This window comes from Sturnus vulgaris, chromosome 3, assembly GCF_052056855.1.
Source record: "Sturnus vulgaris isolate bStuVul1 chromosome 3, bStuVul1.hap1, whole genome shotgun sequence".
In the NCBI taxonomy this organism is placed as follows: domain Eukaryota; kingdom Metazoa; phylum Chordata; class Aves; order Passeriformes; family Sturnidae; genus Sturnus; species Sturnus vulgaris.
In genome coordinates this window covers 54268819-54340559 of record NC_142245.1, presented here as the reverse complement: position 1 = coordinate 54340559, position 71741 = coordinate 54268819, and the positions used below count along the sequence as shown (strand labels likewise).

The following is a 71741-nucleotide window of genomic DNA, read 5'->3' as shown; positions in this document are numbered from 1 at the left end:
AGACACGGGAGCTTCGAATTCTTACTCTCCACCCTCCTACATTCCAATGCAATTCCTTTCCTTAATGAGCATGCACCCAAAATGACCTCGTGTTCCATTCTGCAAAATGGTGCACTGTTTCTCTGAATGCTGGAGCTCACGTTTTCATGACAAAATTTGCAATTATTTTTCTTTGTAGCAGGATTTGCAACAAGACTGGCTTTGCAGACATATTTTTGGCCTCTCATTAGGCTGACAAGAATTTGGTCAGCCTGGTAAGAAATCTTTTGCATATGGCAAGGTAATTTTGTTTAAGCACGCCTTTACGTTAGCCTTTTAAAACAGCCTTCTGAATACAAAGGCAGATACTACTCCTCAGTCTGCCCTTCCCTGTGCATTACAAATTGTTTATTAATGAGGCAGGTAGAATCTGACTTAATGCAATCGATCACAACATTGTGTTAACAACTGTAATACAAAATTAACTTCTTTCACGACTATAACATAATTTCCAAATTTCCCTCAATCACATGCTGTTTCTTACTGGTTACAGTTCGCTTTTTGTCATTCTGGAGTCTCAGAAAACTCTGGGCTGTGCACTACACTGCTGACCAAGGCACTGGCAAGGCAGAAACTGGATCTATCTAATCATTAAGCACTACTCAGCCTTTCCCCCCCACAGCAGATGAGATTCAGTGAGCACAAAACCTCATTGACATTCCTTGATGATGCCTTTGATTTGTGGTGTGGCAAAACTGCTTGTCCCAGTAACCTACAATTACTACATTTAAGTGAAAAAATCCCACACAAATCAACATCTCCACTAACAATGCAGTTTCACTATTTTAATGTTGCAGAACTACTTGCATTTTACTTTTGGCATAGGTTCTGATTTAATTCCCAGTTAAGTCAATGGGAGCTTAGAGAATCCTTCCCTTTGCTTCAGTGATAGTGGATAAGCCCAGCAGCCAAGGCTTATTCTCCAAATATTAGCAGAAATGCTCCACTTATCAGGCAGTTGATACTGTTAGCTCAAAGGCAATAAAATCTTTGCATCCAAACATAAGCTTTTGTTAGATCTTAGTTGACAGATGGATTTATAAGTTGATAATACAATCCTGAATTTCTTCTTAAACTTTGTTAAATTTAAGCATTTGGGAAGTATGGATCTTTCCAAAACAATTCCTTGAGGAATAATACTGAAATTGTGATGCCAGTGAACCTTAACTTTCCAATCATTGTAAAGTGTCTTTAAAAGACCATTATAAAACTGGAATTTAGTTTTATTTTTGTTTAGATAAAAAAATAGAAGACACATGGACAAGGGCAGATATGAGGTAGATCGATACTAACCTGCAAACTTAACTTTCTGCTCCCTTCTAAACTTTTTCCCCAGTAAAGACAACTTAGCAGTAGGCTCTATAAAAAATTCCATGAACTTTTATGTGCTGAGGGCATGTCCTCAAGCACAGTGAAATTCCTGAAAAGACTCTCCTAGGCTACAACGGACTTGTAATCAAGCTCTGCATGTGAGCATCAAGAAATTCTCCAGTTTCATTTTCTAGATATGATCAACAGTGGTGGAAGTGCTCAGCTTTGTGAAATGTGTAAAATGTTATAATATGCTGTTGTATTTGGCTTGATAGTGGTCCCGATGTGGCACCTTGGGAACACTTATAGAATAGTACATGTTAATTCCTGAGTGAACAGCTTTTTGGAAGTAGATTTTCTTTTAATGAATTAATGAGCAGCAGCTGTTGGGAGGAATGCTTTTCTCTTTCAACAGTGCTTCATATGTAGATCAAACACACATAACTTGTGCCTGTACAAGAATGATATGCTACTAAATACATGAACAAAAGACATAGCCAGGATTGTTCTTTACAAAGCACTGCCAGGCAAACAGTAGCATAATCTTTAGCTTAAACAATTCAGTACTCCTGGCAATCACTTTCAAGCCATAACATAAGTGGCTTCTGAAACCCTACAACAGGACATGGACAAACAGAAACAGCTTCTGCAAAGGTTATGTATTGCACTCTACTTGTCAGAAATGTAGTCTAAGTCAGGAAAAGGTGTGAACTAAATAGTTCAAAGTGCAACTAATTGATTATTTGCTATAGCTGCTAGCAGACAAGAAATGTAAAATGTCCTTTCCGTCTGTGTGCTTAGCCTGTGGTAGACCTATGACCTGGAAGAAACTGCCCAGGAGTCTTTGGGCTCAGGCTCCAGATTAGCACAGATCTTGCCTGTGCAGACTAAATCCTGTGGGCCATGAAGGGCTTACACAAATTACTATTTCAGGGCTATGCCAATATGTTCTTGCTTTTCCAACCTGTATTGCTCCCAGAAGATGCTGGGAGCATTTTTTTCTACTGGCTGTAGAAAACTGGGGATTTCAGGCACCCAGCTCCATGTGGCTTAATTTCTACATTCTCGTGAGAGTTACATCCAAGAACTTCAGAGATGATGATTCCTGTAAAACTTAAAGAAGGCAATTTGCACAGCTTCTTCCATCCCATGCTACATTTGCCAAGCCAATAATTGCACCTTTCTTGAAGTGCTGTCTTAGCTGAACAGTTTGGTAAACTGGAGAAACTTCCACACTCATGTAACAATTATGGGAAGTTGGATCTTGACACTACTTACTGTGGAGCTCTCTGACCACATGAAATGGCAGTCTGCTCTTCCACCTTTCCCGGTGGAGTTTTCTGACCCTCCTCTCACGTGTGCACCAACGTATCCACCAGGCCTGCTGGAGACCTGAGGAACTGAAGCTGCCAAAAAATGTATATCCCAACCACCATCACACATTGTCTCTATAAATGGAGCAGAAAAGACATGCATGGCTTTTATGGGTGAGGTGTTCTGGAACATACTTTTGAATGGCACTGATTCCTGGTAACATTTAGCTCATTTGTTAAATGTTTACAAAGACACATGCAAAAAAAGCTCATGCTATATAAAAAAAAAAAAAAAAAAAAAAAAAAAAAAAAAAAAAAAAAGAAAAAGTCTGCAGTGACCTGAGCCATCAGACCCTGTGCTGTCCTCTCATTAAGGTCTGGGGATGTGAGGATGCTCCTATCTAGAGCCCCAAATCAGCAAAGCTGAATTAAGGTATTTTAAGGTCCAGAAAAGGGCAACAAAGCTGGTGAGGGGTCTGCAACACAATTCATTTCCTATGAGAAATGGTTGAGGGAGTTGGGGTTGTTTAGCCTGGAGAAGATGAGGCTCAGGGAACGCCTTATTGTTCTCTGTGATTTCCTGAAAGCAGGTTGTAGCCAGGTGAGGGTTGGTCTCTTCTCCCAGACCCTAGAGACAGGACAAGAGGACAGGATGGACATTAGGAGGAATTGCTTTCTCAAAACAGGTGATTAGACATTGAAATGGGCTGCCCAGGGAGGCAGTGGAGTCACCATCCCTGGGGGTGCTTAGGGAATGACTGGATGTGGCACTGAGTGCCATGGTCTAGTTGACAAGGTGGTGTTTGGTCATAGGCTGCGCTCAATGATCTCAGAGGTCTTTTCCAGTTTAGTTCTTTATGTGAAGGTGGCTTGTACACCTACACATGGGCACAACCTGGACGTTCTCTGCACGTTCCTTTTGCTGGGTGTCAGGGGTACCAAGGTGCCATAGCACACTATTTTGTTGTTAGACCAACACCTAAGGCAGCTGTGCCTGCTGTCACTGCTCCCTCGCACCCACCTCCCTCAGGCTCACAGCCAAGCCCAGCTGCCCCCGCCAGCCTTTCATCCCTGCGCTGCCCTAGAGACAGGCACAAGTGACTGCCGATGTTCTCTGCTCTGCAGCTCTGGCTAAGGACGAACGGCCTGAAATGTGCCTCTGGCACCCTGTCCCAGCCGCGCCATCCCGAGCGGGCAGCGGCAGCGCCCGGAGGCGGCGAGGGGCTCGGGCAGGGGCGCACCGCGCGTCCCCCGCTCCAACGGGGCAGGAGTAGGCCGCAGCAGCCCCGGTGCCCGGCCGTGCGCACCGAGCCCGCGGGGCGCCGCCCGTGCCCCCCCGGCGGCGGGAGCGGCGGGAGCGGCGGGAGCGGCGGGACTTTGCCCCGGGCGCGGCGGTGCCGTCACGCGGCGGCGCCCAATGGCCCCGCGCGCCCGAAATAGCGCGCTATAAATGGCGCCGCCCGCCCGGCCCGGCCTGGCAGGCCCAGGTGTGGCGGTGGCGGAGCGTAGGGGCCGCCGCCCCGAGCCCCGCCGCCACCGCCCGTCCCTCCCTTCTCCTCTCCTCGCCGGGGCTCACCCACGCCCCGAGCGGCCGGCTGGGCGCGGTCCCGGCCCGCGGGAGAAGCCCCGGGGCAGGGTGTGGCACCCTCGGTGCCTGGCTTTTCACTTTGTCCTCCCTCAAGGACTCGCTGACTCTTCCTGCCCGTCGTCGTTCATTCCTCCCTTCCAAGCGTGCGCTTCACCTCCCTCTGCAGAAACCGAGAGGTGCCGCACCATCGTGAAAAACCCGAACTTGTCCTGGCAGCCGTGTGTGTGCTCTTAAAACAGCATCAGTTTGAGACCTGAGACTGCCTGTTTCCAGTGGAGGAAGGGGGCTGATAAAGCTTATCGCCTTGGCCCGAGCTCTTCCATCCCTCCTGCATTAGTATGAGCCGTGGTGCCACGGGAGAAGCCTGCAGAGATAGCGCAGGGCCAGGCCTTTTCTGGGCAAGATGCAACTGGGAAGACACAGGCCTGCCCTGCCTGTACAGACAGGCACGATAAACGCATAAACCCAAACCCACCCATGGAGAAACCTACGGTGGGATTTTCTTTTTATTCCAGCTGGGAAAGATGGGGATGCATCACTAGGAGGTGAGGAGAGCAGAACTGTGAAAACTGACGTGACTCAGAATGAAAGCAAATAGTCTCCTATTTGAAGATGTGTGCCTTTTAAAAAAACACATGATAAGGAAAATGTTAAAAATATACCAAGTTCCTGACTATACTCAAGACTGCAAGGGCTGTAAGTGCAGTGGGCCCCTTCAAAGATATGTTCCTCTTTGCTTGAGCTGTGTTGGTTTTGTGGAAATGCTCCCAACACATGCTCTTGGTCTGCACTGTGCAATTGCACCTGTTCTCACCCTACTACTTGCATATAGTCCTTTGCTATTCTCAGATAAGGTATTTGCTGAAGGATCACTGGGTTTGGATTTTTTTTTTTTGGTTGTCTGTTTGTTTGTTTGTTTTGTGGGATATTTTGGTGGCTTCTTAACCTTTTTTTTTTGTGACACCTTGATAATAAAGAATATGCATTTTCTGTTGGGAATATGTTTTTCAGAGTATCTTACATAATTTTTATACATATATATATGATTTCATATAGCTGAATTCTCTAAATAGGAATTTATTATCTTTTTTCTGTTGCCACTGGATTCAAGGAGAGGTATTTACTGAAATGCTTAGTGTAACAGCTGGGGGAGAAGAGTGATTGTCAAATGAAATTACAAGTTGGCAGGTTCAAAAGAAGGTACCTCTTCACACAAAACAAGTCTTGGAAGTTACTGCTACAGGATACCAGGAAGCAGTTAAAAAAGCAATTAAGCATGATCACGGAAGAAAAGTCTGCTCAGGGATGTTCAGCACAAACACCTCTGATTCAGGAACTCTTTGAGGTGCAAATCCGCATCCTGCGGAAGCATTTTGGGGAGCAGCCTCCCCTGTGCTCATGCTGTCATTAGGCAATTACTGTTGCCTGCTCTGGAGATAGCCCTGGACTGGATTTGAAATGATGCTGTTCTGACCCAGCACAGTCATCCCTATATTTAACTGTCATTTCATTCAACAGAGGTTTTTTTCCCCAATCTTTAATAAGTCATAGAGAACTATTCTTGCAATAAATCTTCGTGACATGGAAATGTGACACGGAAATGCTCTTTCTTTATGCTCTGTACCTCTCTTGTTCTTTCCTGCATGTTACTTCAATTGAGAGATGGAAGGTTGATCTGCTGTGTGTTTGTATAATACCATATTATCAAGCTGAGCACTGGTCCATGCCTGTATTTCCTAGTTAATTATTTGATATAAAGAAATATTAATAATCTGTATTTCTGAAGGTGGCCACAAGCCAAAAGGTTTGCCGCTTGTTTAAACACTGGAAGGAAGAAACTGTGGAGCTCCAGTCCTCACGTGCTGGCAGTATGAGACAGATGGGCCATTTGAGAAAGTGATTAAAATACCAGCAATACCTGCCTAAACAGTTACAAATTCCACACTCCACATCTGTAAGGGCTTGTATTTTTTATCTAGGGCACAGAACCAGACTTTGTGAACCTTCTGACACTGAAGGGTGAGAGCAAGGATGAGATGCCAGCATAGCAGAACTGGCGTGGGGGGCTGAGTGGTGCTAGCCCCACACCTTTGCCCCGAGCTTCTTGAGTCTGGATGAGGCCCCACAGGGAGCTCCTGTTCCAGCCTTGCTGCTGGAAGGAGATGGATTGCCACGTACACTTTCTGTTGAGGGACAGTTTGGGCATATGAATGTTTGCAATTTTTTTTCCGAAAACAAGACAAATCTTAGTAGGTAGAAGTGCCCTGAGATGACATGGAGAAAAGGAGCATGATCATCCCATGGTATTGAACAATATTCAGGCACAGGTCTTCTGAAAGAAGATTCCTGTTAAGGTGGAGAACCTCTATAGACTCTCATGCGCTTTTTTGAACGTAGTGGAAATCCAGTGTATCAGTCATAAGACAGGGGGGAATAATCTGAGGGAGGCTGTTTCCCTAAGGAGAAGTGAAAAGAGGACCTGTTTCTGCTGAGGAGTATCTTTGCCACGTGGATTGGATTTTATAGTCGTGTACAGCTCTTGGGTTGGAGGCACAACTTCCCACTTGTACAAGGATCCAGCTCAGGATGGATGTGGGCAAAAGCCAAACAGTTGAGCTGTTGTTCTCCCTGTTTGTCTCACCCGTGTTCCCATTGCTGTGCTGATTCATGGGTGATCAGAGAGAGGCTGCATATAGAATGGGAGAACAGCAGCTGCTTACGGAACTTGACCATGCAAGCCCATCCTGCTGAGAATTCATGTTTCTTTTACATGACTGCCACTGCTGTTGCTGATAACCATGCAGATTGTGGCTTTAGCAGCCCCTCAGAGACAGCTGTTTCATGAGGATTAGTAGTTCTTCAAAGGCTGCTTGGACACGAAACTACCTTGGGCTTGGATGCTTTGTATAGTGCTTTCCCCTAGACATTAGCATATACTGTAAATAAAGACAGTAAAACTAAATTGATTCTTTAGTTGGAAGATACAGGCCTGGAAGGGATGGAATAGAGAGCTCAGTCCCACATAACCAGTGAGAGGGATTGGGCTTCAGCCCAAAAAAAGGGCTGCAGAGCAATTATTCCACCTGCCCCACATTAAACACACATTTATATCACATATATGGAAGTTTGCATTTCCATAGCTACCTTCTGTACTTCTCAGTAACTTTTTAATGAACCTCAGACTGCTAGTAGGTGTCCAAAAGTCCCAAGTCTGAAGTTACATAGGAAGAATGGAGAGGCCAGGGGCACTGGCGCAGCATCCCTGTGGTAGATGGATTTTCCAGTCTCAAGTCCCACGCTGCTGTGGCACCTATTCAGCTCCTGAACAACACCTGACTTAGATTCCCCATTAGTTTTCCTTCAGCTCGTCCAGTCCATTCTCACAGACACTGCTACAGCCCTGTAGTGTCTGCAAGGCCAGGCAACTCCTGCAGCCCAGCCATTGGGAGTAGGTTCCCATGGAGCAGTTCATCAGCACTTTTGTAGGAGCAGCAAGTCATCCATGACTGGGATGGCAGGAGATCTTGTGTCTCAATGGCATTTGGAGGGCAGCAATGTTTTATTGGAGTGGGGCAGTAGCTGAGACTCTTAGGAAGACGAAATCTTTGATAAATTGTCTAAAGGTACAGAGGTGGTGCCACACAGACATAAGGAAAGAAAAAAACAGTAAATGATTTTTTAAAATTTTCCAGGAGAAAAACTTATCTTTATTCACTGGTATGTTGTCGAACAGTGCTGATTTACAGGCACATACATAACATTTTCATTCATAGTGTTTTTCACTAACCAGAACTAGACAGTGGTTATCATTTGGGCAGTTATACACATGAAAATACATTAATTTGAATTTGTAATTTTTACATTTTAGTGAATTATATTTTTGCTCTTCATTTGGTATGTCAAATCTGCCAGGGGATCTCAGGCACAAGCACTGTGCTATAAGAAGAAGAATGTTGGCACAGGTGGCTCCCTAACCCCACGGAGAACATGGGCCCATGGGGATAGGATAAACCCATGCTGAAGCTTTCTCTTCTTCCTTAACCTTTGGCCATAAGAGGGCTTTGGCAGGCAGCTTGCAAGGCAGGTCACCCTGGAGTGACCTCACTTCGCCAGCCTCAGGACATTCACTTGCCTCTGCTACCCAGCAGAGACGCCAGGGCCAGTTGTCACCTGTCAGGCAGGGCTCTTTAGTTCCCTCAGCTCCCTGCCCATTTGTCAGCTTGTCCCTGCTGCACGTTTCCAACGCTGCTTTCTGCAAATGTTTTGGGGCAAGTGGAAGGAAATGCAGCAGAACCTGCCCAACCACTGATCTGTCTACTAGCAAGATGCCCTCTCTGGGTCAGTGCAGTGCAATTTTATTGGCATAGGAGCCTGTCTGGCTCCTAAGTAAATTCTGTTGCTACTGCTATCTTTAAGTTAGAGCAAACTTAAATAATTCCCACTTAGCTGAAGGACTGTGACTGCCAGGCTGACTGCAGAGCACAGTCATGTCCTTTCACCAAGAGTCACTTGCAAAAGGTGTCTTGGGAATGGCCATTATAATATTTTTCTTTTAAACTTAGGTACACCTTATCCATGCGAAGAAATATTTTTCATCAAATAAGCATTCTTGGTGTCCATGCTGCTGTTATCATTAAACAAATATTTCACGTAGGGGGTATGGAAACAGATTTATGAGGTTTTTTATCAAATACAACCATTAGCTGTTGACAAAAGAACACAGATTGCACCATATGTTAGCGTTAAGAGAATTGGCTCTCCTATTCTAATATATTCTGCAAATGTATTGCAAGGTAATTTTTACAGTGTAGTAATATTTTCGTGTCACTTTTTTTTTCTTAAGTGCAGATTTTGAAGTGTAGGTATTATTTACAGGCTTGGATGTATTTGTAAATTCTAGTGAAGTAAAAATGGCACTCTCATATCAATGATGCTACGGGAAAAATATCTACATGTAAGTTTTCACATAACTTTCCACAAGTGCCCTCCACCCATACTACAGCAGGTGGGGGGTTCCTAACTGTTTAGAAATAGTTGGGATTTGGACTATTTCTAAAGGAAATATTAAAGTCAGCATTCAGTGACTTGAACCTTCTTGCAAATATCCACAGCAAACCTCCCAGTGATGCTAAAGTCTCTTGTAAAGATACAAGAGGACATCCAGCAATGAGTAATCCCTAAAAACCAACATTCAATATTCCACTAAAGAAGTTAAAATATTTACAGTTCTCACATGCCACACCTTAATGTCCTTTTTATTTATTTTAAACCAGATAAAATAAGCCATAATAAGACTGATTTATGTGAAGTCATGATAAGAATCTCCATTCTTATTCAAACAAAACCATTGTGAAGTCTTGGTCCCATTGACTTCAATACCTAAACCAAATTTTCACTGCCAGCCTTTGAGTCCATCTTGTGTGTCACCAAAAGAAACAGAGCAATTGTTCTCAAATACTAACATGCAGGTGGGGTGAGCATGGAAAATTCTAGTTTCAGAGATGACACCTACTAGGATATTTCTAGGAATTAATGATAAATGAAAAATATAGCACAGTATGTTGAATTACTGTGACATAACCCCACAGTTTACAGAGGGACATTTCATCTTTACAACGTGTGCCTGTGCTGTGCTAGTCTAATTTTGATCTCAAACCATCTGACTGTAGATACTCAGTTTAATACATTCAAACCCGTTGATCCTCAAACCACCTGAGTGGATTTGTTGGTGGTTACATCTCATTACTTCTGATTTTTACCCATCCACAGAGAGGGTGACACCTTCCAAGAGAGCTTTTCCACCTAAGCAAGAGCTGCCCTGATTATCACTGAATGGTTCTAGCCCAGGATGGGTGGAAGGCAGGGCCTGCCTTTGAGGTCACACGTCTAAGTGGTCCAGGAAGGTCCAGTGGACCCTTTTGAGGTATGGGGTGTGGATCAGGTCCTTGGATGGTGTCATTCCTGATATTCCACTCTCAGACTGGGATCTACCCTGCTAAGTCAGCACATGTGGCAGACAATGCTCTGAAGACCTTTAGGAACAGTGGCCTTTGCTCCATTGCGTGCTGAGGTGCCTGTGTGAGACTGTCAGGGCTGAAGAGGCAGACATCATGATAGCTTTCCTGTTAGTCATTTCTCAGCTCCCTGTCAGTAATTTCTCAACTCCCTGTTAGCCTCCAGGCCCATCCTAGCTGGGGCTGTCTGCTCCATCTGCCCTGGACAAGAGGGAGAGGATGGCTGCTGGCAGCCCCTCAGTAGCAGCCACATCAATCTCCATGATTGTCTCTCTAAAGATGATCCTAATCCTCTGTTGCCCATTAGAACCATTTTCGTACAAGCCCAAAGGTAGAATTTTATTAGCATTTCAGTTTTCAGGTTTTTGATTTTTACCTCAAACTATGGAAAATGTGTTTTTTGGTACCTTGCCAGGTTGCATCAGTAAACCTGACACGAGTCTCTTGGTCACTGCCAGAGCTGTACATTTAGGGAAGCCCAGTCCTTAAGCCTATGTCCATCCAATCTGGAGAGATTCTGGAGAAAAATATTACACAACTCAAAATGTGTGATAAGCAGGAGTGATGCCAGGAAGGGCTTTACACTGAATAACCTCTGCATGACAAATGCTGAAGTAATGTCTGCAATGTCAACCACCCGTGGCCATGGTGCAGACTGTGGACAATAAATATGTGGGTGTGCGAGCCTGCCTTTGAGGGAAGGCTTTAATCACAGGTAAAGGTGCTTTGGTTAGTGTTATCAGTGACATCTGGTGGTAGCAGACAGTAAAGTAATTTCAAATCTTTTTAAAGGTTGTGTAGGAGTTTAAATGGCTCATCCTAAATGAAGTATTTTTGACAAGGATGTATTTCCCAAAGTGTATTTCTTTCTGACTTAACCACAGTGACCATGCTCCATGCCAGGAGCAAACACTAAACAGGTCTGTATATAGCATGGGATTTTTTGGTGATGGGAAACACTGGAACCAAGGAAGTCACCAAAATATTTAGTGCGCCTGAAAAGCAGCTGATAAACTCCTGTTCTTTGTTACTTTTAGCTACATAAAGTAAGTGTTCCAGATCTCAAACCCTAAGTCAATGAACATGGCAGGAATTCAGCAGGTGTGGGTGGAGGACCAGTGTCAGCTAAGGCAGAGAGAGTGTCAGCTAAGGCATGAGTGCTGCTGGGGGCTAAGTAGTGAGTGAGCTGGAGTGAGACACCACACACCCTCCCACAGCCCCTATGGGGACTGCCAGGGACAAGCTGAGCACTTATCTGGACCCTATTTCTGTGTTCCCAGTCCCTTCTTGGGCTGGACACCTGTAATAGGGGACAGCATTTCTCAGCAATGTAGTTCTTAGTTGAAAGTAGCAGAACCAGAGAAACATCTCCCTTAATTTTGCGCTTAACCTCATGGTGTAAATTGAAGACTTTTTTGTTTCAATACCTTATGTGAGAAGTTCCTTTCTGATTTTGCCCCAGGTTTGCATCAGAAGCTTTCTTCATACAGGAGACTTGTTTTGAGAGTGGCTGGGGGCTGCACCTCTCCTTTTCCTATTTACATTGTCACATGTACTCCTCTTTCTACTTGGGTGAAAAATGGGGAGGGTTATCTATCCAGAAAGGCACCTTCTCACTCCCTGTGTACACCTCACTTGCTGCTCTTCTGAACTCAGGTCTAGAATGCAAAACTGCAGGACTTTGCTGTGATTTTTAAACCTGACAATTCAGTAAGGTAAATATTATCCAATTAATGAGCAGTAAAATTAAACAAAACCCAAAACTCAAAACCCAACTAAAAACATACACGAGGCATCTGTGAATGTTGTAATGTCATGTTCTCTGTAATGTTTTCTGCTCTTCTGAAAATAGTTCTTTAGAGGACATTTCACACCACAGATTTCTGAAGCCAGCCTCGAAACCTTCAAGTTTCATCTCACCTTGAAAAACAAACAGTTCTTGAAGCAGTTAACTTTGATAAGACAAGTGCAAAAAAGGACACAGATAGGATATCAGCTATACTGAAAACGTGTCTTTCTTTTCATATCCTATTCCTCCTGAGAAGCAGTGACAAAATAAAGACCTCTGGATCTGTTAGGTTGGGAGAATGATCCTCTCTTTCAAGCCTGGCAGAAAGATCCTTGAAGGCTCAGCACATCTGTAACAAAATGTGCTTGAATCGGATGTTTAACATTGGGATTTAACTTTGGTTTGTGGGTGTTGTAATTTTGAATTTCTGGAAGGCATTCCTGTAGAAAAACACTTCATTAACATATTGAACTGTCAGCAGCTCTCTGTGTTTCCACTGATATAGTCATATATAAAGTTCAATAATTTGGCCCAGTCAGTGACATCTCCAGTCCCCTTTCTCATACCTGAGGAGCTGTCTGTGTGCTCTGCTGACTCCTGAGCCAAGGCACAGGCAGGGAAAGCAACGTCCTTCCTCCCCAAATATTTCCAAGCAGTTGTTTATGAGGAACTCCACCAACACTGTCACCTGCACACAGAAAACATTCCATTTCAGTCAAGACATATTTAAGACTCTTTCCTGACCCTGCTTGCTATCTTTGTAAGGAAGGACAGCACAGAGCAGGGTGTCTTCTGCCAAAGTCCTGGCTTCAAAGTCCAAGGGTGAGTCCACCCTGGGCCATAAGGCTGATGCTGCAGACAAATGGATCTGCCCCAATACAGACAAAACACCATCAACCACATTTTGGCCTCACTGCCCGAGGGCCCAGGGGTGACAGTGACCACGGGTGCCCCTTGCCCTCCACATGCAAGGTCTGCAGAGGCAGTGCTGTGACTTAGGGGGCTGCAGGGCAGCTGCTGCTTTTGCTCAGAGGAGGCGAGATGAGGGACAGCCTGGCCCATCCCGTCACAGGCTGAGGGACACCTGAGCTGAGGGGTGCCCCCAATGTCCAGGGGTGCCGTTCTGTTCAGCTGCTGCAATGGCAGTGGCATCCCTATGGATGGCTCTGAACTGCCCCAGAGGGAGCAGCTGCTTGGCGAGTTCAACGCACCTTGTCATTCATCTCCTTCTGCATTTCCAGCGGGAGCGCGTTGTCCGTCCCTGGGCTCAGCATATTTGGGCCAATGCAGATGGCCAGGTTGCTGGAGTCCATCCTGTTGGTCTCAGCATTTTGGCTGATGTGGTGGAGCAGAGAGAGTAAGAGCTTGAGCAAGACGAGGTTTGGTCTCGGCAGCTTGTCAGCCACCCTGCATGAACACAAACAAAATGTGACGTTTAATTGATGGTGCAGTGGCCTCTGCTTCTTGATTTGAGCAAGTCTCAATTAAACTTGGAGTGACACCACTTCCTCCAGAAAGGGGCATGTGTGTGCTCTCTGTATCTTTCAGAAATCCCCACCTGCAGCTGAGTGTGTGGTTAATTATGAGACCTTGAATTACAGGGTCTTGACTGAAAGGCAGCATTGCAGAAGCTCATGTCCTGCAATAGATGGGATGACATCAGGAGATGTCACTGGAGGCATCCCAATGCCTGTGGCTGTGCTGTGGGACTTTCAAAGCACTCCCAGTCAGCCCCTACACCTCCTGTTCCTAAAGAGCAAAACACGGTGGTGGTCTCCATGTGCCCGACTTCACCCCCAGCAGATGTGAAGGCTTTGTGTCTGTGCCTGTCCCACAGCACTGTGACTGTGTTAGCTGAGGCACTGCAGCCCCTGCCTTGTTTGTGTGCTATTCATTTTGTAGGGCAGCCAGCGGGGTCTGCCCTGGAGAAAATGGAGTGACTGGCAAAGGTGTTTTCCCATTCTCACCAGCCAGAGGCTCCTTGAGAGTGTTACAAATACTCAGAGACACATAGATAAAGCTCTGGCCAGCTTTAAAGGCCACTGTGAGCCAGAGATGCATCAACCAAGAGGACAGGAACATGGAGAGGGATAGGGACATCCTCTTTGGAAAGCCTGTGGGCAGCCACCACTGAGTCCAAAATCAAAGAGTCATTCAGATCCTCAAGATGCTTTAGAAAAACAGACTGTGATTATGTGATCCATCACTCCAAAGCTGAGGACACAGAAACGAAGGTGAGTGTTTGGATGTGGGTCTTGACTTCCAGAGGGGCTGCTGCTATTCCAGGCATCACTGCTCCCCAGCACATAGGGTCTGGCACACAGCCCTTGTCTGCACATGGGGCTGCATAGTCAGGCACGGGTGCTACAGGGTGCCTGGCTGTTGCAGAAGTTGTCAGCTGCAGGTCTTTTTGAGCATTGATGAAAAATGCAGTCCTGGATGTCTCAGCTGGAAGTAAGCAGCTTGGACTTTGTATTTGATAAGAAGTCTGCCACCTCTGTGGATCTGATAAGAAGACTTTCACTCTCCCACAGGGCTTCTCCTCCAGTTTGACTCTGCACTCATCATCGCACAAGGGAGGCCATGGGAGTTTCCAGTTCCTGTTCCCTACTCAGAGCCGCAGCATCATCCATTGAGTGAGTGAGCGTGCAGGGGGGAGCGGAGAGAGACCAGAGGGAGCGGGCGCTGCAGGCACTAGAGGGCAGGACAGCCCACGGCAATCCGGCTGGAGAAACGCGGGGAAGGACACTGCTGGTGTCACCTATTGCACATTGCACACCCTGCACTAGTGACACCTTCCTCTGCTAAACTCCAATGGTGTCGACCCTTCGGAAAATCTGGTCATGCTTTTAAGGTAAGGAACCAAAATTTAGAGTCAAGCTACACCGTCCACAGTACGAGCACAGACTCAGAATGGTTTGGATGGGAAGGGACCTTTGAAGATCATCTTGTCCAATGCTCCTGACAAATCCACATGTCCTCTACTCATTCCACACCACGACTGTGGGTTTCAGGGCTTTTTAACTGCAGTTGCTGAACGTTTTCACACCACACCTCAGCTGTCAAAAAGTTCAGCAGAGCTGTTTCAGTCTGTCCTTTGAGTGAGATTGGAGAAAAAAATACCTTATCCTGCCTATATTCAAGCATCTTTTTGGATGTTCCAGTAAGTAGCCCTTGTCACCTTCTTGTCAGAATTTGGTGTTTTAGCTTTCTGTCACCATTGTGAGGTGACTCAGCTGAAGGTGAGAGAAATTGTGCTCCACAGCTCCAGCACACTTTGTGAGAGTGAAGCAGAGGCTTCAGCATGCAGATTGGCAGGATGCTGAATTTCTGGCTTTTTTGTTTGCGGTTGTCACGGAAATCTTCCTGCAATATTCATGAAGAAGAAGGATGTGGCAAAATTAAACCACTGAAAACCAGAAGTTGTTCTCTGGAACAAATCTTTCAAAAAGTTTGTATCCCACATGGGCTGCAAAAAAAAACCTCCTGGGGAAATTTTCAGAAGAGTTCAAGCTCCTGGGTGCTTTGAAAATATGTCTAAGAACATTGTCCGTGTGGAAATCTAATCCCACAGCCCAGCTGAAATGACAGGACATCCCATTCTTTCTACTGCTTAACTTCTGAAATCAAATACACAGACTCAAACCCCAATTACATGTAGAGAATGCTGTATAAAACCAAATCAAACGCTCAACACCCACCTGAAAAATGCATGCTGTACCTCAAAAGGCACAGATTATTGTGGGCTTATTACCAAACCCTGTGCAGGGAGCTGCCTTGTTCTGTTTGCACACTGCATTAAACTCATTTAGCCTGCAGTCCCAGAGCTGCCACTGGTGATTCATTTCCTCCAGCATCTCTGGCTGCTTTCCCAAAAGCAGAGCTCCCAGCACAGATCTTTGACACTGCTCCTACCCCAGTTCTCAGCTAAGTAGCTGCTTGCATTAAACACTAACATTTTCTCCTCATGGAGGCCTGGAGGGAGAGCTCAGCAAGCATTATGCAATGTACTTGCAGCAGCGTTTCCAGAAGGAATGCTCTCCTGCTGTCTCACTGCTCAGGATCCACCAGCAACTCTTCTGGTGCTCTTTGGCCTCAAGGGACAAATTCTGCCTCATCCCATGCTGCCTGATGCCTGTTTCCCTCCAGACCACAGGACATGGGACTGGCTGCTTTTGCAAGCAACTCTTGCCAGTCAGGGCTGGAATAAAGAAAAGGATGCAGATGTACCTCTTTTCCAGTGTACAAACCTTTCAAGATACAGTTTCTGAGCAGTTGTGTGGAACATCCTGGCATACGCAGACCCAAATCACTTGCAGTGCCTGATCTATGCACAGCAGCTCTGGGTATGATCCATGACATACCTTCACCTTGGTAGCTGACTTGACCAGAAAAGTCCATCTGGGATGACATTAGCTCTGGACTTGGAAATAAACACCATAAGAGTCCCTCAAGAGCAACTGGAGAACTGAACAAACCAGCGTAGGCAGAGAGGTTACCTCACCCACACTACAAGGTGCTGGCCACCAGCTCTGCAGTGAGCATTTCCCCCAGGTGTAAGGTGTTCATGTGGCCCAATGCAAGAGTCAGGTACTCTCCGTTGCTAAATCTCCTTCCAGCAGAGACCTTCTGAGCTGCAGAGGCACATCCCTGTCCCCAGCACACACATGAAGGAAGACACTCCTTCACTGCATGGTCCCTGCCAAGGGCTCAGCAGATCACACTTCCAGCTCTCTGATCCAACCCACAGAGCAAACTGCTCACAAAGAGAGGCTGCACATCTCTTTTAGCAGAAGCTCATGGAAAGAAGGATCATGGTGTTTGTCTTCCCAAGCCACGGTTATATGTGCCGAGGCTCTCCTTCCCAGGGTGTAGTTGGATATCTGCCTGCTGATGGGAAGCAGGCAATGAATTCCTCTTTTTGCTTTGGTCGTATGCACAGTCTGCTTTTTTTACTAAACTGCTTTTGACCCATTAGATGTTTTTTAATCTTTATTTTCTCCCCCCATCCAGTTGAGGAGGGGGGATGAGAAAGCATCCAGGTGGATGTCTGGGAACCAGCCAAGAACAGCCCACGAGTCCTTTTATCTTGGGCACAAGATAAAGCCAGTTTTGATCTGGGCATACTATAGCTGCAGTAGCTGATAATTGGCAGGCTTCTGTGTGGCTCATAGGGCTTGCTTGATTTACAGTGTAACAGAGCCTCGGGCTCTGCAGTGGCTGCTTTCAGCTCCTGTCATTGCTGCAGCGCTTATCTCTGTGTTTTGCTGTGCCTGGAAGCATTCTGATAAAAGCAGCAGCAGCCCTGCACTTGGCCCTGGCACAGGCACTGCTCCTGTGCCAGGAGGGCTGTCCTGTGGAGAGCTGAGGGATCACATTTCTCTCTTTCCCTCCGGGACTGATGTGTCTGCCTTCCTCTCCAGAGGTCCTCACGACATCCTTATCTAAGCTGCTTGACTAATGTCATCTTTTTGTCATTTGCATAGAAACTACTTTTGGTCTGGTGTTATGGGGAACCAGTTTGCCAGTGAGGTGACAAGGCTTTAGGGCACTGCTCCCTGAGTTCCTGCATGGTGTGTGGAAGGATTTGGGTGGGTGCCTGGCAGGGCTATCACTTCCCATGGCCTGTGATGTTGCAACTTTACAGGCGTGTAATCCCGTTGAACTGGCACTTGATGGAAGGGTGCCTTGCCTGCTCCAGTGAAACCCAGCAGCTCTTGGCACTACACTGGGGCTTTCCTTGCGCTTCTCGAGCCTCCCTTCAGCACCATTAGGGGAACATGATTGAGACAGGGATCTAAACCACATGTGACAACACCATGGATAAGGTAGGGACCCAAGCCCCAACTACAGTAATTACCTTAGCAGTCAAAAAGAATCACTGGATGCAGAGGTCAGTGTGTCCATACCAGCAATTAGTATAGGAGCAGGAGGAGGAAGGAGGCAGCTGGTCCTTGAGCAAGGAAGCAAGAGGAGGAAGTGAGAAAAATGACCAGCCCTGAAACATGGGCAGGCTTCAAAATATGCTGAAACATTACAGCCACCAGCCAGGCAAGCAGATTGCTGCTGCCACCACTGAAGAGGGCATCCAATATGTGAGACTACGAGCAGTGCTGGAAAGTCTTCTACAATGACCTGGATGACAATCATGTGGATGGCCACTGTACATGAGCAAGTGCAGAGGGGTTGTCTGAAATTCACCAGCATTATATTCCATCTGCTTGGAGATGATAGACTGACCAGGCTTGAATATACCAGCTGTGGAGAGAGCATCCCACTCATTCTTTTTGCAGAAAGCCTGTCTCTCTCCCCGTCCCCACTGGTCAGGGCCTTAGCTAGCAGGAGCACCCAAACACATGCTATGTGCCACTCTCTGGTTCTTTCCTTCAGGAGGAAGTGGGATGGTGACCCTCCTCCGAGGTAGGAGCCCGTGTGCACAAATTGACTGGGAAGAGAGATGATAAGGAGGGCCATCCACGACTGCTGTCAGTTCAGCTGCTATTGAGATGGTGGAAGGCAAACAGCAGTCTTCCTGGTGTAGAAGAGGATTAAAAGTGCCTTTCTTGATTTTGGTGAAGGGACTTTTGGTCTGACACTGCAAGGATCTCCAGCCTAAAATAGAGGGTCACTGTCTTTGAGGAGGAGGAAAAGGATGACCAGCTTTACTGGGTTGTGTGGATTTGATGGCCTGGCACACTGGATCCACAGATGTCTAAAACATTGCTAGACACTGGTGCACAGTGTACCCTAATGCCATTAAGGCACGTCAGAGAGGAACCCATCTGGATTTCTGGATTGGCAGGGAGATCCCAAAAGCTGTCTGTGTTGGGGGCTGAAGTGAGCTTAACAGGAGACAAATGGCAAAATTACACTGTTGTGGCTAGTTCAGAGGTCTTGTGTATCCTTGGCATAAACTGTCTCAAGAGAGGGTACTTCGAGGACCCCAAAAGGCAGTGATGAGCTTTTGATGCAGTTGCCATTGATTCAGAGAAGTTGAAACATCTGCTTGCTTTGCCCAGCCTCCTGGAGGATCCCTGTGTCATGAGATTGCTGCACGTCAAAGAACAGCAGGTGGCCATGGCTGCCAGGATGGTGCACCACTGGCAATACACATAACCCAAGGCTTCCTGGCTCCCACCTATGATTCACCAGCTCGAGAGCCAAAGGGTGACCAGGAAGACTCACAAGACTTTCTTTTAAATCTGCTTTTGTCCCCCTGTCCTGCTCAGGGGGAAAATGAGAAAGCATCTGGGTGGGCATCTGCCAGCCAGAAAAGGCTAACCCACCACACTCCCGTGCACATACAAACTCACAGGATGGTACGTATGCTCATATACCTGAACATGTTGTCCTCTGAGCTGATTCGCTTAGTAACAGCAGGCAGAGAAGATTGAGTCAGCTTCAAATCACGTAAATAAATGTGAAAGAAACTTCAGGTTGGAGAATTGACACCAATTCTTTGAACAAATTATTATTGTTATTATTGTTAATAAAAACAACAACAACAATATTGCTGCTGTATTGCATAAAATTTCCAGGAGTGAGATAAAGCAGTGTTGAGTGAATGTCAGTGAAATGCCATCCCAGAACCAAGGAAAACCCGGGTGCTGGCACAGGCCCTGCAGTGTTCAGGTGGTCGGGCAGTGCTGTTGGGGACACCTGAGGGGAACTGTCAGCACAAGTGATGGTAGCAGATCCTGGTCCTCAGTACGTACAAGACGTGGCAGATGGAGTGCAAAAGCAAACGGGCTGCCGAGCAGCAGGCACTTTGGTAATGAAGCGTCACAGGAGCTCGCAGACTCCTCTCTGATTTTACTGGGCTGTGTTCCAGAGTTCGTCTTCACCTTTTTTTTTTCCTTAAGTATCTGCAAATGAAAACCTGCTAAGCTCTTGGATAAGTATCTCTTTAACTTCTTGGTCTCTTTTGAATTTCAAATAGCAATTTTTCATTATCTTAATTGGTGACTGCCTGTTTTAATTAGGCATCCCAGTTAATCTTACTCTGCTAAAACATATGAGGCTTAGTGCAGATCAAAACGGTTTCTTTTTTTCAATGAAAGCATCAAAAGAAATATGAATTGTAACAAATAAGATGACCATGTTTGCAATTCTGATTTCTCTCACTGTAGTCTTCAGTTGTCACCTTTAAATTAGCCAGTATTTTACATACCAAATGGTCCTGGCCTGTGTGAGCTCAGAAACAATTTCTTCCCTTTGCAGCAATACAGAAAACATTTCTGATCTAAACAGCAAAGCAATGGTCTTTCTCACTTCTCTGGAGGTCTCTTATCTGTCCAATTTGAGCTAATGTAAAATAATAAACACATTTGTAAATGTAGAAATCAATCACTACTGATCATGCTGTCCGGGAACATATTGCAACTTCCTGAAAATCTGGCTTGCATTCATGTCCTGGAGGGCCTAACCGAGCCTTCACAATAGTTGCAGTGATGGTGCCAAATCTCATGTAACTTCCCTGTTGATTTTTTGCAGGCTGCCAGAGGATGTCACAGAGCGGACTCAGCAGCTTGGAATGAAGTTTTGTTAATATTTGATACAAGCGATGTTCTCAGTAATAAAGCTGAAAAAATACAAGAGGAAAAAACCCAAACAAACCAAAAAGCCCTCCAGAAATCCCTGGATCACACAGAGCCAGGAAAGGGGGAGAAATGCTGGCAGAATTAGGTGGCTGATTGGCAGCAGCTGGCTGTACCCAAGCAGAGGCAGAGCTGCTGTCATTCGGAGCAACTTAATGTGGGGATCTGTATCTACCTGTCCTTTCAAGGGGTCTGAGTGGTTTTGAAATGTGCCATATTTTGCTATTTTGTTCGGGTTTTTTTTCCTAAGGAGTGCTTTGTGGGCAGTCAGGGACATGATAATTCATCCCTCCCCCTCCTCAAGGACAAACTGGAGCTCTTATTAACCGACCATATTTGACAGGACATTTGTACTTCTCATGGGAAAGAGCAGTTCCTATGCTTTTTTTCCTAGTGAAAACACCATAATCCAGACTGCAAGAGCAAGTGTCCCATCTGGAGACAATTCATCATTACTTGAAACAAATCCTGCAGTTTTAGCTGCCAAGCAGCACAACTCAGTGCGAGCAGGTCACTTGTAAATTATGATGGTTAAGTACAGGCAAGTCTGTGGAGGAAATAATCCACTTTGAAGTGATAAAGCTTCCCAGCGCTTGGGTCACTTAGATTTCAATAAGAAGATGGAGAACGTTGAGTACTAGAAAGTCAATCTCAGTTTCCTAAGAGCTCTGTGCCATTCTTACCGGAATTAAAAGGGTGATTCCCCAAACCTGTGCCCAGGACGACGATGAGAATGTGTTTTCCAGACCTAAGTGGACACTTGTATGGATGACGAGGACATTACAGACTCTTTACATCCAGGCCAGTGGTGACACAGACCCTATTCTTTATGCCACTTGGTCCCATCCCTCATTCCTTCATGCCTGATGGATGCCAATTTGGACTGCAAGTTTCCCAGGACTGGTGCTCATTATGTCTGACACCCTACGGTGTTACATTCGTACCTGCTTCTCTGCCTCAGTAATAATCCTGGTAGGGAGGGCTTGGCTGTGAAAGGTTGGCTGTGAAGAACCCATGAAGGCTTTTCTCTTTGTAAGTCACTTTTCACTTCATTTCTCCTTGCGCCTATTGATTTTTGCCTCCCCTTTCCCGGCAAGCGCTGCCCGCGGCCCGCTCGGCATCCCGGCGGACCCCCGGGGTTTGCTGCTGGAGGGAGCGGCTCCTCCCTCGGCGGAGAGGGAGGGCCGGGGGCGGCCGGCGCCGGGGTCTCCGCTCACTCGCTCCGGCTCCGCGCCCGAGGCGGACCCGTCCCAGCCGCGGAGCCGGCGCTGCCCCGGCCGCCTCCCGGCGCGATGCTGGGGCCGCGGGCAGGCGGTGGCAGCGCGGTGCCCGCTCCCGAGGCGGTGAGTGCGGGGCGCGGCGCGGAGCGGAGCGGAGCGGGGCGGGCAGAGCCGGGGGGCGGCTCGGGGCATCCCCGGGTGTGAGAAGGGATGCGGCTGCTGCTGCCGCGGGTGACTTGGGCATAGAGATCTGCCCAAGAGAGATCTTGCCATAGAGACCTGAGGATCTGCCGGGGATCTGAGCCTGGTGGCAAGCAAAGCCCAAGAATTCCCGGGCACTGGAGATGCGCTCCCATGCCACTGGGCCGGTCCAGGAGTGCTCGGCTCCGCGGGTTCGTGGTCCCTGCCCCGCACCGCAGAGCTCTGCTCATCCCGAGAAAGGGGCCACGGGAGCCGGGTGGAGTCAGGGTCAGATGAGCAGGGGGCCAGGTCGATGTGCAGTTCCTCCCTTCTTGCCAGAAATGGAATTTAAAGAGACTTCTTGGCGATATCACTGCACTGTCAGACTGCTCTGGCACCGTGTTTGGACAGGAGAGCCTTGACAAACGGAACAAATAAAAGAAAACCTTCAGCCACGAGTAAATGGACGTTGGTTAAAATAAAACTGGCTGGTTTCTTGCCTGTATCTATGTGAGGGGAAGAGTTTAAGATTTTATTGTTGTTGTTGTTGTTTTTGTTGTTGTTGTTCTGGAGAGGTTTAACATCGTTGTAAGAGACATGTTTCACGTTAGTGCATGCTGTGAACACCCTCCCACAGCACCTGGCAGTGTGGTGTGAGCCCGGGACCAAAGCCTGGTCCCCAGGGGGGTCTCAGCTGCAGCGAGTGCTCCTGTCAGCAGGGAGAGAAGCTCCGGCCACCAGCCCATCGATTGCGAGGCCAGAAGGGAGTGTTACATCATTTAGTCTGACCTCAGACAGGAGCGAGGTGCTGGCTAGGAAACAAAAAGAATATTGCTGAAGACTGAATCTCTGCACTGAAAAGTGACATTTCTTCATGACATTATCAGCTCTGACAAATAGACTTTTCTGCAAAAAATGAAGGGCTCTCTGCATGGTTCCCTTACACAGAGATGCTTGCATCATAACTGGTAGCTTCAATGCTTCCAAATATAAGTTTGTCATTTTACATGACAACTGATCTGGTTTTCCATTGTTCCTCCTGCTCCTCAGAAAAAGGGCTGCTAGCAGAAATTGACTTTTTTTCCAGTAAGAAAGGGTTTACATTAAAAAAAAAACAAACCAAAAAGGAATTAAGAGGATAAAAGAGAAACAAATAATAGTTACATTTTTTCAAAGTTGTCCATAGAAACATTGTTAAAAAGAGAAAATTTCAGATATGCTTATTTTCCTCTCTCTTCTTCCCATTTCTTTCTTTTAACCGCTCTTTTTTTCTGTTTCTGGTGAGAAAGTAGACAAGAAATAAAAATAAAAGGGTATGTGATTGCTTAGCAGAGAATATTGGGATGCTGGTGGCCCCAAGAAAATTTTTTACTTAGCTTTATAAAAAAGTAACCTTTCAATATATATTGGGAAAAGATTGCTATTTTCTTTATACAGAACACATTTTCTTTAAACTTGCACCCATAGCATGGGGATAGATTCATTTTGTTCTACTTTGACACTTCACTTTCAGATTTATCAATCTATTTTGCTTAAGCCTGATGCTTTTTCAGAATAACAGTGGCCTCTGAAAATTGAATAAGATAGTACCAAAAAAGGCTCTTCACATTACTTCCCACTTTTTTCGATGTTTACAACATCCACAAACCCCTTGCAATGGCACGGGAATGGAGCACCACAAGGAGGGCCAGGCCATGCTGGGACATGATCCCAAGAGGTAAGGAGGGTGACTAGCTTCCCCAGCCCTGTGCATCCATCAGCCCGCTGCACCATCTGCCACAGACCTGTGCTTACTCCTGGGAGCTTGAGAAATGCGTATCTGCTGCCCATAGTCATGGATGTCTGGCTTGCATGGTGCGGCAGGAAAAGGGACAGCAGTGTTTGTGGTTAATGAGGTCCAGTGCAAAGCTGCTTCCCGCAGTAATTTATTACCTTGGAAGGCAGGGGTGTGATGCCAGACAAATAACTGGCCCCGTGGGAGGTCAGGACACCAGGAAGGCAGGATCAGGAGGGTGGGAAGATGACAGGGAGGAACAAGGTCCCAGAACCACAGCCTCTGTCTCCAGCAGCAGTCCCCAGCAGAACTTGTGGGGGGATTTGTCACAGCTGGGTCTTGGAGAGCCTTCAGCAAGGCCCCTGTGGAGACTCTAAATCACACTGATTGCACAGTCAATAGAGGAAATCTCATCAGTTCCCATAGTCAGGCTGTCAGCTTTTAAACCTATTTAGATAAAAATCTGTTTATTGCTGTGTTGTTAGAAGTCCAGAGTAACTGCAGTGACTTGCGTGATGATAGTGGCACAAAGTAGCCTTGGGAAAGAGTTTTGCTGTAGACCAGATCAAGGCAAATTCCAGTGTGGTTTATTCTGTGTAAGCCTGGACCCGCAACCTAGACCCACACCTTGGGATAGCTAGTTTAAATTGAGTGCTGCTGCTCATTTCAGAGGGACCACTCTGCCCACACTGATACAACATAGACCAGAAATCCTCCACTTGCATTTATTTGTAAGTTCCTTCCCAGCCTGCTTGACTGAGCCAAACAAATTCCTAAGGGAACATCTGTGGGGCAGCTCTCGTGGGTACTGCTGGGGGCAGTGAGCCAGCAGAGCACCCAACAGATCTCAGGGGGTACAGCAGTGCACTGGTCCATGAAGGACATAGGAGACAGACAATGCCACCCATCTATGTGCCACTGGGAAATACAGAAATGTTGGCTAGTGGGACTGGCTGCAGAAATGGCCAGGGCATGCACCATTCAGGGGTTGTCTGCATTAATAGATTAGAAGCACTTGAGAATGCTCCCTGGCACTGCAGCATAATTATCTAAAATCAGTATAAATTATAAGATCACACATAAATTGTTAAAGCCAGCCCTGAACCCTCTTTGGTCCATGCCAAGTAGCACTGCCACGCTCAACCCCTGCCCTCTTCAAGGCAGCAGTGTCCAGGGATGTTCAGTGGGAGCAGAGCCCTGCCTAAGGATAAGCAGCACTGGATCACACAAGCACATCCTGAGCCATGAAACCAAAAGCATCTGCAGGTGGTTTGGTTTGGCAGTGGAGCAAAAACAATGCCTTGAAGACTGTTTGGATGGCATCCCCATACCTCTTGTCACCTCCTTGCTAGTGATCTCAGGTGAGAAGCAAAAGTGGGAAGAGGTCCAGGAAAAAGCTAATTTAAAGTACTCATTGCCCTCAGGAGCCCCTTTTCCTCCCCTTTTTGGCAGTCTGATGTGCTGCCCCTGTCCCAGCCTCCTGTGCCTTGTGCATGCGCATGTACGTGACATGACTGGGGAAAGGAAAGTTCCTGGGAATTTCATTGTGTTCCCTGGGAAAACCTGGTGAAGGAAAAGCAGGTTTACCTGCCACCACACCTCCTGGAAATCCTCTGGGCTCTCCTCTCTTCTTCTGCTTTTGGTGTCTTGTGGGCTTTGGTGTAAGTGATCACTTAAAGTGAACTGATGTTCATGTTCAGTGTTCCTGCCATTGATGGATTCTTTCAGGAGAAGGACATGACTTTGCTGTTTTCACAAGGACTCTCACCTAGTGTGGTAGAAAGTAAAGAGCCTTTTTGTTTTTCCTTAAAGATTATAGAAATATGTTAGTAGATGTGGGAGCATTTCTGAAAATTATGAAGAAACAGAAGTCCAAGGTTTTAGAAATGGCACTGGTTTTCAGCTAGTGCTGGCTGTTACTTGCTGAAGAATCTGGGCACCTAAAAATCTCTTCAGATGGCAAAATATATATACACAGTGTATATACACAGTATATACACGTTGGAAGGCTTTCTGAAGGAGTGAAGACAAGCAATACATTTGCGCCTGTAAACCAGCAGGCTGTGGTTAGCTCATCTGAGCAAGGATGACTGAACTCTGGATTTTCAGGGTTTTTGGTGGAGTACTTTGACATAATAAAGGAGATTTGATTTTTGTGCCAGTTTCAAAAAGGAAATAATTTGGTGCAAGGGTTGTTCAGCACCCTCAGTAACCTATATCCCACCACAACGTGCAGAGCACTGGGATACTTTTTAGACTTTCCCTGCTGTTTTTCTGATTATAGTCGAGTCTTCAGGCAGATCTCCTTGTGGGTGCTTGGCATGAAGCCCTTGCCTGGGGTGAAGCCCATGCATGGTGCGTGTAGGTGATTTCCTGGAGCAAATGGCTCCCAGTGAGCGTTCCTGAAATTCTGCCATCTGCAGATGCCATCCTTGCATTATTTACTCTGTGCCTCCAAATGAGAACAGGTCACAGACAGGAGTAAGAAGGGCTGGAGCTGAACTTGTGGCAGAAACCGTGATATCCTGTTAAGCAAAAAAAGATTTCTGTTAACTGGAGGAAAACCCTTGAAGGGAGAAAGTATGATGTAATTGATAGTGAATACTGACATAACTGTGTTCAAATTCTCCCAGATCTTGGAACATAGGGCAAAGTTAATTTGTCCTCTCTGCACTTGCTGCAGTGTTGAGTAAAAATCACATGCAGGTTTTTTTTCCACCAAAGTAGCAGCAACACTGGGGAATAAAGTTTTTATTCATGACACGAAAATAACTTGTTCAATAAATCAAATAATAAGTCCCTTGTAATTGAAGTGAGAGGAACATCAGGTCCAATATTTTCACTTGTGTTAAAGTGTGCATGTGTATACATATCTCACTTGAAATATACAGCTTATTTAATCTTGTCTATATGCATTTAGTAGATGAAATTGTGGCAGCTCTAGAATAGAGTTAATATAGGAATAGTAGTAACAGAAATACACTGATCTGGGGAGAGGAACAAAACCATTCTTCCCCACAGTGCAGCACTCTTTCCTTGCTGTCCTGTGACACATCAATCCAGGCACCCTGAGCACCCTGCTGTCACCATCTGCAACCTCCACGAAGCACGAAGACAATACCCTACATCATTTTGGGATGATCTTAGAAGGATAACCTTTCTCCAAAACACATTTAACTCCATGAGCTCAGCAGTGACTGCTGTGAGAGCAACAAAGGCTTTGTCACATACCGACCTTTTGTTGAGCAGCAGACTGCAGAAGAACTCCTGGTAATAATGAGTCAATACTTAGAAAAGACTTGCTTCTCTGATAACAGACACATGTACATAATTAGCAATTTCCATGTTCATTTCTTTGACTTCAGATTGCATATATTTAGGTATTTGTCAAAGGTAGGCAACAAAAAGGTCCATGATTGTACAGGGAACAAGCATTGCCTTCAGAAACCAGCTCCTCTGCAGGTGTGAAGCAGTGTCACCTACTCTTGTCACACGATGTCCCACACACAGAGAGGCCACTGGGATAAATATACCAGTGTCAAACTGGTATAAACCAGGAGTAAATATACAAATCTCTCCTGTCTTTCACTGCTACTAGGAGGCAGTGGTTTTCTAGTATCCCAGTGCAGTGCTGCCGCAGCTTCATGGCCATGCATTCCGGCACTTTTCCCTGCACCCAGAGCAAGGTGACTTCTCCTGCTGCTTCTTTACTGTTTTCTGCTGATAATAACAGGGAATATCACTCATCTCCTCTGGGAAGCTGCATTTACTTGGCTTACATGGGCCCTGGCACCATGGGGTGGCCTCAGCTAGCTGGGCTCCCCATTACCTTTCTCAGATCTCAGACACCTTCAGGAAACACACAATGCCTCCAGCTCTGCTCCATGTGGTGCAGGTGCCTGCCCTGGTGCTGGGCTAGTTTGCACTGACTTGGTGAGATTGTGGTAGAGAAGATCTGCAGACACCACCAGCAGGGCTTGTTTGCCATTCATATACTGCATGGGGTTGTATGCTGCTAACATACTTTCAGCAGTAAAAATGGAGAGTTAGAGGTTAAAGCTGATGAAACTCTGATGAATTTGAAACAAAGTTCAATAGAAAGCAGATGGTGTTTTTAATCATTCGTTTTCCACTCAGTTAATAAGGCCAAATGTTCAGAAAGTTCTCTGTAAATATATCACCCTGCTTTTCAAGTATCTCAAAAAAATACTGTAACTACAACTTTAATAAGACAGGCATCCTTCCAAAAGGGCAGTAACCTGCCCTTTATTGGCCTCATGTCAACACTTGGCAGCAAGGAGCCATTTCTTGCCTCTGATGCTCCTCTGTTATGTCACTTATTCCTAAAATAGCTTTGTTCCTTAGCACTTATACTCGTGTTCAGATGGCGGGCAGCCATACAGAACCTGCTGTCCTGAAGCACAGATTGCAGGGATTTTAGATTTTTAAGAGGCAGGGAGCTTCCCTGTGGATTTGGAGGGGGCATCTTACCCGGTTCTAATTGAAGCCAGCTTGGTTGCCTCTGCATGCTGGGCTCACTGAGAGCAGCCTTCTCTCACCCTGCATTACAGAGTGTGGAGGTCTGTATACAACCCTGTTGGTCCAAGGGGGTTTTACAGTCAGGAAAGGACATGGCTCCTGTTCTCCCAAGCCTGCTGCAGAAGAGGAGAGGGAAGAACAGTGCCCTGCAAGTGTCCATGTGTCGCCACTGCCCATAAATGGAGCCTGGGTTGAGCAGCCCCTGTGCAGACACCGGTGCCGAGGTTGCCCCAAGGTGGGCAGACACCTGCTGGGGTGCCTTGGCTGGTGGCCCCAGGGCCTTGCCCACAGTGCTGTGGCTGTGCACCAGCTTTGGCCAGTGCCCCTGAGCTGAGCTGACCCTGTGTGACAGCAGCTGTTGTGCTGACCACTACGGGGCTTGGAGTCTTCACATTTGAGGGGAAATTTGACAATATCCAGGAGTTAAGACCACAAACACATATTCTCCTCCTATACACACTTTGTAGCAATGACTCCTATAAGTACTCAAATCCCTCACCTTTGTGGGAGCTTTGCTGTAGGATGGAAACTAATAACAAACTTATTCTTGTTTTCAGCCTCTCAGGACTGTTCCTTCCCGCCGGTGCTCAGCACCATCACTCTTATTCAGCAAAGGTTTGAGCAAGCCATGGTTACCTTCAGCCAGGTATGTACATTGAGTGGCTGCACAAGTGTTTGACACCCAGGAGCAAGGTGATACACCTTGGCTTGCCCATTCATGTGTCATGTGGCTGTGCTGTCAGTGTCTTGCACTAGAGGATCCCAGGCAAGTTGCAGGTGTGGGAGTGTACCCGTGGTGCCTGGGGTAGCTGAGCTGGCAGAGTTGTGGCTGCAGTGGGGGCTGCTGCTGTAGATGGGATGGACTGGAGAGGTGGTGGGACCTGCACTTCCTGGCATTGCACCCAGCTGCTCATAAGCCTCTATCCTCCATCTCTCCCACCCCATGCCAAGGGCTGCCAGTGCTGGCTCTGTTCGTATTAATTTCTGCTAGTGCTGTTGAGAAGTCCCCGTTGGCAGTTACTCATTGGTGCATCTTGCTTCTTTATTTTCCTCCTATTTTTCTTTCTTTTGAATAGCAAAGCCTCCAAAACAGGCAGAAGAGTTGGTTATGATAGCATTTGCTGCCTTATTTTACTACAGGTCATGACTTACCTGCACGAACCAATGGGAAATACCTGCTAATGTTTGTGGCAGCGCTCCCTTCCTTGATTAAACTATTTCAAATAAGCAGAACACTGTTATGTGAACTGCAGCTATTTCACCACAATGCCCTGATTTCCCCTCGAATAAATCCATTGCAGTTAGTTAAATAGAACTGCTATCTGGGCATGGTGGTGTTGCAAGTGGGCTCGTTATGTTTTACAAAAAAATCATCCAGGCGAAAGGCAGAAAGGGCAACAGTATCTTGGGTCTTCATCTTTCAAAAATACAAGGCCTTGAGCACTCTTTGTGTGAGGAAGGGGGCAAGTTGTGCTGTGTGGCACTTATTAATTATTCGGCAGTTATCTCTCTCTTCAGAGAGAGCACATTTTTTTGCATTCATTTCTTGACATGAACATCAGGAGCTGTCAGACTGTGAGAATGGCTGAGTTTAACACATTTTTCTTTTGCTGGAAACATTCCTGATTGAAGTCTGTGAAGTGAACACCTCCTGGCTTGCCATACGGCTCCATCTCAGAGCCCAGAATGATACTACAGCCCAGGAGGACAGGAGGAACTCAAATACTGAACGAGTGCCTAGGACTCATTGCTCTGTTTTCATTGGTGCTATAATTTGGTAGGTGTTACGAGTGAAAAATACTATCAAACATGTCACCCTACCCTCCTCCCCACAATAGCTACAAACTCCAGATGCCTGCAGGAAAAAGGGGCTGTCAGTGGAAGGAGGCAGCAGCATCCCTGTGTTAGCTGGTGATGGAGCTGATTATCTGGAGGGGCAGTTGTGCCTCTTGTCCAGCCCTGAGTTCCTCCATCTTTCAGCCTCTGGCTTTGGTTTTTGGACATATGTCTATGAAAACAGAGTGTGCTGGGCAGGAAAGTTGTCCCAGTGCCTCATCCTTACTTCATGCCGTCCCTCTCATTTCTGCAGGAGGCAGCATTTACCAAGAGCTCCTGCAGAGCATTCTCGGTGGTCTAATCCACATTGTTGCTGGTGCCATCAGCTAATTTGCAGCTCATGCCAGCACCTAATTTTGCTCCTCTGAGCCACAGTTCAGCAGTAGCTGCCACCTCCCTTTGCCTTGAGCCTTGCCTCAACATCGCTTTCCAGGCAGTGTGGGCAGGAGAGATGTGATGATTTTTACTCTTTGCTCCTGTGCATGGCTGCCTGCTTAGCCTGTCCCTTGAGCTGTGCTAATCCCTGTAGCCTGTACACAGCCCCAGCTTTTTCATCAGCACCTGCCTCCCAGCACTAATGGCCATCAAGGCCTTGAATCAGCTCATCTTACAAAATGAAGTATCACTTCTACTGAATACATTGGAGTCAATAAATACACAAAACCTCTGAGGTGAAGAAGAGAGTTGTGAAAGTCAGACCCAGCTTCCTTTGTGCTGCACGCACAGTCCCTCCTCGAGACCTCACAGCCTCGTGACCAAACCACTGGTGGCTTCACTGTGACGTGAAACAACGGAGAAGGCCCACACAGCCCTATGGAAAGTGATTTTTAAGTGTCTGTGATCAGCACAATCTAATCAGCCTTAAAATGAAAAATGTCATTTGTGTCTCAAAAAATGCTGCCATCTTGGGCAACACTCCAGACTTGGTGTCTGCAGACATGGTCTAAAGCCCCTGCACCTACAGAAGCATAAAAGGAAAAGCTTCTATTACACTTTACAGTAGGAAGATGGAATCACTACAAGTAACCCACCTTTATAAAGCTGTCATATTTCAGGATGGAGAGCAGTCACAGTTGAAATATTCCCTGATTTTTTTTTCTGTGCAGACAGAAAGCCATGCATATACCATGGAGCACTTACTGGAACACTATCCTGCATAGCCACTATACAGTGAGGATGAATTTCACATTGCAGCAGTAATGTTGGTTGTCAAACTGTGAACCAACCAGTCCTAACTGTTCTCAGTCTAAATGTAATTTTTTCTTTCCCCTTCAGAACTTCATTAACAACTAGACTGGGCTAATGCAGGTGATTGTTGGGAATGAGCCATAAGTAATTTCCAGAAAATGGATGAATTTATTCATCCTGCAGGTTCAGTGGTTTAGAAACCGATATCATCCAGCCCTCAAACCAATTCCTTATTGCAACAGCACGCAGGTTATATTCTAATCAACTAATGCAGATCCACACATTGCATGAAGACGTGGCTTGTGAGATAAAAGTTACTGAATTGTCTGGTTTTTTAACCTATTGAGAAACTATCAGTAGCATTAGCAAAAGGTAACATAAGCATACTTCTGTGCTTACTTTCTGGTTATTAACCAATAGGCCAATCAGAAATCCTTTGGATTTATGTTGGAAATCTACTAATGATAAACTTGAGTACGTAAGGCAAACCTTTTGCTTTAAAGGAAACAGCCTCATAACAAACTGAGACCCTAAAAAAACCTATTCCTTGGGATGTATAGAGGATATTTTCTGACAGTTGATGTTTAATTTGTAGCAGACATCTTGTGTACCTCTGAGGCTGAGTTTGCATATCGCTCATTCAGTGCTAACTTCATTGCCCGCTCCTGACAGGGAAGACATTAATTAACGTGCATCCTTTTCAAATATCCATGGGGACAAGATTCCTACCCCACACATTTTTCACTGAGTTTTCCATTGGTGTTATGTTGGAGATCTCAGTGAACCCAGACCAACACTTGCCGTGACTGCAGATGCAATTGCAGGAGCTGAGAGGAGCAGTGTGCTGAGGAGAGCACTCTACTGGCTTTCAGGAGAGTGAAGCAAGTCTTATCTGCAGCCCTGAGTGTGACATTTGGAAAAGTCATTTAACTAATGACTCTCTTGACTTCCAACCTGATAATGAAGCTAGCACTGCATTTCCTTTCTTTTGGAGGGTTCTTCACACTGTAGGAACAAGGAGTGGGGTACACTGGGCCCACACATTGGGCTCTGTGTGGTCTTTTCTATGTTACCCTGGCTCCTTTTCCTGCCCAGGCAGCCAGGTCTAAGCAGGGAGGCACAGCATGTGCTGAACTCTCCTACAAAGATGCTGGATTCCATCCCAAAACTGAAGATCTGATTCCTGTCATCATGCAATCTCATTTATTTGCCTTTTTATTCTTGCCATGGCAAGCTAAGAAAGTTCAGGCAAATGTCTGCAGAGATGTAGAGAGGCTGAGTTGTGCAGAACCTGGGGGCTGACAGCAGAGACCCTTGCGTGGAAGGCTGTGGTTAAGGGAGGTAGGAGGGTTTCTGGCTGGCCACAGAACTGAAGTGGGCAGGTGTCAATGAGTCAAGTGAAAGTTACTGCAGAACACGATCTCTGAAGGTTGCTGGCAACACCACAGAGTTTTATGGGTCAGCTTAAAGACTTCCTTTTCATACCCTCCCATGACTCCTTGACAGCCATACTGCTCCTGCCCTTCACTTTTTCTCTTCATTCACTTTTACTAGCTTCCATTTTTCACCCTTTGTGTGCTTATACTAGCTAAATGTTTTAGCTCCCTTGTGTAACCAGCTGATAACAGTACTGTGAGTTTTCTTTCATAGACTGACCAATGGGAAACTAATGAACAAAAATGTAATACTATGACAGGACCAGCTGAATGGAAGCATAGCAGGCAGGGTGCTGCCTTTTAGGGGAAGAGTGGGCATCCACCCCCAGCTCTGGTTCAGACAACCTTCAGCATGACATTTCACTTCTGTACCAGAAGTCCCCATCTATAACACAGGGATGATAATGCTGTCTTTCCTCATAAGGAAAAGGATATGGTGAGGAAAGGAGAAGTTAAGAAGAGAGTGATGGGGCTGATTAATTTGGAGGTAGGTATAAGACAATCAGGGATTGCAGAGACCTGGAGCAAACCCAAAAGATTTTTTTTTCAGGGTATGATTTGTCTCTTTATTAACTCTTAGCATAATAGGACTCTGATCCATACAGGATCCCTCTTTTTTTTATAATACAAGTAATAAGTAAAAGTACTTCATATTAATTAAGAGTAATTTCCTTGAGAAAGAGTTTTGTGAAAACAGACCTATTTATAAACACAGAATAACGTATCCACCTTCTCATGTGGATTGGTTCAAAACAATTCAAAGAAATTGTACTGCTGAGAAATTCGGAGGCTGGCTGACATTTTTATAGAACATGTCTGCTTTCTTTGGAAAACTACATTTTTGTTGGAAAAAAGTAACACTGAAAATATCACCCAAACTAAAAAGCTTCTCAGTGGGGAAAATATATTATTGTTGGTAGAGACCTTTAAACTTGTATTCTACCTATGACCTAACTTAAATGTGAGCTTTAGAAACTTAGCCTGTGTGATTCCTCATTGTACTTTTGATAAATTACAATTTCATGAAAGCTGCAACTCAAATGTATTCAATAAACTCCGAAATAATGTGAACTAAATATGTCTTGAAACAATATTCTCCAACACTGGCTGATGTTGCCACAAACACATCTGTGACTCCATGACGAGTCCCAGTGGGCTCTGATGAGATGAGTTCAATGGGGTGAACTGGGAGCATGTCCCACCCAGGGATCAGCTCATAGCAGGATGGCCTGCAGAGCCCATGCAGCTGTGCGACCAGATGTGTCCAAGTTGCAGTGAACCACAGAGGCATCCATGCAGCTTTAAAAAGACTAAAGGGTCTTCAGGAGTTACTGCCTTGTTCCCACACAACACCATTCCCTGTCTGGAAGTTATAAACAGCAGCAAAGGTTGATGGGTGCTCTGGTACCAGTTCTGCTATTTCTGTATTACAATGCTGCATGATGGGGCTTGAAATAATCTGGAGACTTCCCACTGGAAATAAATTTGGGAGCACTCACTTGCTCTGTTTCACCTGCAGACTGGTAGGAGCAGAGTGCTCACGAGGTGGCCAGTGACAAGTCACAACCAGCTGCCCTCACAGATGCTGACCTGAACAGCTGTTCCCCACAGGGCAGAATCTTCCACCAACACATCTTATTTAAAACAGTAAAACTTTTATTATGCGTCCAAGCCTCAGTCATAACCAACTTATCTCTAAACAGCTAATAATTTCATTTTACTTCTAAATGAAACTCTGAGGTGAACCAGAAAAGGTTTTCATGACCTTTCTGCACACACACAGCTGTTCCTATCTATATGCCACAAGGAACGTGCAGCAGCATATGCAATGTTGCCTAGGACTTAGCTGAGTCCATCAGCACTGCAGACCTCTGGACAAACTCCATAAATGGCCAGTAGGCATCATGGGATTCTTGTAGAATACAGGATTCTTCATTAAAATTTTAAAAAAGTTGCACCTAGAGAAGACCTCAGAGGAATGGGGGCTTCAGTGCTGTGACCCTGTTAAAAACTGGGTCTGAGAAGAGAGAGCCTCAAACTGAAAGATGCACTGATGAAAATCAGGAGCATCACGTTGCAGGCTAATTTACACCCATGACAGCTAACATCCTGTCTGCTGCTGGAAAGGAAACATGCTGTGGGCGTCCCGAGGCTGACATTCATGACTGCCATCTCCCCCGTGCTGCTGCTGCAGGGTGGGCAGCACAGCTGGCAGTGTGCCAGACATGCAGACCACTGGCACCATGGGCACTCCAGAGCCTCCATCCAGGATTCTCCCGTCCTCTGCAGCATGAGGCAGCCCCAGAGGTCTCCCGGGGCTCACCAGGGCACCTGCTCTGCTAGCAAACAGGTTGCTGTCAAGGACTTTCCCCATCAGTCAAACAGGATTGTACTTCTCAGAAATGGCTCAGATGTTCCCAGTGCAGCACAATTCAGCCCAGGCCAGCCAGTCCTTGCCAGCAGCATCTTGATGCCATCTGGAAACTGGCACAAGCTGGACATCCCCAGCATGCAGCTTGGATAAGGTCTCCTTTGCTTGGAAGGGTGACAGCCTTGGACAGCAAAAATATGGATTGCCTCATGCCAGGTCACCACAGAACCAGGCTTGTGCCAGTATTGCCGTGGCCAGTGTTTAACATCTCCCCAGTCGTCGGGTGAGGACATTGTGAAGAGCCATCCTCTGCCCTGAGCCCAGGGTGTGAGCAGGGCCCAGCCATGCCAGCAGAGCAGCTCTGGTCTCTTTAGCTCCCTTCTCCACTTCCAGCCATGGAAGGACATTGCTAATCTGCATAGACCCACTCCAGTGCCCCAACCTCACGTAGGTGGGACTTCAAGCTAAAGCCAGAGCAAAGCCAGACTAAATGTTTCAGCCTTAGGAAAGTTTGGCATTTTCCCTTTCCACATTACTTCCAGTCCCACATGATTTTCTGCATGCCCAGAGAAAATTCACTTTGTTGTCCTCCTCAGCATATTCCCATGGAGTAATACTGAGATTTTTGGGTGAATGAAAAGCAGATGAAAGATGAATCCTGTTGTTACCCCAATGCAACGGCACTTGGCATGTCCTTGTGCAACCTACTTATAACAGTGGCAATGAGCATCTTTGAAATCAGGAAAGACAATGAGCTGCAGGGCCATCTCAGTGCTATGAGAAGCCCCAGGGCTGAGTTGAGCCATGTAACACTCCTCCTTCGCTTGCTCAGGTGTGCCTTAAGCAGTGCATATTCCCTGACAGGGAGTCTTTAGTGTTTATTGAAGCTAGGAGAGCCAGGCAAGGCTCATGTCATCAGGGTGAAGCATCTCCAGGTTTGTTTGGAGATCAGCTTCAAATTGTGCCACGATGTCAGTCCGTATGGACTGTTTTGCCAACCAGCAAGAGTGGAACCAGAGGTTTTCCTCCCACTCTCTGCCTGTGATCTCACATTTGGCAGGGTTTTTAAGTGCAGTCACACAGTTATACAGTGCCTGTACTGCCAGGCAACCTCCTGCTAACCAGGCCCAGGAATACTTAGCTCCCAGGTTTAGCCTAGCATGGGTGCCTGTAGCCTCACATGGCTGTGAGTGACTCCGAAGAGCTCTGTCCTTAAGACAGCTAAGGTCAAAATGGGTAAACATGCTCAGATAGCTCTTACTGCATGACATCTGCTACTCCCACTCTTTCTCCTTTCCACAGATCACCTCCCACAAACAGCACCTTTCCCTTCAGTCTCCACAAAACTGGTTAATAGTTAAATGTCAACCAAAACAGCAAAATCTTAGCAGTTCTTGACAGTCCTGCCACAGCAAGCCATGACTGAGGAGGAAGCAGTGTATGTGGGTGTGCTCTTGTTGCACGAGAGAAGGGGGTTACTGGAGCATCATTCGTGTTTTTCATTCCACATGTCACTCCATCACCTGCCCTGCAGAGGAAAAGTGAGCTTGGCAGACAAGCAGATGAAGCTGCAGCTGGCTGATGAAGGGAAACCTTCTTATGCCTCAGAGGTGTGCTTCACACTGTGTTGCTCTGACTCTGCTCTCTTTGAGATCCTTGAAGATTTGAGTGTTACTTGGTATGGGAACCAGGTGTCAACGAGATAGAAAATACATCTGCACTTCTTAACCCTGCATGAAGGAGGGCAGACTGGAAGGTGCAAGATCTCAGCTCAGCTCACTTGAGGATTTGCAGCCATGGAGGGACCTACAGCTTGCAGAGGTGAATGTCCTTTCTTCCATTCAGGGCAAGTGCAGGTGTCTGTAGGCCACCGAAGCCATTGGAGGACCCTGGTGTACTGCAGACAGGACCACGTGTTTGGGTTTTATGTGGCAACACAGACCTGTTACAGTCTCAAACACCATCCTCTTCTCCTCTTTTGTCCCAGGCAGCAGACACTTCCTATTGTTCCCGACTGGAAAACTAAGTGGCAGGCCCCCAGCCTACAATTAGATCTTTTAAAACACAGGCACCAAAGGAACCAGGGTTGAGGTGCAGTCACAGTAGTTCCACTACTCCACATATATTGGTGGATTAATAAGAAGAGACATGGGCATGGAAATTAATTAATCCCATAAAGGTGTGGCCTGAGGAAATGCTGCTGGCTTTGGCATGTGAAAGAATAACACTTGCTTAGATTTCAAGCATCCAGTGAAAAGCAAGGGACTTGAGGAGCTCCCAGGGGAGGATAAAGTATGTCTTGGTGCTTCCCATGTAACACTCATACATCAGTGGATATATATTTAATTTTAAATCACTTACAGCCATAAAGGCAAAATTCTACTTACATTAATGTCAAAATGGAGTCTCACTGAGTTTCCCACCTCTAGCTAGGAGGAGGGATTATAACCAAACTCATTGCATCTATTTCCTAGTAAACAATATAATCCAGAAAAAAGTAGTATATATATATAGTCAACTGTTGTATTTCTGAGTTTCTTGTACTGTCTGACCCCACGAAACTCATCCAGGAGGACGATCCAGGAGGATGCCTTAATCCCCCCCCCCCACTGTGTGTAAGCCCTTAAAAAAGCTATTGGTCAAAAAGACTTGTCTATTCTGTGAGTCAATCTCTACACTCTGTATCTGTATACGGGAGCTTTATCAACATTATTCTGCTAGGGTATGATTTTGAGTTTCCTTGAGACTGCAGGTGTAAAGTTTCTAGGGGTCCTGGCATCCCCAGAGTCATTGGAAAGCTGTCCCCACCTCTCCCGCAGTCAAAGGTCCACAGCATCTCTGGACAGCCCTGTCCACCAGTGTCTGCATGGCCCATGGCACCTGGCCTCAGCTTTCCTAAGGAAGAGCATAGCTCTTTTATCCTCTGTGTGTCCATAGTCCGTATCTTGCTTTAATTAAGATGAATGGTGGAGACTGGAACAGGTAACTTGTTTTAAGCATCTTTCAGGTGTTTTTTACCCAGACAACCACTTGTAAGGAAGCTTTTATACACTCCAAGCTTGATGTGGCATTTGGATATATATAAAGCAATTAGCAGAAGCCAGGAGATTAATTTTAAGTAAGAAAAGTATTAGAAACAGTGGGACTGAAGAACGTCTGACACATTGGTATCTGTATTTTTTAAAGGATTTGAAAACTTGATGAAACTGCAGAAAGATCCGTTAAAAACTGCAGAAGGGTTTGAGAAAGCCCTGCAGAATGAATCTGAAGGATATTAGCCTGGGTAACGTAGTAAAAGGAAAATCAGAAGATGACTCAGGTTATATGTGGATGTGTTCATGTAGGGGAAACAATTGCAAGATAGGGCTCTTGGAAGTAGGTGAAATTGGTGTTAGGAGAAGAGGTAGCTGTGCAGACTGCGAAAAATAAAATGTGAAATAACCATGCTGTTAATGAGCCATTGTGAAAGTCTGAACCACAGTGAACCACATATTGCTGGCTGGGTTCGTTCCAAGACTAACCAGATGAAATTCCAGTGTGGACATGCAGCCAAACTATTTCCTGGCCTTGTGGATGAACCTATGTGTTCATGCTACCTGTTTTCCTAAGGAAAAAAGAAAAATGTGTTTCTTCTGATTGACATTTCTTCATCCTGAAGTTCTCACCTAAGCATAGTTTCCACCAACCTCTTCAAGGTGTTGTTCACACAGTTCTGTAAGGCCCAGGCCAGATCTCACTCCTGGCCCTTTTTCCAGCTCAGAACATGACTTTGATGTGTCACTTCCAGAGCTGCATTGCAAAAATTAAGCCCTGGTTGCAGGACGGCAAAAGAATAAATGTCTAAAGGGATGGAACACATCCAGATGCATCGAGAGAGACAATGCCTCACTTTCTTGAGCACGCAGGAATACTTAACTACAGCCAGGAACGGAGTTTTAAGGTTTTCCACAGTTGTAACCTTTGACCCATGGTGACCTTGGTTCACAGCTTCCCAGAAACCCAGCAACGAGAAATCATCTCCCCTTTGCTAACAGCAGTAACCCTACTGATTATGTCTCACAAATATTAAGTAAAATAGATTTTCTTAACTCGTATATTTATTTCTTTTCATATATCTAAAAATAATCTTTGAAATCCCCCGTCTTAAGTGTTTCTTGGAAAATAACAAAAAACCCCAAGAAACTTTGTAGTCAGTTATAAACAGACAATGGGAAAATCCTACACTTGACCAATTGTAGCACTGTGTCTGGGCTTTGTGTTTGGGGATTTCTCAAAGTTTAACTTCTGCACGAGTGAGCTCAGAGCCAAACTGAAAGTGAAAGTCAGTCTCTGCTTGGAGCTGTGCTGAGCCAACCACAAGTGAGCTGGGTAAATGTGCAATTCCCCTTCTGACTCATACCAAACCAATCAAACAGGTATTTTGGGAACTGACTTGAAGAAGAAATTTGAAAGGAGCTTGATTTCTTAAGAACAGCCGCTCAAAATCTTATTTTTGGCAGGCTGCTGGGAGCTTTGGTCCTGAAATTGGAAGAAGTGTAAGAAATTGTCTCACATTTTGAATAGCTGGTGTTCAGCTGAAGAAATGCTATTTTTTCAGTGAAAGAATTTTATGTTCAGTTAAACTTTTCATGATGCAGAAATAATTTTTGAAACAGTTTCAATCTTCCCTTCATTTTGTGAAGAGACAAACATCACCTATTTTTTCTCAGCGAATTTACCACTTTGGCCCTGCTAGAGGCTCACATATAGATAGGTGGCTGGGAATAGCAGCACAGACAAGTGGCCTCAGCTTTGTCCTCAGCACCTGGCTTATCAACCTCGACCTGCTAATGGGCGTGTCACTGCCCCCAGGGAATCTGCTCGCATCATGTCTTCAGAGTGCCTGCTTAGGGCACAACTCTCCAGACTGTTATGCTTAGGTTATAAAAACATTTCCCAGGAAACCAGTAGCAGGTTCTTAATTTGAAAAACTGGTAACCTTCTCCTTTCACAGACCTCAGGTACCTGTTATGTCAGGCAGAAAGCTGGTCCCTGTGTCACCTGCTGTGCTCTGATTTGGCTGAGCCCCAAGCCCTGTGCTATAATAAGCAAGGGCAAAAATAATCGTGCTGATGGCGAGATCAACAACAGCAGAGTCAGTCAAGTGTGCCCACCCTTGGACCATAAACCCAGCCTTTCTATACATACATAACATACTGACACAGTAACTCTTCCTTATCAAAACAGTCAATGGACTCCCTGTAGAATCAAAGAACCATTGAGGTTGGAAAATAGCTCTAAGATCATTGAATCCAACACTTAACCTGATACTGCCGAGCCCACCGCAAAACCGTGTCCCCAAGTGCCTCATCTACACGTCTTCTAAATACCTCCAGGAATGGGGACTCCACCACTTCCCTGGGCAGCCTGTTCCAGTGCCTGACAGCTTTTCAGTCAATCTAACACTTAAGCATTCATCAATGAGTTTCAAATCAGCCATCTGATGTTTCCTGATAGACATGGAGCTTTCACATCAGGAGAGCAACTTGCATAAAATCTGTGCTCACCTTGAGGAAATCATCAATATCCACTGCTCTTCCCCACTGGAGTTCACCCACGGGCAGCTTTCCTCCTCCTCCAGCTCTACTTTTCTGACTGGATTTCTCCATTTAGGCTCTGGTAATACAGTCTCTGGTTCAGATGCTGTCTGATGAGCAGATCCTTCGAAACAAATGGAAATGAGAGAGACAGAATCTCTCCTTATTTTGAAGAAACTTTGAAATATAATCATTCAGGAAGACACTAAAGGCAGAAAGGGAATTTCCCTGGACAGTCTTAGTGGGAGGGGGACTGCTAGCATAACTCCAGGGAAGTCCACAGCCCAAAAAAGATTAAGTTCAACATTTAAATGTATTTCATCTGCTTCACATATCGTAAATGTTTCTCTAGACCATTTGCTGGTTAAAGTGATAAATTCAGGGTCCTAGCTCTTGTTTTTTGTAAGCTTCACAGGAAAAAGGAAAATGGAGGAGACCAGACATCCTGAGGGGAATGATAGTTTTAAAGCTCTTTATCCTCACAAAAATAAAAAAGGATTGGTAATTCAGGACACTGTAGGACATTATTCAGAAAAGCTGTCACTGTAAACAGGTGCCAGCTGGATGTGCTGCAGTCTAGTGTGTAAATCAAACTGACTAGTGACTCTTAGCAAAGCTTTTGCCCAGAGGACCAGGACAGCTCCTTTGTAGCAATAGAAGGAAAGGTTTTCTGTACCCTAGCAGGCACATAATGGGTTATTAGGTGTGATATTCCTGGCACCTGCTGTTTGTTTTTCGGTCAGGTTTTGGGGTTATTTTTTTGTTTTTTCCTCTAACTGTTCTGCATGCATGCATCTAAACTCTGTGCAGCTCATGCATGTAGTAAAAATGATGGTATCTTCCTGTGTCCTGCCCAAGTAATTGTGCTGCATATTTAGAAAAGCACACTACAAATTAGACTCATTTTCCTTTTCCTGTTAGCATTGGAGAAAGGGACTTGGATCATTCTCCAGGGCCCAAAGAATTTGGTTTGGTTCTTAGAAAGACCCTTTCCTTGGCTAAAATTATCAGTCTAAACTTTGAATTTTGGGGAAGAAAATATACCAACTTTTCTGAAAGACTTTCTGCTACAGTCTTAGACTGCAAAGATCCCTGAACATTCTTTCTCTTCTCACAGGCAAAACATCCAGCTCACGCACAGGTCAGTCAGGCCACTGCACTTCACTGACTTCTTGCTTTCCTCCTACATTCAAACAAGTTGGTACTTCTTCGTAAAGCCCACACTTCTTAAATTAGTCAGGGGAGGAATCAATTTATGGGTCTGAAGGGGTGAGAAATAGTAAAGGCTGCACCTACTGATTCAGCCTCAGTTGCGGTATTTGTCTTACTAATGGACAAAGAGCATCTTCTGCTTCCCATCAATTGCTATTCATGTCTACTCAGAAATGACTGATCAGAGAGAGATGACTGAAAAAGAACAGAAAGACATAAATATATTCTTATTAATTTCTTCTTAAAGCCAGTTCAGTTGTATTTTTTCATTTCCATTGTTTAGAGTAATTGAAAAAGTTTCAGTTATTGTTCAGATATTTTATTACTGTATTAAATGCACTTCGATGATAAATTTCCCTAGAAGGCACCCAAATGCAGAATTCCTAAAATCAATTTGCAATGCCACTTTTATGATACCATGGTATAGGTCTGTGTTTTGGTTTAGGTTTCTTTTCTGCTGAGAAGCACTAGAAAGAACAGCAGTCTTTCCTAGTTCTTTGGAGTTTGTTTGGTGGTGGAGATTTTTTCCCATTTATATTTTTCCTGATAGGGCTACTGAAATTTGGAAATCTTATCTTTATTTTTCTTGGCTGATTCTTGGGTGGCAGATGAAAGTGAATGGTAACCCCGGTGACACTCAGAGAAGAAAGGCTGTGTCTTTAATGGAAATGTTTTCATCCACCTTCTTTAGCAGACAGCACAAAAAAAGTATCTTTTAAAGGTGCCTTAGAGGGAGAAATAGAGTAATGAAACACAGAATTTTGAGCAAAAGCTCTTTCAGGCATTTTTCATCTTACTTATGTTGCATGAAAAGACTAATGCAATAAAAGAACACTTAGTGAATGTCCCCATTCTTTAACATGACTGTATGCTGCTTTACAGAGAACAGCGAAGGTAAGGATCTTTCTGTATATGGCTGAGAGAACAGAGTGGTGTGAAAAGCAGAGGCTCTGGCACAAAAAGGCTTTTCTTCCTTCGAGGGCAGCAAGCTCACAGTCCCACTGCTAAGACCTAATGCAAAGGGGCAGCATATATGTGACAGCTTGCATGGATTAGACAAAAGTTTGTTACGTGATTCTACTTTGGAGGGTAGAAGGTACCCAGAAAAATGCTCTGACTCCCTACCAGCAATCTTTCTTTTGAACTCTCTGCTATTCTGCTCATAGGGACAGAAACTGATGTACTGGCAAAACTGGAATTGTTACCAGTGTACTGTTATTCCAACTTTTTCTAGGAAAACAGTCTTAAATTAAAAAAGAAACTAAATCAGCCTACTCCTGTATGCTCTTCTTGAGAGTAAACAAAATTAGTAAACTAGAGACTTAGAAGAAAAACCTTATAAAGGCATGAGATCTGCAACTATTTCTGAAACAAGTAACATCATTTGCCATTAAAGATAGAAACCTGGATTAGGTGGTTCAGGAGAATGATCCAGTCTGCTGATTTCTCACATTCTTATGTCTTATGTACACTAGTTTTCTCCAACAAAGTGGCCCAAGCTGAAAATTCAGCTGTGTTCAAGGCTTCCATGAGCCGTTGAGTATTTGGGCATGGAGGTTTGTTGTGGTCATCAGTAGGGGCTTACCACTGCCACACATCTTCACAGATCTTGGTTTCAATCACAACTACAAGCAGAAGTTCCAAAATAGCCCAAGAAAGGAAATTCCCCAAGTTGATTTTAAAACCAGGAAGTAGAAGGATGCTAGTAAAGCCTCCAGAGCTAATACAAATGCTAGTCTCATTCACAGCATATGCCATTCTTACTGAATGCTTCTGTAACTCAGATTTTTTGGGCTTCCCCATCCCTGAGTATATTTTAAAGTCAATGCAAGGAGACTGTGTTTGGTTGTTCAGAAAACCACAGCCCCTGAGGATCACACTGCAATGAAGAAGCTTCAGATTAGGCACTGCCTGGGGATTTGCTCTATAGACACCTCAACACAGTCAGCAAGGAGAAAGGGTAGGGTAGTCCCCCTAAACGGACACTGTATGGCTGTAATAGAACTATTATTGATGTGAATTATAAATGTAGTCTGCAAATCTGCCCAGGATGTCCCTATTTTTTTTCCCCCAAGTAAAAATGACAGAATTGTGTAAGCACACAAACGCTGACTACCTATGTATATGGATGTCTGCATTTATTGGGATTGATCCTGTTAGTTCTTTCCTTACACAGGGCACTTTTATCAGGAAATAAAAGTAATAATACTCAGAGAGACTCTGGCCTGTCTCTTCAAAACGCAGATTTTCTTGTTCAGTTTGGGATAAATATATAGAATACCATCAGCTCAGAGCAGTGGCCAGGAGGTTACAGTGGCTGTGCATCCAGTGCTGTCTGCTAGCCATGGAAGACCTTCCTAAGGCTGGGAGCACTGTCTGCCCTTCCCAGCACAGAGTACACAGGCTGATAGCAGCTGATATCTTGAGAACCAGTTAGAGCTCCCTGACCTTCCTCCCTGCCCTAGGGGTTGGGGGTCTGGCTTCAATATCTTCCAGGTTAGAAAATATTTGCAAAAACCTAGATGAGTGTTAGTGTTATGTCACAGAAGAGTTATTTGTATTTGGACTGATGGATACAGGTGTTAGTGTGTATGTGTGTATGTGTGTGGTTTTCTTCTAGTTTCTGAAGGTCTCCAAAGACAAAAATATAAAAAAACAGCTTGAAGTCACCCACAGGTGGTATTGACAAATAACTGTTTCCCAGGGGTCCAAGAGAATTTTCACCTTGTTTTGGGCTGATTGAATGCTAGTTAGTGAGGCATGAATGTGACAACCACTCTTCTCTGGGTTACCATGTAATCTGAAACCTTTCTCTGACTTTTTCAAGTATACTGTGGTTTGTAATCACTAAGTCACTCAGCTGCTGAGAGGATGATAGAAGTTATGTTCATCTCAGCACTTGGGGAAGACCCAGTGGGGCAATAATGACCAGCATGTCACAGAAAACAGAGGATTCTGGTCATGGGAATGATCAATTCAGGAAATTTCTCAGACAACAAAATGCACTCAGTTGCCTTCACAAGAAAAACACAAGTCGAGCTATGTCACTTGGCTGGCAACAGAGTCAAGAGCTCATTTAAAAGATGTGTATCTGAGTTGTAGAAAACTTTCATGCTTGCACAACAAGCCTCTAGCTGTTGAGGCAAGAGAGGAATCAGCTGCCATGGATCTTATGATGCTGTCAGTCATGTGAACCAGGTTTGCAGAGAAAACCTCTCTCATGTGCCTTTTAGACAGTTATTCAGCAGACCAGGTGCCATGGCCCTGGTGGAAGGCTTTCTATGCCCCCCAATTTGTATCATTCTGTATGCTTAAACCTTTGCTCTCAGTAGTCCCTAGCAGCCTTAATGAGAGAAATGGGCAAAAGCCCCCAATCTCAGCAAGGTGAACCTGGGCAAACTCTTACTTTTCTGTACTCTCTCGTAAATTACTGCTAGTCTAAAACTTATTATAACGGTCAGATTAAAGGGACTATTTTTTCCCTACTTCCTTGTTAGCTCATTGCATGGAAGCAGACCCCACTTCTAGTTTTGTCAGCCTCCCACACACAAACCCCTCAGAACCTGCCAGTTCCTCTCTGAGGAGGAGGATGGTGTGAGGAAATGTCACCAGTGATTACTTTCTGCGTGCACAGTGGGCTGGAACATCCTCTCACTGGCACCTGCTATTATGTAGCCTTCACAGGAGGCCCTTGCTGACACGTGCAATCCCATCTGCTGATCTGCCCCTGCTCGCATTCCTTTTTTGCTTGGTCTGGAGGCATAAACCCAACCGCTGTCCTGGGAGTGTTTGGCATCCTGTGCCCTCAAAGCTGGGGATGACCCAGCTTAGGGCATCGCCAGCGGCATGGCAGGCTAAAGCAGCTATTACAAAACCATCCGGAGAAATGAGACATGGGAATCCCAGGCTTCTTTTGTCACAAGGGAGGCATGAGAGTAGTAGCTCTCATGCTGCTGAAGGGAACCTAGGCAGCTCAATGAGAAGCACTTCAGGGCACAAAAGAGCAGAGTGAGAACTTCTGCTGGGAAGAACAGTTTAAGAGCAAGGTGCTACTGTTGAATACTATGAGCAGTATGGGTGAAAGGAAAATTGTGGTGCTGGTTCCTAATTGTCTTTGACAATGTTTGGCACTTTTTACCTTCCCAAAAGCTTAGTGGGCTTGAAGAAAATAATGCAAGGGTATTTGTATCACTCTGTCTTTAGGCTCCTTCTACAGAGAGCTACAGTCAGAAGGTACATCAGAGGTTTGTTACTAGCTGCTCTTCAATGGAAGTGTAACCATTCCTGGAGGTGTGGAGAGGAGTGTGAGCATACATGCACTCTCCCACAGGATAGCTGGTGAGTAGGAATCAGGTTAGGCAGCATTAATGAGGTAAGCCCAGTGAGTCTGGGGAGTCTGTAGTACAGATCAGCCATGACATGTGCAAGTGTCCCTATCCATAATCAGATGATACAATAGGATGACTTCTTGGTTTTCTCTACACTTTTGTTATTGTTGTGTATTATATGGGAAGATCCCAACACCTCCTGAATTCCTGCAAGATCTTAATGGGATTTGTATTTTACACTTTGCATTTTAACTCTGTTCATGGAAGAAAATGATACCTTCCTCTTTTTCCTGTGGTCATGTGTATCCTTTTTTAATGCAACAGGTTTGTGGAGAAGGAATGGTTCCTGCCTATGCACAAGATTATTAGCATGCTAAAGTCCTGTAAAAGGCTTATACACATGGTACCATGGTGAGGATGTGCCAAAGGATATCAGTGATCCAGTGCCCGCTTACAGTAAGGGAAATTCCTCTAAAGGAACATCTTACTGTGGCCCCATAAATTAGTCCAAGGCAGAGTTTATTCAGAAGAGAGTTCCTCTAGGGACACAATGAAATCTCTTCATTCATAACATTTTGGCTGGAACTAGATCTTTGAATCATACTCATTTTTTTAGAGACGAGTCATTGACTGAGACTTGATTCAAGCACAGTTTAGAGCAATTCATCTCTGAATCCCAGCTTAGCAAAATTTTTGTGCCATATTCCTGTGACAACTCAAACCAAAACCTAGATGCTGAGCCACATCCCCTTTCTCTCTGTGTCCCCAGACCTAGAATTCCAGGCAAGCACCCTGATATTAAATCCATCCTCTATATTATCTGGTGCAGTCTAGTTTTATGTTTTTACCATCTATTTTCTATAGACGTGATTTGGGGGCTACATCAGATAGACTCCCTGTATGTCCTTTCACTGGTACTGAAAATAAAAGGGGCCAAATGGAAAGCACTGCCTAAGTGCAGGTTAGTTTTTTCTCAGCCATGCTTAGTGCACAGTGTCATGAAGAGCAAACTGAAAGGAGTTATAGCTCACACTGCTGAAGCTTGCCTGACCTCTCCTTGACACTAACCTCATTCACAATTTGCCAAGGCAGTTAGATTCTCAGCTTCTATTTTAATTCAGAGTGAGTGGGTGATTAAAAAGACAATAGGTCCCTAAGTGTCTTTGAGGATCTGATCCGTGGCTCCACTTCCTCACCAGAGACCTCAATGGTAACTCCCCAGCACAAGGATGCCTACAGCTGCCAAGGCCGGCTCCAGCCTGCTCCTGCTAAGATGGTGCAGAAGTTGTGGCAAAGGAGATAAAATCCCACCAGTGGGCATGTGCTGTTTCCATACCCTCTTCTCTTCCAAGGAACAGGGACTAGGATGATACCCATACCATAAAAGCAGAGCCCTCATACATGTGCACCATTATGAAACCCCCGTTTTGTGGTTCCTAATGGAAATTCCCCATTTTGAGGACAGAAATTTTTACTAAAAGTGATACGCTATTTCATGACAGAAGGCTTTTATAAGTGCTCTCTCATAAACCCACAGTCCAAAAACAGAGACCTAGGATTTTTTCCCATTTTCTGTAGAAACTTATCCTTGTTTAATTTTGAACACCACCTAAACAGAATGGTGGTATTTTATACCTGGGATGCCTGGAGAGTCAGGCTGTAGGAATGAGGTCCTATTTGGTTATACCTACACAGGTACAGAAACAGCCACACAAACTACTGTGAGATAAGGCAGTTTTGGTGGGAAAATTAATTCTGCAAGACTGGTGTTATCTTGCACATTGAGAAAAAGAGAACAAACAAAAACTGAATTTTGAGGAACTAAAACTCAGATCTGCTAAGCAATTGTAAAGAATAAAAAAGAGAAGGAAGAGAGGAGAACAATCAGTGTCTGACAGTAATTCCCTTTTAATGAATTGCTTCTGTATAAGAAATTAAGCAACTACTTTCAAGCTGGTGAAACTTTTTGATTTTTTTTTCAGTAAGTACAATATCTAGAAACTAAACTGGAAAATACAGGCATGGGTTTTTTTCCTTATTTTTATTAAAATCACTTTATCTACATAGAACACTGGCCAAACCACAGCCAAAATTCTCTAAGGTAAGCTAAGGAAAAAAAAAAAGGTTGACAAAAGAGAGCATATTGTTCCCATTTGTTATTGGATTCTTCTCCTACTCTTAAAAATAAGCAATCTGTGGGGCATAAAATAGGCCTTTATTTCTTGACCAAGTACTCCAGTGTATTGAAAATGAAAGAGTAGAATTTTAAGCTCTGAACTGATACATAAGCCCAAATGCAATGATTTTCATTGGCTGATGATGAGATTAGAGGAAAGGGGCAAACCTAATTACAAGGATAAAGCAGTGATTTCTGCCTTGGTACCAAAAGTATGTAGTTCATCCTCCACCCCAGCATGTTCAGTTAAGCTTTTGTCTGTGTGCTTTCAGCGAAGTGATGAACTGAATCAAATACTTTGGCTTACTGAACATCTCAGCATTCACACAGAGATGGTGCCACAGTAGGGGAAAGGAGTGTTCAATGGCTGGTCATTGGGATATAGAGCAAGTAGTCAACCTCCATACATATATCTCTCCAGTCACCATTCCAGTGATTTTTGAGTATTAAATGTGATGTTTATGAAATTGGCAGCTACCTCTTATCTTCAGCACTTCTTTGCTGACTATACAAGGCAAGGACCTTCTTAGGAGCTTGAAGCTACTGAGTAGTTGCAGTCACTTCAGTGCCACGGAGCTCTTCCCAAGCTCACATTGAAGGAAGCAGCTCCTCATAGAGCACGTAGACATCAGGTGACAACATTTCCCACTATCAGCTTGATGATAAAAGCATAGCCTCTGTTGTCACCACGCTGGAGTCCCCATGTCAAATCCCTTGCTAGAGGCCAGGCAAAGGGAGGGGAGCTCATGCTCAGAAATGTTTCTAATTACACAGTCTAGATAAAATGGCTGGTTCAGTCATTATATTGAATGTTTATTTCATTGTCACATGATCACATGTTGTCACATTTTCATATACTATCCTGACGATAAGCTGCATGCTTAAAATAAATGTGTATGTGACATGGCCAGAAGGTGACTGCTGCATTCTGATATGCCAAGTACAAACGCAAAGACCTTGGAGGGACACAAATAATGCCCAGAAAAATAATGTATTTTTCTCATGAGTGATACACTTCAAAACATGGTTTCATTTGTCAAAGGTTTGCCAGAAGGGCTACAATTAATGTCTTCTCTTTGCTATGTAGCACACAGGAGGCAGGAGAGGCAATAGCTGCTGAACTGTTTACAGGATTCTCCTGTATATACCCGTTTTCACCAAAAGATATCAAAGCACCTTATCCAGAGCAGTGACGTTTTATTTTCAGCACATTATTAATAAGAAACTGAGGCAGAAAAAAGGCAGGCTACCTTTCAGATGTTGCATGGAAAATCAAAGGACAAACTGAAGCATCTTCCAGAGCTCAACACAAAGATGCAATTAAAGTCTTTGGTTAGTCTGAAAATTCCCTAATAGGGGGATTACTGTGTTGTAGCTTGTTTACATTTATGGGTTGATTACTGAGTGCTGAGTAAGCATGTTCAGATGTTAAAGTAATGACTTTTTCCATGCTTGTGACGTTCATTAGACCTTTAAGGCCAGAATGAAAATATTATCTGCATTGTTTATTCATGTCAGTATCACAGTTGTGACAGGTTTACATTGCAGCACACTGTCATCCAAAGAAAACTGTGGGAATATTTGGTTCTGGAAGCAAATAGAAATGTTGCAGGGAGGAGGAACAGCCAGGGACATAAGAAAGGCCTCTCAAACTCCTCTTCCAGCAATCCAGGTCTCCTAAAACAGCCCAGACAGGTGTCAATTACTATGATATGTTGTATCTTTAAAAGTTGTTTTGCTGAGCATAGCATCGGAGGTGATAACTTAGAGCTATAATGATCCCAGGAGGCTACATTTGAAAGATAAACTGGAGATTTTTGTATAATGCAGTAACAGCCACTTTATTACATATTAAATGGAAGAAGGACCCCCTGATACATATACCATCATCTTCAGTTTGGCATTACTTACAGGATAATGACAGGTCATGTTTATTCTCTGAATACTAAGTTCAATCAAGTTACATAAGGAAAAGATTGGTTCACAGCATTGCACAAGCAGAACTAAGACTCTGTAGCAAATACGGACTTTAGTTTACACAAATGTTACAGCAGTTGCTGAACTGTACATCTTTTGGCTTAGTATGTTAGATCTAGTAAAATTTAGAGCATTTCTTCTCAACTAAGAGTGAAGATAGAAATTTCTTTTCAGGCTTGAGAAAGGGTTTTGTACCTGTATCCATTGGCCTGGTTAAAGATATATCCTCCCCTCACAAAGTTTCATGTTATTTCTGAATAAGGCAGTTTGAGACTCTAAGAATGCACACAGTTACCATTTTCAGAGAAAAAAAATCCCAAAGAAACATACTCTGATAAGTGGGAGAAAAGGTAAAGCTCAAACGAAGCACAAACAAACTTCCTTTAAAAGTAAGTGGAAATAGAGAACAAATTCTTCCTTTCAAGCCTCCACCATCGCTAAACAGGGAAATGGACACTGTGGCATGCAGGGTACCTTCTCTACATACTCCTTAGTGTCATCTCTGTGCTGTGACTGCAGGACTGAAAGCAAATACAGAGTCCAGAGCAGGCACACACAGGCAGAATAAGTAAAGGCAGCGTAATAGCACATGGTTTGCATGTCAGCAGCATAAATTAATGGCCAACTTTGTAGGAACGCAGGCCTGAAGGGAACAGCCTGACCTTCAAGCTGAGCCCTCTCCAGCAATGAGTCAAATAACTGAACTCAAAAGCTGTTTTTCTTCCTCTAACCCCACTCTCACAAGAGGGAGATCCCAGCTCCTGCTTGCCATGCAGGGTGGGAATTTCTCCCTTTTTCCTGGCCTGGAAGTGTCACTGTGCTTTTGCAGGTGAGCACCTGACTGCCCTGGCTCTGGGTGTGGCAGCCCTCAGTGCCCTCCAGTTGTGTTGGTCAGAGCTGGTACCTGAGGCCAGCCTGGCCTGCCCTGTGGGCACCTCCACTCTCTGCACATCCCTTTCTCCCAGAGACCTCTTGATGCCCTGCAGCAGGAGGCAGAGTCTGTGCCATGGGAAGCATTTGCTTTCAGAAATCCTCATAAGGTAGTCATGCTTTAAAACGGGAGAGCAGTACAGAAGTGGAGTGTTTATTTCAAACACTAACAGGGCAGCTGTTGCTAGTAGCAACAATAAGGCAATCACCAGCTAATATGGAGATGTTTGTTTCGAATTTATCATCTTGATTTTGATGGGTGGCCAAAACTTCACAGAACATTTTATTTTGCAGTGTGTGGATGTGCATGCACAAGAACAGCACATGACAACAAATAATCCTCTCGAAGCTTGGGGTCAGATGTGCTCAGGGGAGTTCAGATGTAGTTAGCAGAGTTGTCCCTGGAAAGACTTGCTTTGCCTGACACTGCTTTTGCCTGGAGGATGGAATCTAGATGTGTGGTCAAAAAGGTTCCTATTCTTGGTGAATTTAGTGGTGTTGAGGACCTGATTACTAGCTGTTGTACTTACTACTTAGGAAGCAGGTGCAACACAGGAATGATGAACTCACAAGTGCAAAACAATCATGAAGAGTTTGGGGATGTTCCCATCAAATCCCTGGGGCTCAGAGGAAGCTAGTTGGAGAAAAATGATGGGCAAAATCCAGCTACTTCTGGTTGTTTCTCCTGGGCACCTGTGGTAACAGCTGTGTTCAAGGCACTTGCAATGCCTGGAGCAGCTCCCACGCTACCAGGGTGGTGGTAAGGTCTTGCATTCCCAAGCCTGCCTTTCTTTTCTAGTTTTTGTATAAATGGGGCACATGTATGATGAAACCCCAGATTACAGTTGGGCCAGGTTTTCTTGGTCTTATTCCAGACTGGTTCCTAGGCTAGTGCCAGTCTAGAGATCATATTTTATGTGAAAGTGAGATGACTTATGCCTGAAAATCACATGCAAGTTAGAATTCAATGTCAAATCCAGGTTCTTTTTTGTTTATCCTGATTCACATTTTGAGATCTGAGATAACCTTGATGCTGAAATTCAAAGCAAAACAGAGGGTGCACAAACAAGAGAATTACAAGCCTACATGAAAAAAAAATCTAAAAGAAAACATTCATGTCAATCCTGAAAAGCAAAATCAAGGTTCGCACCTATCTGTATTAGATAAGAAGCATAATCTGTCCCTGATGGCAAATGAGCTTGGCAAAAAGTCCCATATCAGTTTCTGATTTGCAAATGAAGAACATAAAGAAGCAAATCAAGTAAAAACCTGATGGAGTAACAAAAAGAGTAAGCATATCCCTATTCAATATTGTTTGAGTACCTTCAATCAGGAATCTTGAAAAGAACAGATTTCAGACTGTATTACACATCTTCTCTACTGTTTTTGTGTAATAAGCAAAAGATCTGCATCTGCTTAGTCAGAAATGATAGGCAACTGCAATTCCCTGATGACTTTGTGCTGGTCACCTCAGGATTCACACCAAGGAATGAGTAATTCCCAAGTGCCACAGAGATACAATAAAAAGCTAAACACAGACATAGCCAAACAGCACAGACCCTTAGGAAAAATGGCCCATATGCACCTGCCCTCCACAACTAAAAAACATCCACTGAACCCAATCACCTGAGGGTGAGTAAAAATCTTTAGAGCTGCCAACTTAGTCTTGGGGAAAACACCCATGAAAGAATAAACAAACCATACTGCAAAGCAAATGCAACCAAAATGGTGTCAGAGGAAGGGCACAGAATACACACCTTGTGCTGTATTTATAGTGTTACCTTTGATTTGTAACTTTTTCCTGTGCAATAGTAGCACAGTGTGTAGAAGGGTAGTGCAATCTAACCCACACTGCAATCTAATCTTGATATCTAATTGAGGATAGAAATCAGTTGAACAGAGCTGGGAAAAACTGACAGTGTATTTCACTTTCCAAAGGCAGGTTTAGCATGAGCCCAGATTCTACCTGACTAAACCTGTGGCTGGATTGATGGTTCTTGCTCTGAATTGTTACAGGTAGGAAGTAGAGACTGGTCTGATCAAAGGATGTGTCTGACTTCTGTGATCAAATCCTGAACCATGCCTATCATCCCACAACACATTCTGGAGAGTGATAAGAAATCAGAGCTGCCTTCAGAAGGCATCTATAAATGGCCTGTTTCCAGGAACCCACTTGCCACCTTGTTCTTTGAATTCATGGACAGATTGTACAGAGTTTTCCCTTCCAAAAAAACAACCAACCCAACAGCTTTCTGAATTTGGCGCAGCTGCTTTCCTTATTTTGGTAAATGTTCCTGTTGTTCCCTGGGGAGACTGCAGCTGTGGCAGTGAAGACAAAACTGGAATAGAATCCCTTTTCCACATGGAGAGGCACTGATGAAGGCTCTTTCTGCTCTATATGGGCTTGAAGGAATCCCTGCTCCAGGCATATTCTGCCATACCCTTCTCACAGCTATGCTCCTGCTGCCTCCTTAAGGGCATGATAAAAGGGCGAAGGCAAGGTGAGTTTCAGGATTCATTCACACAATCCCGCCTTCCTAAAAGCCATGGTGTCAAACATTTGCAAAAGTAATAGAAATAAACAAAAGTGAGCTGTGGCTGGGGTTTTCCCATTTGTGGTTTGATAAGGAGAGAAGGAAACAGACACTCTACAGTCACAGCTGATTCATTCTTTTGTTCTTTTTTCACTGTCAACTACTGACTTCTTTCTCATGCCAATTGATGTTCTTTCATTGCTATGATCTGGAGTCCTTCACAGAGCCACAGTGTAAGCATAAGAGAAGAAAAGAGGAGAAAATGCCTAGCTTGACTGGAGCTCACACTAAAGGAAAATCACCATTTGGTCCATGTTTGAAACAAGTGCTATATGAATCCCCTCTCCAAACACTGGTTGGGCAGAGGGCTTGGGAGTGAACCACAAAAGCAAGTCTGGGAGGGGAAAGGGGCTTGCTAGGACCAGAGGAAGCAGAGGCATCAAACTGATGTCTTAGCTTCTGTAAGGAAAATGCTTCATATCCCAAGGGGCAAACCCAGTCCTTAAGAGGGCTGGATCCACCCAGATTTGGCTGCTCTGCAGGACCTCCCTGCTCCTGCTTTCTTTCCGGTGAATGTAAAACACCTCACCAGAACTGAGGGAAGCAGACTGGTGTACAGCAGGGGAAGAGCTTCTACACAGACTAGTACATCAAAATCCTTGCAAATCCACCCAGTCTCCCATGCACTGATCTTTGTGTAAGCATCCAGTGTCTTTGAAGGGCAGTGCATTCACTTAGTCAGGGATGGATTGGGAGAAACAACTTGACTGCAAACAGCTCCAGGTGTACCCAAGCCACCGCCATCTATTCTCCTTGTCCCAGGGCAGTGGCTGAGGTACAACAAACACATTGCTTTGATACATCATGGTGTAAGATCTGTACCAAACTGAGGGAGGAATGGACCATAGCAAAGGTTTCAAATCTGCAAAGCAGAACTGGGAGATAGAGATGGAATCAGCCTCTTCAGGGAGAGAAGTTGTTCATATAAGGGAACTTAACTTGTAAATATCTCATATGACAGGCCTTTTCTGTTAATATTCAGGGTGGAGACTGGCTTTGGGCCCTACATCTGTGTTACCTTTTCCATGCTGATGGGGAAGCTGTGAAGCTGTTCTGGCTGGTAGGCATGGGAGCAGCTCTTCTGACCCTGGCAGCCTGCACACAGCTCTGCAGTGTTTGGCAGGAATCAGCATGTGCTTGCTTACTGCTTCTCACAAAAACAGCCAAGATTCCCTCTGTGTTGCCATACAACTACTCTGCCAAACCACAGCATTTTAAGATGCCTGCTTATTTGTAATAAAACAGCCTGCTTTAAAGTGATGTTGACATGATTTAAGTGTTTGTGATACACACCATAAAAGAGCTATTAAATAAAGAATGCTATCAGGAGGGTAAAAAGTCAATTGTTTTTCATATGGGCAGGCAGGCCTATACACACACCCTCCACATGCAACAGCCATTATATCCCCACAACTGTTAATGGATGAGAACTAACTGGATAGAGATACAGCAGTGTATGCCAGTGGGCAGTCTGGTGATGTGCTATCAATACACTGTCCATTGTGGGACTGGGAAACGCAAAGCACAGTGTCCTGTGTACACAGGTGCCAGAAATGTAATCTAAGCTTCTGGTCTGGCTAATCACCATCCATTAAACCCACATTTTCTTCACAAGTCACACATTTTCCAGATCAAACCCTGTGTCAATCATGAAACGGACATTAGCTCAGAAATACATCTGTACAGAGTGCTGGAAGTAAGGGCAAGGCAGAATTGAACTCCATAGGTCCTCTGTGAGATACTTAACAGACAGGTATGTTTGGATATACATTTAACAGATGTAATGAAAAATAGATGCTTCTTGTTGAGGAATCCCACTGAAACTATCAGCACTGATGCTGCAGCTGCCAAGGAGCCTCCAAAGAAATTCTCAGGAGAAAGTGATGACAATATTTTTGCAAGCATGTGCAGCAACCCATGGAATTTAGTTGGGAAATTACAAATGTAATGAGACTGATAATTAACGAAAAATCAGAGCAGTGAGTAAAAGATCAGTAGTAAATGCGCAGGGCTGCAGACTAATTGATCGAGATTGCTGTAAATTTCAGCCCTAAACAAGTCACCAGAGTAGTGCCACTACAGGAACATGGAAATGATGGGCCTCAGGAGGACTTAAAAAGTGACCTATAGCAGCACCTCCCACAAAAGCAGAGCAAGTCTCCATTTGCTCTTCTGGACACATCTCTATTGAACCAAAATGAATTTTGTGCTTTGGATTTCTGCCAAACAGAGATCACCTTTCTGTTCTGCATGAAACAGGGTCAGTACTATACTGGCTGGGTCTGATGTAGTTCCACAAAGAACAGCTTTGAGGGTGAATTCAGCAGCGGATGCAGCCATTACATGCATCTGCAAGGCACTGGGCTAAGAGAGCCTCATCCTATGCACATGTGAAATGGAGCATCCACGAGCGAAGCAGCAGAAAGGCCATAGTTTCACAAGTGTTCTTTCAACCTATGTCCACTACTGAAGGATTCCCAACCCTGACTCTCAGCCTTAACTCCTCCTTTTCACAAGACCAGCAGACTGGCACCCAGAACAGGGTTGCAATTTGCCTCAGTCAATAAGTCAATAGAAATAATTTAATCTATTTAACATCAAACCTTAATGAATTTTCATAATGGTCTTGTAGAATAAGTGGTATATGCACAAGTTGGGGGGCAGTCAGCAACAGAATGATACAGGTCAAGCAGAGGTAGATTTTTCCTAGATTTTTTATCTTTTCAGTTGAATCAAATTTTAATATGTACACACAAATATATTTTATTAAAATTTATTTTAAGCAAGACTTTTTAATTACATGTTGTCATACATTACTAAATTACTACATAACACCACTTCCGATGTGCGATACCTTGATTATTAAGAACTACTTAGTACTGACAAAATGTGTCTGCTTGTAGACAGTAAACTCTTGCAATTAGCTTTTTAAAAACTATAAAGAATATTTCTTTGAATCTTGTCTATTCCGCCTCCCTGTTATTTTCATTGTTCTTAGTGTGACTTGATCTGGCAGTGCATCTTAAAACTGCCAAATCTAATGTCTCTGAGCAGTCAAAGGACAGACTGTACCCAGTGCCCTTTAATGGTAAAGAGAAGCTGCCTACACTGCAGCCCCCTCTGCACATCTCACCTCATGCTGGTGATGATAGCTGGAACCTTTACCTGGCAAGTGTCTCATCTTTTCCGTCCATAACAGCTACCAGAGCTTCTTTTTTTTTCTTGAAGTAGGGGAAAACCAAAAAAGCAGCTCCTCTAAAAGGAAAGAGGAAGCCAGAAATTTGGTAGCGTCTCGGTCCTGCCCCATGATGCTTCTTCCTGCCTGTGAATTTCCACCTGCCCCTTCTGAATATATAAGGCAGCACATGTGGTATACACTGTTTAGTCGCCTGCCTCTGTCCAAAGGATTAGTAGCAGTGGGGAGTGATGCTGTTTCTCCTTTCCTCTGCAGTTCACGGGAGGTGAAGGAGCTCTGGCTGGACTCATTTCTTGGGTAAGTACCACCTTTGAAAAATCTGCAGCATGGTGATTGAAATCAGTGGAGAGGTTCAGATGCAGCTGCACAGAGATGTACAAAAATATACATGGGGGAGAGGTGCACTCACTGCTAAGCATAGCTCATGGGTAGAGCTGACCGAATTGCTCAGCCTCGGGTGTGCAGATTAATGACCATATGTAGCTGTCACCACTTGCTCACTTTCTGCATGGATTAAAAATGGAAAGCTGCTTTTATTTTGTTTTAATCAGGAGGCAGATACAGCAGCAGGGCTGAATGCCCTTCTGGAGAAGGGCTTTATGGTTTACTTGTGTGGGAGATCTTGCTGGTTCAGGATCATACATGCTAGATTGGTTTGCAGAGGAGAAAGCCAAGAAAGGTGCAGTTTTACAAGACTCTTTGTCCATTCCATGTTCAACAAACAGGCAAACAAAAGGACTAAAGGAAACTAGAGTGTCCAGAGCTCCTCCGATCAAACTCCTAATGAAAGTGTTAAGCAGCTGTAATACTGTGAGTATCATAATTATTTCAGCTCTGTCAACATAATGACTTTGAAAAGCTCTAATTTCTCAATCATAGTATCCAGTTACTCACACAGTGTCTTTGTTTTCTTGCCTAGTCAAAGACAGTAAATGCTGGGAACATGGAGAGTCTGATTGAGTGCCAGACAGAGGTAAGCAGCCCTCATATTTTCCTGGATCCTTCTTGGGTACTGGTGTGAGATACCTTAGCAAAGCAGGGGTGGCTCCTGCAGTGGCTGCCGGCTGCCTGCCCTCACCCAGGAGAGGGCAGAGCCCTTCAAAGGCAGCTCTGTGCTGCACTGAGCAGGGCGAGCAGGGCATTGCTGTGGGCAGTCCGTGCATTCTCCCGGCTCACAGGGAGCTTTGCTCGGGGATCTTGCAGGCTTCAAAGCCATCAAGGCTCCCCAGTGGAGTTTGGGAGGAAATTTCCAGTGCCAGGGGAGAACACAAAAAGGAGGCTGTGTCCGGCTATGGCTTCTCTGGATCAAAAGCACAGCTTGAAAGAGCACAGAGTTGTGACCTGCTGGGCACTACTGCGGTGTCTGCCTGCAGAGTTTAGCACAGGCCCTCTACTGGGCAGCAAGGCAGTGTCAGTGCTGGGGCAAGGCACCTCTTTAGCAGGTGGTGGGCTTGTCTGGTTATTCCCCAGAACCTCCCCAGATTTCTGAGGACCTGCAGCAACTTGCTGGTGATTCTCATTACCGTGGCACCTCTGTAACCCTAAGATGCTTTTTGCAGGCTGATGCCAAGAAATGTCCCCTGTCCGCCCCAGCAGATACTGAAGACGGACTTTGCCTCTCAAATGGTGAGCTTCAAAAATAAACTGAGGAACTACCTTCTTATATAATGCTTGCAAGCTGGCACTTGTGCAAAACCACCCGAAACTTCCTGCTCCCCCTCCCGGAGAGCAAGCCACAGTCCCCGTCCAGGAGAGGTCTTAAGCCCTGGAGTTCCACTCATTTGCAAATTACTTCTTTCCTATATGCTCAATGGCAGAGGTGACAGTGCTGAGTGCCAGAGGTCTTGTATTCCCGTTCCCTGGTCCTCAGAACCAGGCTTCATTATGTTCCCTGGTAGCAATGGGAAGTAATGTGTTTCTTTCTCACTCAAGCATTGCCTTTGAGGCGTGGCACTGCAAGTGGCTACTGAGTACTGTATCAGCTGTTGCACACTAGAGCAAATAAACTCTCTTGGCAGCAGCACCAGCACTTGTTTTTTCTAACCATGCAAAACCTCAGCACCTGTAAACAACCCAGAGCAGACCATTAACAGGGCAGGGTCAGATTTGGAGCAGACCATCATATCAGACCAGTTTTCAGGAGTATCAGAAGCTAATATTTTATATTACACTATAATGTTAGGTGACCTTCTCAAATTTATTAACCCCTACCTAACAAGAGCTTATGCTAAGTCATAAAGAGAAGTCCTGAGAATTTCTCATCTGGGTAAGACAACTTCATTTTGGAGTAGAAGGCATGACATTTTTTGCAAATTTGCAGAAGGCAAATCCTTTAGAAAACTTTCTTGAAAAAGTTTCCTTCTCTCACTGTTTGTGAAGGGGGAAAAAAGGCACATCCCACCCCAATACAACTATCATCTTCAAATTCCTGGCCCTCCTCTTTATGAAGCAGATGCAAAACCCACACTAAGAGACTTCTAACCCTGAAGCCAGTGAGTTCCTATTGTGATGTTCCCATCCTCTAGAGCAAGTATCACATTCCACTGGCTGGGGACAAGCACTAGCTCTAGAAGCATTGTCATTAGAGCTGGCTCCAGAGCTGGCAGAGCTGGAGCCATATGTTTTTGTTTCAGGCTGTGGAAGAGGTCAAAAAGTAGGAGCCCCTACTTCTACTCTTTCCCTAAGGCTGGGGCACAATCAGACCATGAAGTGAAAATTGTTGTCATTGCCAGCTGCCCAAGTGGTATATCTGCCTCAGAGTTATCAGAGAAACTACTGCAATATCAAAAAATCTCTATAAATGTTGTTATTTCTGTACTTTGCATGTTCCCACTCTCTAAGAAGAAACGTGACTAGAATGTAAAAAACACCCAACCCAAAACAGGAAAGGTGGTGGCCTTAGAGGGATGGCCACAGTTTTACAGTTTAGGCAGTTGTTTCCCTGGTAACCACTTAGTTTTCTCTCAGTTTTTCCCGGTTTGGTTTGAGTTGTCTCAATATACATCTCTACTCTGTACCACATAGTGCTCTGTTGTTTTTTTTAAATTTTGAATCGATCTTTTGTTTGCCTTTTACTTGGAGCAGACGGAACAAAGAAAAGAAAGAAGGTGATATCGCAGTCATTTACTCTGAGGCGAAGCCTTACCAAAAGAAATTCCTCAGGACAGCTAGATTTGGATGCCAAAATCACTCTCTTTGGCCATCCTCTGGCACTTATCTGTGGGGAAGATGACACACTGCCCCAGCCAATCCAGGTAAGGAGGTACTATTATAGTGGAACTGTTTACAAAGGCCTGGAGTGTCAGGACAAGGGGGAGATGGCTTCAAACTGACAGAGAGCAGGGTTAGATTGGACATTGGGAAAAAATTCTTGGCTGTGAGGGTAATGAAGTCACCCAGAGAAGCTGTGGCTGCCTCATCCCTAGAAGTGTTCCAGGCCAGGTTGGATGGAACTTCGGTCTAGTGGATGGTGTCCCTGCCTATGGCAGGGGGGTGGAATGAGATGATCTTTAAGGTCCCTGTCAGCCCGAACCCTTCTATGATTCTGTGATTCCTCTGACTTCAGTGAGAGACAGGATACCCAGTACTTCTGCTGCATCACCCAGGAGATGATTTTGGTGTTTCCCCTACACACATATCCCTGATAAACTCAGGGCCCATCCCAGATATAGAAAGAGTCAGGTCTGAGGGTTTTGTCCAGCTCACCCAACTTTAACTGGAAGTAACTTGGTGTGTAGAGAACCCAGGACCAGGAATGGAAGATCGGCTTCTTAATAGAAATATCTGTGATTTGAAAGAAGTAATTTAAATAAATCTTTCATCAGCATAAACTTCTAAGCATTTCTGTATTTCCACAAAAAACAAGTGTTCAGCTATGGACTGCCACAAAAAAAATACCTAAACAATATCTTCTGGATAAAAATGGTCTTGTAATAGTTCTTCCACTGAATTGGCTTTCCCAATAGTCATGCATTTGTCTCTACCAAGTAGTATTTGCCTGGCTTATGAGAGAGATGATGTGAACTAAGATTTAAGCCATCCTTTGCTTCCTTCTGGAAGTAAGCAAGGATGACTCCACTGAACTTAGTGGAATTCATCAGTTCAAAAAGAAGGTAGATTAGGGGAAAATCAAGAGTAGTTCTCATGCAATGTACTTGGAGCAAGAACTAGATACTGAACTCATCAGAGTACAGTGTACTTCAAGACAATTTTTCTTATGTTTCTAAAGAAATGCTCACCTGCTAACTTCCTTCAAGTAACCGTTGTTCCATTTCTGTCTGATTTTTTTTTCCCTGCAGGATCTCCTAGCCATATTGTATATGAAAGGACCTTCTACTGAAGGGATATTCAGAAAAGCTGCCAATGAGAAAGCACGGAAGGAGTTGAAGGAGGAACTAAACAAAGGCAGGAATGTTGATCTGAAAAGCAAATCTGCACACCTGCTGGCAGTGGTTTTGAAGGTAATTCTGAGCTACACTGGTGGGAGGACATTGCTAATATGCACAGGCACAATCCAGTGCTCCAAGATGACCTAGGTGGGGCTCTTGGCTAAAGCCACAACAAAGCCAGACTGAATTCTTCAAATTTAGGAAAGTTTGGCCTTCTCCACCTGATTGTCAGTCCTATTTGTTGGGCTGCTGATTTCCTGAGGAAACTCACTTTGTCCTCTTGCTCAGCATCCTCCCAGGGAGCAATAGTGAGATTTATGGGTGAAGGAAAAGCAACTGAAAGCTGGATCCTGTTACTACACAAGTGCAAGTGCACCTGTGCATTGCACTGCTCTGTCAGTGCTGAAGGTCAGGTAGCTCAAGTTAACCTGCCTCCTAGAGAGCAAAGGTGACAGTAATACTCTCTCTGTGCTCAGGGGTGGTGTCAAAGCTTCATCGAAATCTCTTGGCCTTGCAGGACTTTCTCCGAAATATTCCCTCCAAACTCTTATCAGCTGACCTCTATGAGAAATGGATGCAAGCTCTAGAGAAGCCAAGCAAGCAAGAAAAAATTGAAGACTTGAAAGAGTAAGTTTTTCAAAGAGGAAATTTTGCAACCAGTGTGAATGTAATGGAACAGTGGCCATGTAGAGGCCAACAATGCCATTTGAAATCAAGAGTCTGGTTTAAAAGCCTGTCATTTATATCAGTTTGCTATTGCTTCATGGGGTTTGGTATAGGGGCACCAGCAGCAGCACTTCCTGAAGTTACTTGAGATTGCTTTATGAAACCACCAATGCAGGAAGAGGGCAGGGGCTGCAGTGCCTCAGCTAACACAGTCACAGTGCTGTGGGACAGGCACAGACACAAAGCCTTCACATCTGCTGGGGGTGAAGTTGGGCACATGGAGACCACCACCGTGTTTTGCTCTTTAGGAACAGGAGGTGTAGGGGCTGACTGGGAATGCTTTGAAAGTCCCACAGCACAGCCACAGGCATTGGGAAGCCTCCAGTAACATCTCCTGATGTCATCCCATCTATTGCAGGACATGAGCTTCTGCAATGCTGCCTTTCAGTCAAGACCCTGTAATTCAAGGTCTCATAATTAACCACACACTCAGCTGTAGGGGGGATTTCTGAAAGATACAGAGAGCACACACATGCACCTTTCTGGAGGAAGTGGTGTCACTCCAAGTTTAACTGAGACTTGCTCAAATCAAGAAGCAGAGGCCACTGCACCATCAATTAAACGTCACATTTTGTTTGTGTTCATGCAGGGTGGCTGACAAGCTGCCGAGACCAAATCTCGTCTTGCTCAAGCTCTTACTCTCTCTGCTCCACCACATCAGCCAAAATGCTGAGACCAACAGGATGGACTCCAGCAACCTGGCCATCTGCATTGGCCCAAATATGCTGAGCCCAGGGACGGACAACGCGCTCCCGCTGGAAATGCAGAAGGAGATGAATGACAAGGTGCGTTGAACTCGCCAAGCAGCTGCTCCCTCTGGGGCAGTTCAGAGCCATCCATAGGGATGCCACTGCCATTGCAGCAGCTGAACAGAACGGCACCCCTGGACATTGGGGGCACCCCTCAGCTCAGGTGTCCCTCAGCCTGTGATGGGATGGGCCAGGCTGTCCCTCATCTCGCCTCCTCTGAGCAAAAGCAGCAGCTGCCCTGCAGCCCCCTAAGTCACAGCACTGTCTCTGCAGACCTTGCATGTGGAGGGCAAGGGGCACCCGTGGTCACTGTCACCCCTGAGCCCTCGGTCAGTGAGGCCAAAATGTGGCTGATGGTGTTTTGTCTGTATTGGGGCAGATCCATTTGTCTGCAGCATCAGCCTTATGGCCCAGGGTGGACTCACCCTTGGACTTTGAAGCCAGGACTTTGGCAGAAGACACCCTGCTCTGTGCTGTCCTTCCTACAGAGATAGCAAGCAGGGTCAGGAAAGAGTCTTCAATATGTCTTGACTGAAATGGAATGTTTTCTGTGTGCAGGTGACAGTGTTGGTGGAGTTCCTCATAAACAACTGCTTGGAAATATTTGAGGAGGACATTGCCTTCCCTGCCTGTGCCTTGGCTCAGGAGTCAGCAGAGCACACAGACAGCTCCTCAGGTATGAGAAAGGACTGGAGATATCATCAACTGGGGCTGCTGGGCCAAATTATTGAATTTGATAGGTGAATATATCAGTGGAAACACAGAGGGTTCAAGATTGTTGAAGCCCTCTTCTGAACTCTCTCTATGTAGTTCTTTCATCCCCAGTTCGCCAGTGAAAAATAATGTCTGCTTTTTCCCCACAGAACAACTCTGTGCAGCTCATCAGAACGACTCTGCCTATGAAAGCCCAGATCCTGAAGCAGAAGGCAGCCCCTGTAACTCAGAGATGGAGCAGGCCAAAGGGAGGAGTGCTACTATGAGCAGAAAACTTCCAACAAATATCTCTGCCCCTTCACTGACTAATTTCAGAAATGACATCAGCACAATGGACAGGAGGTACTCGGAGTCAGACCTGTCCTTCCAGAATTGCCTTGATGACACAATAAGGAAACAAAGACTAAATAAAAGTGAGGACAATTTTCCAGTTCAGCAGAAACAGCTATGTATGAAGGCACTGGAGGAATGTTTCTCAGGCTTACCTTCACAATTATCAACTGACTCTCTACCCAAAACATCTTCCAGTTGCTCCCTGGAAAGCTCTGATGGCTCAGTTTTCACCAGCTCCCCAGTAGTTTCGCCCTCTAGTCCCAAGAAAACCTTTTTAAATAGGCCTCAGTCCTTTTCTACCAAGCCCACTGAAGACTGCAGTACACCTAGCAGAGAGATCAAAAAACATTCCATGTCATTCTCTTTCGCAAACCGCAGGAAAACACTAATAAAAACACAGAGTTGGGAGCTTGCAAAAACCACGTTTTTTCAGAGGGACAGTTTCACAAAGAAAGAGGATCAGTTCTCCTGCAGACTTGTCCAGGAGGACAGCTGTAATGATGACAGACTATTGCCTGTGGAGTATCAGCAAAGGCTCCGTCTCAGGTCAGTTGATGAAGTGTTCAGAGAGGTAGACCAGAAAAACCCTGGAAGACCACCCTCCTATGAAGAGGCTGTTAAAAACTGCCTGGCCACTAAAGTTCCCTCCCAAAATCTCACAGTTCAAACTCTGAGATTAGCAGTGTCAAACCAGGATGTTTTGCTGCCTCATCCATGCAGCCACAATCCACAGGACAGAGCATATATGGGTCTGAAGGATCTACGCAGTGCCAGAGTTTCTTCAACAAAGGATTCTGACATGGAAACTGAAACCTTCAGCATCACTGTAGGAGTAAACTCCCGTGTGAATTTACCCGTGACCCCAGGAGTCTACCGGATGAGAGCCATGTCTGAGTCCTGTGAAAAGAACAAACTCGAGTATGTGGCTCGGAGGTGCAGCCAGCCGGTTTTTGAGGTGGAGCAGATCCAGTATGCTAAGGAGTCCTACGTTTAAAAAGTCTGTCCTTCCTCTTTGCACTGTATAAATATTGTAAATATAGACATCTTGCTAATCATTTATAGGATTTTACTTTCAAGAGACAAAGAATAAGCTAGCTCTGCATGAACGTTTTTTTCTGAAGTGTCAGTCAGCTTGACATGTCATATCCTTTCACCACAAGAGTTGTTGCTGGTGAAGATCTGTGTATCATTATGTAAAAATATAAGTTAGTATGCTGTACATAACCTGTTGTGTGGGAAGACTAGTTAGTAGATGATAAACAATATTGTATTTGTTTTCCTGAAATGACAATTAAAAGGTTGGCAGGTCCAAAACCTGCCTCACCTTTTTGTTTTCTGTATGGTCACAGACCCTGTACCATTTTTCATGTGTGTATGTGTGCCAGGCTGATGCAGTGCTTTACTAATTTTCTGCATTAAATGTGGGCTGGCAGGTACCCCAATGGGGGAAGAGCTATTCCGTCATCTAGGCCACTTCAGAACTCTTTCATGAACCCCCTGTACCTGCTGCCATTCCATCTTCCTGCTTGCTGGTGATAAGAACTATCTGACCATTTAGCAGCATTAGTGTTGTACACTGAGCCTGGGGTTAGAGCCCTATGGGGTCGTTATGGGAATGTATGAAGTAACCCTCATGTGTCCTGAGGTGCTTTTAGACTAAATAAACTGGACAGGAGAAGAAAGGAAAAGCAAGAAAAGAAAAGTAAGCAAGCAAGCAAGCAAAAAACCCCAAAAAATCCTACAAGGAAATATCCTGGATTCCAGCTTTAAATAGTTAAAGCTCATTGAAAAAAAAAAAAAGACAAAAAATAAAATACTAGGTTGTATCCTTATAAACTGGTAAAAATGACTGGAAGTGCAATGTGCTTTTATGGCTCAGCATAGCCTTAAACCAGGAGCAGGGAGATGTTTTTCTCCTGTGTAACTTCACTACAATAAAACATTTTTCTGCATGAATGCTGAAGTGTCCATTGTCTGATTTTAAAATATCCAGGCCCTACATGTACTGTACCTAGTTTTATACTATTCTACAGGTACTGCAGGTCTGCTTGAATGACGTAGCATAGCTGAGTAGCAGGAAGCAGACCAGCAGTATCACTGCTACTGTTGTAAGAGGCTGCAGGCTACAAATCCCTCTCTGTCAGGAAAACAACTTATACTACCATGTAACAGCAGCTAAGCTGCAAAGAGGCGATGCTGCTCCAAAAGTGAAACGCATTAAAATCGGCACACCAACTTCTCAGGAATTGTTTTCCAGGTGTAAGTGTTCCCAGAACAGAGAGAAAAGGGAAGGTAGGTGCCTGACCTGACAGAAGAAATGATAAGTAGGACCATATTGGTAGGCTGCAACTAGAGAAAACATCACTTCTCTCAGCCATTTGAACAGTGGCACTCTGCTTCCAAGCAAGCTGAATGAGAGGGCTCTGATGCAAAAGGTGTTTACCTTTTTCTAGAATCTGCATCTCCATGGTCACAGAACCAGTGAGGCTTGAGATCCTCCTGTCCAACCCCACTGCCCAAGGAGGGTCAGATAAAACAGGTTGCCCAGGATAGTGTCCAGTTTTTGAATATTTCCACAGATAGAGGCTCTGCAACATCTCTGGGCAATCTATTCCTGTGTTTGACCAGCCTCACATGGAAAAAGTGTCTCCTTCCATTCAGATGGAATGTGATTGCATTTTAATTTGTGCCTATTGCCTCTTGTTCTGTGCTAAGTGGAATTATACTTTTCTTGTGTAAAAAACCACAGGTATCTTACCCATGTGACACAACAAGTATGAAGAGATAGTCCATGTGCAGTGAAAAGGCTCAGAAGCCGCAAAACAGAAAACACAAACCTTGAAATGTTATCAAAACCCAATACAACTCCTTCTTTGTTAAGCGACTCACTCTATTTTGACTGTGAGAAGACTAAGTCTCCTAAGAAGATTCCTGCTCTGTAATCACACCAGAAAACCCAGGGTGAATAAGCACTGTCACTTAACCAGAGATGAGGAAATTCTCTCTTTAGGTCTAAGGTGTCCTAAGACAATATGACAATCTCACTCAGAAAGCTTACCTGGGCTTAAATATGCAGTATAGATGAGTCTAAATCTTCCAGCTCCTGGATAAGAAAGACCATTTGAAAAACATCACTCAATTGGTGGAGGAAAAGGAAGAGCGAGAAGCTCTGCAAATTAACAAAAAAGGGCTAAGGTGAAGGACTTGTATAGAACTTGTATAGGAGTTGAATATGTAGGATTAGATATTCAACATTGTTGTTGGCCTAGTCTCCCTCATCCCGCTCTTGCATTTCTTCAATGGGAACACCATAATTTAAAAAAATCTGAATACAAACAGACACCAAAAGATGTTTACCTCCTTGTTAGCAGATAACTTTTGACTTCCTTCATCCCTTCAGACTTGACTGTTTAGTCAGCATTATTTTCATGTCATATCTCTCCACAGAAGTGATTTTTCTTCTATACAGGCAGATAAGCGACCTCAGAAGACTAGAATGACACAGGAAGTAGAGAAATTTGCTTTAGCACTTACTTATCTGCCTTTGGCTCAGGAAACCATTTCATCATGCTACCAGTCCACCCTACAGCATTCTAGGATCCAGATCAACTATCCTGGACTCTAAGAGTAAGACTCTTTCACTCCTATATCTAACAAGTGGATTATCTGTCTTACAAGCTCAGTGCCAAAGCTGCCTTTAATTCCTCAGCCAGAAAGATCAAACACTCATTTACAACTGGGTCAACTGGAGATGGATTTTGGTAGAAGAGCTGAATGATGACCGTCAGCCTCTCACTCTCCACAAGTTTCTCCATCATCAGTATCACACCACTTGCTTCACATACAAAATTTTCCAATTAAATTTCATGAAGACACTCCAAATATGAGCTTGGAGGTAGGACTGGAAGAAGGGGAAAAAAAACAATATTAAAGCAGAAAATCCAAGCCATTGCCTTGTAAGGTAATGCTGGAATTAAGGCTGTTGATGCAGCTTGAATTCAGTTCCTTATGCTTGTATCCTACTATTGTCTTCAAACACATGGTGCACTCTGTTCTTCCCCACAGGATGCACCTGCCCCAGTAAGGAAAAAAGGTTATGCAGCAAAGGAGAAAAGTTTAATTCTGGCATTACCCAGTACCGTTTGCCTAGCAGGCATCCAGATTTTGGACATATAGCTATGTCTCATTTGCTAGGATTTGAAAGAACAAACAAGAACAAAGAAGAACAAGGAGCTCCTCATGGAGTACCTCCTTCCTTAGCCATGTTGTGCACCAGGAAGTTGCAAACTTGTTCCGTGCCACTTGAATTAGGACGGAAACTTACCAAAAAGGGATGATGGTATCAACTCTATGTCCGAACATTAGTGAAGACTTAGAGAAACATGTCTGCAGGTTTCACAAACATTCAGACTACAGGCATTCAAACACTCAGGTGGAGACTGCAGATGTAGACATATACATTTATTTATCTGTTTGCAAGGCTTATATTTATGTAAGCCTCTGCCTCATCTTCTGCACAGTCTGCAGAAAATGAGCCATAGGCTGTGTCTCATTTCTCTGGATTCCTGGGACTGAATTGAGTGCAGGTGTACAACACAGTTGTCTGAAAGGTGTTCCTTCAAGTCATTGGATATCTTACGACCATAGGAATTTCCTAAGGCATCAAAATGGATACAAGTCCAGGTATTTAGGTTGCAAAATTCTTTCTCAGTCTTCTCTGACTTCTGGGTAACTCCCACCTCACACATACATGATACATGTAGATACCTCGAAAGTAGGTCTCTGTAATCTAGGGCTGACATAGAAACCAGAGAAACAATAACACTTGGGATTTTAGGCACCATCTAAGCCTTCTTTTAGGCACCATCTAAGCCTTGAAAAGAAACCTTCTTGAGCAGGTATAGACTCTCATGCTTGCCACCCTCCAGAGTTTGGTGCTTTCTGCTCCATCCCACCACAGAAAATTCTGTCTCAGACCTTTATCTTCTCCATCCCTGACCCCTTATCTCTGCCTCATTTTCATTCCCTCTCCATTCCCAGCCTCCATTCCTGACCTCATCCAGCTATTTCTCTTTTAATTGAACAAGCCTCAACCTTCGACTTGCTCTCAAAGCCCCCATTTAATTTCCTCTCCATCCCTAGACTCACTTCTCTCAGTCAGACAGTTTCAGTTTTCCCCTTCCAATTCTTCCACATTTTCCTTTCCTATCTGCACTGGTTGTTATTACAATAAGCCACATCAAAACTCATCTACTCTCAGCTCCACCCACGTGCCCCACCTTGTTTTAGTCTCTGTTAATACAGAGAATCGGAATAAGAGAAGGAAACCCCCAGCAAGCTACAAGAAAAAAGCATACAGAATCCATAAAATCCGATGATGACCTCAATTCACAGCTGTAACCATGAAAAGCCTCAGGATGAACCTTCCATGGACAGAGGTCCTTGAATTTTTGGGATTTCAGCAAGCGGTCTGCACGTCTCTTGTTGTGTGGAAATACAGGCTGTCAGCTATGATGGAAGGACATTCTGGAGCTAGATTAAGGTGAAATAATAAATCAAAATAAGTCACTGCCCCTGTGCCTCATGAAAGCAATGCACCAACTATGATGTAAGGGATATTTTCAGTAATTTGCTCATGTTCTCTGAGAACAGGCATTGTCAGCAATTTTTTTTCTGCCTCTGCAAGCAAGGTCTTGAGGGAGAAGCCTTCTCACTTGCCTGACCTCTTCTCAAAGCTACTATCTGAAGAGCACTTATTTCTGGGACCTGTGAAAACTAAAGAGATCATGAATTCACACCTGAGGAAGAACAACTTTTAGCCACTTAGCAATGATGCACAAGAGAATTGTTACTGCCATGGTCGTTTCTGTGATAGCTGCTTCAACATAACCTGAGAACACCCTTCAGTGGACACAGTCACAGAACAGAACCACTGCTCTGGGTAAGATCTTTCTTCTGTATCTTCCTCTCATAACTGCTACCTGTGTACCCCAGGCACAAGATGCAACACTGATGTAATGTTTGCTGGTACAAATCCATGGTAAAAATATTAGTGGACGGAATTACACCAACCTTGTTGCCCACACTTTGTATTTCATATTTACCTCTTCACAACATGGACAGCTGACTTTTCCTTTTGTTTGTGTGCATTTGGCTCTTCAGAGTTCCTTATACTGTATCCAGTTTGAAGAAATAGGATTTGAAATCTTCTTCAGACATCGTGTAACAAGTGGACAAGACTGCATACCTTGCATTGACAGGTAGTATTAGGGAAGGTCGAGCATCCTGTTGGTCACTCAGAACTCTGTTGCTTTTGAGACTGAACCACTCTGTAGGATGTCTTTTGCTTAGAACTAGATCTCTAATTTCTTGTAACACAAAATCCAAAATGGATATTTTGGGGATTCTGCTTGGGTTATGTATATTTCAATGTAAAAAAGCTAATACTGATGTTAAAAGCTAATAATAAAATGACTGCTTCATAGCTCAGTTCCATATTGTAGGGAGTTCCACACAGACAGTTTTTACACAATGGTTCCTCTTGTAATATTGCTATCAAATGTCTCCAATTACAGCATGAGGAAGTATCAGATGATAAAAATCCCATCTGTGTTTTTTTTTAATCTGGGAATAGGAGTTCTTTTTTCTGTACTGACTGTTCTGATTTTGGTGCTGATGCATCACAGGAGATCAGGTGGTTTGCTGCAGCACCACACCAGGTTATTCCCAGGTTGACTCATTCCTTGTTCATAAATTGCAAGTGGCAATTCCAGCTTCCCATTGTACCCAGGCAGATCTCAACCTGATAAGAGAATATTACTTTTTACTATAGTGAGGCCACTTGGCTATCACAGGGGTAAACTGAACAAATAAGAACACGATGCTACTCTGGTAGCATGAGTCAGACCACAGTTAGTGTGGCTATTGTGTGCTTCCAGGAGGACAATTTCTGACTACAGGAAAAGGAAACCCACCTTGGGTAGGCGTTCTGGTTACATTTTTCTCTGAATTTTGTTAGCAGTCAGTCCTTATCACATGTGTCATCAGAACAGAGTGAAAACTTCAGAGGATCTTCTGAAAGAAATATGGACATACCATATACGTAGCCATCTGCAAATCTCTGTGGATGCTAGGTAAGAAATTGTTTTTCCTGCCTCTCTATTATTCAGAAATGCTAATTATCTAATAATATTTTCTTCTATAAATACATCGCTTTTATTGTTTTAATCAATCTTCACCATTCACTGTGATAAATACATCAATTTAAGTCTCACTTCTGGGTGAAACCCATTCCAAGTTCTACCTGTTTTTCTACAAAGGGAGAGGAAAATACAGATTATTTTCTGTTTCTAACCTGAGGTGTCAGCACATAAGTCTGAACAAACGGTTCACAAATTCTAAACACGGCTGACTCCCTTGAGCTCTGCTTCCTCTGCAAGGTAATAATATGAAAAGGTTTTTACGAAAGGTTTCACACTTTCTAAACAAAACGTGCTTCTCAGCCAACAAGTCTATTTACAGAACTGATCCAACGGCTGCTCAAAACTCTTCCTTCCTACAACCCACAAACCTCCCACCAACTTCCTCGACAAATGCAACAGTTCATATTCAAACCCTGCACCTTCAGTATCCCTCAGGTTATGCTGA

At 44.6% G+C, this 71741-nt stretch overlaps 1 protein-coding gene across 3 annotated transcripts; it reads left to right on the top strand.

Annotated features, from left to right (window-relative positions):
* The first annotated feature begins 21977 nt into the window (after positions 1-21977).
* Positions 21978-66050, top strand: TAGAP (T cell activation RhoGTPase activating protein). 3 transcript variants are annotated; one of them, XM_088161672.1, is made up of 12 exons: positions 21978-21994; positions 28922-29010; positions 57440-57481; positions 57910-57994; positions 58104-58157; positions 58744-58810; positions 60269-60438; positions 61483-61644; positions 62090-62199; positions 62888-63083; positions 63606-63723; positions 63911-66050. In XM_088161672.1, exons 4-12 carry the CDS (start codon positions 57968-57970, stop codon positions 65086-65088), a joined length of 2082 nt encoding a protein of 693 aa, XP_088017798.1. In that variant the 5' UTR covers positions 21978-21994; positions 28922-29010; positions 57440-57481; positions 57910-57967; the 3' UTR covers positions 65089-66050. The 3 variants fall into 3 exon arrangements, with proteins under 3 accessions (XP_088017798.1, XP_088017799.1, XP_014744134.2); XM_088161673.1 differs by lacking the exons at positions 21978-21994; positions 28922-29010 and adding an exon at positions 37001-37016; XM_014888648.2 differs by lacking the exons at positions 21978-21994; positions 28922-29010 and having other exon boundaries at positions 57033-57481.
* Positions 66051-71741: the final 5691 nt, after the last annotated feature.

Excerpts from the sequence above, each read along its gene's own strand:
- TAGAP (XM_014888648.2), top strand. The coding sequence starts at position 57,294 with ATGATGCTTCTTCCTGCCTGTGAATTTCCACCTGCCCCTTCTGAATAT. Across the intron at positions 58,158-58,743 it reads TGATTGAGTGCCAGACAGAG|GCTGATGCCAAGAAATGTCC; the intron begins GTAAGCAGCCCT and ends TGCTTTTTGCAG. Across the intron at positions 58,811-60,268 it reads CGGACTTTGCCTCTCAAATG|ACGGAACAAAGAAAAGAAAG; the intron begins GTGAGCTTCAAA and ends TACTTGGAGCAG.